This window comes from Garra rufa, chromosome 14 (genome assembly GCF_049309525.1).
Source record: "Garra rufa chromosome 14, GarRuf1.0, whole genome shotgun sequence".
Taxonomy (NCBI): Eukaryota; Metazoa; Chordata; class Actinopteri; order Cypriniformes; family Cyprinidae; genus Garra; species Garra rufa.
The window spans coordinates 41,748,971-41,801,733 of NC_133374.1; the positions used below are offsets into that span (position 1 = coordinate 41,748,971).

The 52,763-nt window shown below is 34.6% G+C and overlaps 1 protein-coding gene and 1 long non-coding RNA gene across 3 annotated transcripts; one reads left to right on the top strand and one right to left on the bottom strand.

Moving 5' to 3' along the window:
• Positions 1–3,419: 3,419 nt before the first annotated feature.
• Positions 3,420–50,515, bottom strand: rffl (ring finger and FYVE-like domain containing E3 ubiquitin protein ligase). Of its 2 annotated transcripts, XM_073817971.1 has the most exons (8): positions 50,310–50,515; positions 49,574–49,653; positions 31,385–31,573; positions 21,655–22,029; positions 18,942–19,007; positions 8,506–8,716; positions 8,332–8,355; positions 3,420–4,732 (listed from the first exon to the last, which is right to left on the bottom strand). In XM_073817971.1, the coding sequence occupies exons 3-8, from the start codon at positions 31,559–31,561 to the stop codon at positions 4,551–4,553; spliced, it is 1,035 nt and encodes a 344-aa protein (XP_073674072.1). In that variant the 5' UTR covers positions 31,562–31,573; positions 49,574–49,653; positions 50,310–50,515; the 3' UTR covers positions 3,420–4,550. The 2 variants fall into 2 exon arrangements, with proteins under 2 accessions (XP_073674072.1, XP_073674073.1); XM_073817972.1 differs by lacking the exon at positions 18,942–19,007.
• LOC141284248 (uncharacterized) lies at positions 37,987–41,716 on the top strand. Its single transcript, XR_012338389.1, has 4 exons — positions 37,987–38,115; positions 38,194–38,253; positions 38,386–38,453; positions 41,282–41,716. It is a non-coding gene; the product is annotated as an uncharacterized lncRNA (long non-coding RNA).
• Positions 50,516–52,763: the final 2,248 nt, after the last annotated feature.

The window sequence follows — 52,763 nt, forward strand, 5'->3', positions numbered from 1 at the left end:
TTCTTACGACTGAAGAAAGACATGAACATCTTGGATGACAAGGCATTATCATGTAATTTTTTGTTCTGAAAGTGAACTACTCCTTTAATATTTTCCAGTTAGATATGTTAAAACTTCCTACATGTTGCAAAACATGCAATAATGAACCACATTTGGCATTAAAAGATGTCAAACCTGGTGTAAGGCATCTACAGCAGCATTTTTGCATTTATCACAAGCCTGAATGAAACTGATTTAGTCTGGTCCATTTTTGAATTAGTATATAAAACAGAAAATGTGATTGGAATGACATAAGGGTGAATAAACGACTATTTCCGAATGAATTATTCCTGTAAGGTACGGATTTTAAAGCATGCACTCCGTCTAAGAATAGCTCTAGTCGATGCTAACCGAGTCTGAAAAGCTTGAGGGAAGGGAGGTGCTGGTGTTTATAAATTAGCAGGCATTTACTCGTCTTGTGACCTGTGAGGCACTGGTGAAGAGAAGATGAGCGTTGAGACATGTTCACCTGATATTTCCTCCACTGATGAGTCTAAAGAGCTCCAAATTGAATTCCTGCAAGAAATCTAACACAGGCAGCGCTGAAACAACACCTTCACACTGATCATTAGCGGCGCTGTGCGAGTGCAGATGCTGCTTTGTGGCACGCCGTGCGGTTAGAGGCCCATCCGGCTGACAGCAGTTGCGAATGACTGTCATGCCAGAGAGGATTCCTCTACCACATGCACTACAATGAGCCACTGCGGAGGCCGCATGCTGAGATTATTCTCTGCCTAAACTAGGTTCAGATGGGATATTTGTTCATAATCAAAAGGAACAGATTGTTCCAAGTGAAGCCTCCACCATCAGCCGTCTCAAAGTCAACCGTTTATAAAATTCCCATGAAACCAGTAAGATTGCATTTGTTTGGTGCCATGCACATGACCTATGGACAAAATATATTCAGCATGGCCACAAATAAAGAATTTGTTCCTCTTTTTAGTAAACTGTGGCCACAATATACTTTATTAAATCATGGACATATACTGTACAAATTCATTCCCTCATTTCGATTAAATTAAAACAAGGGAATTAATACAACATGGCCACAATTCAGTAAAAAAGGCCACGATTTACTCAAATGAGGAATTAAATTAGTACAATGTGACAACAAATGACTAAAATGTGAGAGTTATTTAGTACAATGTGGTCCAGGGGAAACGTTTACAGGGTTCGTACAGATGCTATATGAAAAAAAAAAAATGAAATTCCAGGACTCTTCAAGCACTACTTTTTAGATTTTCATCTAAACCTACAAGATATTCAAGGACTTCATTCAAAAATCTCACTTATCAAACAATGTCTTCTCTTTCACATTCTAAATTAAGATGAATGGATAAATAAGAATATAGTAATAAAATAGCAAAAGTAAAACTAAAGTATTTCAAATTATATTACACTTTTACTAGAGTAAAACCATGGTTAATTTGTGTATACTTCCTTTTTACTTTGTTTTGTTGTATTGGCTTAATGGTTTGATGTGTTCTACTGTTTAAGAAAAAAAATCTGAAAAAAAAGTCACTTCAATCCTGTTCTGAAACAAATGATTTGCCATTCGTGCTACGAAATTCCGATCTGAATTAAAAGATTTTGCCAACTCGCACCGAAGTCTCGATCTGAATCACATGAATCATTAACCTGCTCTGAAGTTGCGAATCATTTGATTTGAATCATTAAATTCGCAAATTGATTTACAAACCCATTCTGATCTAAATCAAATGTTTTGTGATACACGCTTGGAAGTCCTGATCTGAATCAAATGACCCATGTTCCGAAATCCCGATCTGAATCAAATGATCCGTGATCCGAAGTTCTGATCTCAATCAAATGATCCGTCATCCGATATCCCGATCCTAATTAAATGGTCTGTGATCCAAATTTCTGATCCGAATCAAATGATAAGTGATCCGAAGTTCCGATCCGAAATCAAATGATCCGTGATCTGAAATCCCAATTCAAATTAAATGATCCGTGATCCGAAATCTCGATCCGAATCAATGATCTGTGAACTGAAATCCCGATCCGAATCAAATGATCCGTGATCCGAAATCCCGATCCGAATCAATGATCCGTGATCCGAAATCCCGATCCGAATCAAATGATCCATGCTCCGAAGTCCCGATCTCAATCAAATGATTTGCGAAACCACTCCAAAGTTCTGATCTTCGGAGCGCATATCACGAATCCTTTGATCTGAATCATTCAATTTCCAAAATGATTAAAAAACCCGCTCGGATCTAAATTAAATGATTTGCAATACACTGTCCAAAGTCCCGATCTGAATTAAATGATATGCAAAGTTCCGAACTAAATCAAATGATTGGTGATACATGATTTAACGTCCTGTTTTAAGTCAAATAATTCATGAACCCGCTCCGAAGTCCCAATCTGAATCAAATAATTTGTGATATGCAATTTGAAGTCCCGATATAAGTCAAATAATTCACAAAACCACTCTGAAGTCCGAATGTAAATCAGAGGATTTGCAGACCTGCTAAAAGGCTCGATCTAAATCAAATAATCCGCACTCCGAAGTTTCAGTCTACAGCAAAAGATTTGTAAACTTGCTCCGAAATTCCAATCTTCAGAGTGTGTATTGCAAATTATTTGATTTGAATTATTCAATAATGCAAAATGATTCACAAACCCATTCTGATCTAAATCAAATGATTCACAATACACGCTCTGAAGTCCCGATCCAAGTCAAATAATTTGCAAACCTGCTTTGAAGTCCCAATCTAAATCACAATTTGCGATACCCCTTTCCAGTCATAATCTGAAACAAATGATTTGTGATATGTGATCTAATTGGAGCACTTTGAAACAGTGAATCATTTTATGACATTTTCTGAGTTTCAGAAAGCTTAGTTTCACCTAATCGCTACGTGCTTTTTGCTGGTGAATCATTTGAAATGAACGAACTAAGTCATGAGTTTGAATCTTGAATACTTGGTGATTGATTTGGTTAATTTGTTCCTCTTTTCGTGTTTTCAGCCATATTTACACAACATCCGTACAACGTCAGTACTACTACTTGGCTTAGCTGGCTATTTTACATTGACGTTACATGACATTAACTGAAATAAGCAAAAAAGGCAGGAATTTTGTGTGAAAAGATAGGAAAACACTTATTGCATAGATACATTGTCTTTCGATAATTCAAGCACCTTTCAAGTACATCTTTAGGAATATTGTTTTTTCAAGAGTTTTCCAGGCCTTAAATATTAGAAAGTCAAATTCAAGTATTTCAAGCAGTTTAAGCACCTTGTACGAACCCTGCATAACTTATTGAGTTACTTTTTATGGAAAGTAATGTGTTGCTTTACTTTTGGATCACCTCGTTTGTTTTTAATATAAAAATGTCCTATAATAATAATGATGAAATGCATAAATCTAGCCTACAATTCTTTCCCCTACAAATTCAAATGTAAAGGTGAACCAAAACAAAAGCCATTAAATGTCTTATCATCAAAACATGAAAATTTAAATGACATAAATTATGACTGATTTTTTTTATGACCATGTCCGTCAAAATCACGTACAATGGCAAAGTTTCACGCAACTTCTGATGTGACCACAAATTACTAAAAATATTAATACAAAATGGTCACAAATAAAACAAGGGAACAAATTCTTCATTTGTGGCCACGATATACGTTTTTCCCTGCATATCATGTGTGGACACATTTTTCACACCAAAAAAAAATATATATATAAAAATTGTTGGATCATGGTTTTTCTCCATTAAAACACTTTGTTGACAGTCGTTTTCCATCACGATTTTAAATGGGGCACAGGTTTCATGAGATTCATCGAGGCGAAGTCGAACAAGGCTGTATTGAGAATCTGTTTGATCAAATGCGACTCTTTTCCACACCCGTGTCCATCCTGCACATAATTGCCAGCAATTTGGACTATTTGCTATTGTTCATGAGAGTTGAATCAACAGATCTCGCAAGACTTGTGTGACAAGTTCATTCCTGTTAGTACATCTCACAGTATCAGTCTGAATGGTGGTGGTAGATTTAAACCCGAGATCCGGTATTTTTCTAAGAAAAAAAAAAGGATTATTCAAATAAAAAAGAACAAAGCAGGTGTGCGAAAAGCACCAGAGCAGTGCATTGTGAGGCACTTTTGGTAGTTGCTGTCTGTATGTGATCATACGATCCTCTCAGTGTTTACTAATAGGGGCAGTGGCAGAAACGGGCATTTATGTTGCATTGATTTATGTCATCTGCACTGTCAACAAACATGCGACATAATCCCATGATCAAAAATCAAGCTTCCTCTTTAAAACATCCAGAAGGCACACTGTAGTTACTTTAGAAAACTAAACAGAATCCAGTACAGTTATTGCTAGAGATCTGCACATCTTATTCACTATCGATAAAGTGCCACAAGATAATTGTGCAAGAATTAAAGGCCACCTGACATTTTTCTATGGTATCCATTGCTCGAGGGAAGGACTGTGAGATACCAGTGCTTTGTGAATGGAGAATATATCTTGTTGTTCAGGATCTGAACACGTGCACTGCCCGCACCACATACTGCCGGCAGATCGGACATTCGCTCATGCGCTTGCCACACTTTGTGCATGTGACCATGTGTCCGCACTCCAAAAGAACACAGTCAATGGGTGAGTCCATACAGATCTTACACAGGTTTTCTTCCACACCTGTTCCAGATCCACCATCTGCAAAACAAGCAAGAAGTCATCGCAAACTTAGAAGAATAAGACCTACACAAATAAAATGAATACCATATGAGCAGTTTGGGGCAATATCTATGTAACATATTAAACTGCAAAATAACTGTAAAAGGCAAGATTGACAGTTCAGATGTATATTATTTTCAATCAATTATTATATTCTATAACAAAACACATTTTACTCTCTTAATTGTTTCTTGGTCTGAACAAAAACAGGCTTATTGAAAACGCAAATTCATTCTCTGCCAGCAGGTGTCGCTTTCGGAATGGCAGAAATACAGCACTTTTTCGGACTTACATGCAGCTCTCAAGCTTATTCAATAAAATCATAGCTATTGAAGTTTAATCATCACATTTGATGTGAACCCTGATAATGCAATTTAGCTTCGCTATTTTTTGGTCAAAAATTTCAAGGTGGTACAACTGTCTGCTTTTCATAACGAAGAAGAAAAAATAAGTAGTTTGGCATAATCTTTTACTATTATTTCTTAAAATAAAAAAGGTTAGGGTTAGTCACTTAAGTCATGTGGTGCAACCAACATGCAAAAGTGCACTGGAAATAAATAAATACATAAAGGAAAACTAGAAGTCATATAATATCCTCTAACAACATACAGGCTTATTGAAAACGCAAATTAATTCTCTGCCAGCAGGTGTTGCTTTCTGAACGGCAGAAATACTTTGAAAACATGCAGCACTCAAGTTTATTAAATGAAAGCATAGCTTTTGTAAGTTTAATCATCTCATTTGATACAACTACATGTAAGGCTAAGACTTTTTAAGAACCCGCGGAAACCCTGATAATGCAACTTAGTTTTGTTTTTTTTTTGGTCAAAATGTCAAGGTGGTACAACTGTCTTATTATAATGAATAAAAAAGTAGTTTGGCATAATATTTTAATCATTATTTCTTTAAAAAAAGTTAGGGTTAGTCACTAAAGTCATGTGGTGCAACAAACATGCAAAAATTCACTGGAAATAAATAAATACATGCTTATGGAAATAAATAAATAAAAACAGGCTTATTGAAAGCACAAATTCATTCTCTGCCAGCAGGTGTCGCTTTTGGAATGGCAGAAATACAGCACTTTCGCTGACTTACATGCAGTGCTCAAGTTTATTCAATGAAATCATAGCCTTTTGAAGTTTAATCGTCACATTTGATACAACTATATTTAAGACCTTAAGACATTTTAGGGACCCGCAGAAACCCTGATAATGCAATTTAGTTTTTTTTTTTTTTTTTTTGGTCAAAATGTCAAGGTGGTACAACTGTCTTCTTGTCATAATGAATAAAAAAAGTAGTTTAGCATATTTTATTATTATTTCTTAAAAGAAAAGTTAGGGTTAGTCACTACAGTCATGTGGCGCAACCAACATGAAAAAATGCACAGAAAATAAATAAATAATTAATTAAAAATTAGAAGTCATATTACTTCTTGACTTTGGCATAAAATATTAATGGTATGAATAATGGTCCCCTCTCTTATAATATCAGGTAATTTTACCTTTTTTAATGAGATGGCAAATTGTAAGTTGTCATGTGGTAAAACTTCTAAAAGATTATATTGGGACTAGGGTTGTAACAGTATGAGATTTTCTTGGTATGATAATCATCTCAGAAAATATCACCGTTTTACGGTATATATTAAACAATAATTCTTATCAGTAACAATGGCTCTTAAAAAATAAGAACAAGTTATTTGAGTGAACAAATCCTTTATTGCAATCTTAAAACCATTTTAATGAAAGTACTGAGATCTCCCTTCTAAAATAAATAAATTCATTCATTCATTCATTAATGTAATAAAAAATAAATAAATAAAGCTATAAAAAATAAAAAAGGTTAGGGTTAGTCATAAAGTCATGTGGTGCACTGGAAATAAATAAATGAATGAAAACCAGAAGTCATATAATTTCTTGACCTTGACACATGGGTCCCCTCTTATAATACCAGATAATTTTACATTTTTAAATGACATGGCAAATTGTAAGTTGTCATGTGGTAAAACTTCTAAAAGATTATATGGGGACTAGGGTTGTATTAATGGTATGATTATCGTTTCAGAAAATATCACAGTTTCATAGAATATATTAAACAATTCTTATAAGTAACAAGGCCTCTTAAAAGAATAAGAACAAGTTGTTTGAGTGAACAAATCCTTCATTGCAAACTTGAAACCATTTTAATGAAAGCATTGAAGTCTTTCTTCTAAAATAATAATAAATACAATTAATTCATTTATTAAAAATAAAGCTATAAGCCTCATGACAATCATTATGAAAAGAAGCTAAAAATTGCATGTGTCAGTATCATGACATGATTGTCAAGACACTAAAAATCAGGGTATCTGCCAGACTTTTAGCTTAATTTTAAGACTTTTAAGACCTGCACTTATAATACCATATCAGCATGTCTATGGTAACATAATAAATTGCAAAATGACTGTAAGAAACATGATTTACAGTTCAGATACAGGTTTTCACTAAAACAAAGTTTTTATAAAATGATTAAAGTATGATGAAAATGAGAAAAAGAGTCAAGAGTATAAATTATTATATTCATTTATATGATTAATAATATAAATTATATTATTAGAGTCTAAACAAAAACAGAAGACAGGCTTATTGCAAATTCATTCTCTGCCAGCAGGTGCTGCTTTCGTAACGGCAGAAATACAAGTTTCCCTGACTTTGAAACATGCAAAGCTTCAAAAGAAACACAAGTTTATTCAATGAAAGCATAGCCTTTTGAAGTTTAATCGTCTCATTTATCTAATATTGCAATTCTTGTCTTTCCCTCCTCAAACTTAAGATCTCCTGAAATTATAATTAAGACTTTCTTGTACTTTTTATAGCCTTAAATTTGAACTAAATGTAAGACTTTAAGATTTTTAGGGCCAGCAGAAGCCCTCATAATGCTTTAGTTTTGCTATTTTCTGCATCAAAAAGTCAAAATCTCAATAAAGAAAAAAAAAGTAGTTTGGCATAATCTTTTATTATTATAATTTTTTTTTTTTTTTTAAGGTTAGGATTAGTCACTTAAGTCATGTGGTGCAACCAGCATGCAAAAATCCACTGTAGGTAAATAAATAAATAACATAGGAAAACCAATGCATGGCTCCCTCTCTCATAATATTAGATCATTTGACCTTTTTTAATGACATGGCAAGTTGTAAGATGTTATGGGGTTAAACTCCTAAAAGGTTTTATGGGGGCAAAAAAAGAAATGTATAAACCTTTTGAAAATGACTGAGATACATTCACATGCATTTAAGGTGTACGGAAAAATATATATTACTTTTTACTTGATGGTCGTAGCCCAGAAACTTTTTAGGTCAAATGCGGTTAAAATTGTTTTTGAAAATGGTATTTAGATTTTTCAAAACATGGCATTTCTATTTCTATGAATCTGACATAGATATTCATAAATTCTTCCTGTTACCTTACCAGTTATGTGAATTATTGACTAATTAATTAAATAGCTTTACAGTAAAATTGCCATAAAACTTTTCATAAATTAAATGGACACTTAGAATATGAACTGAAAAATATTCTTGTTGAAGTCATAAGAAATAAACCCACCTGTGCCTTCTGTGGTGTTAGACACTGTAAAAATGAAATACAGTCTATGTTAATGTAATCAGCAGAAATAAACATTCAACTAGCATTACAGCATTACCCTTTAAAAATATGTGAAAACCTACAGGTTACACTGAAAAACAGCATCCAACCAACCAATCACATCAGATTCTTTACCCATGTTCTGCAGGTCCTTCTGGTCATGGTAGAGACGCGTGACTCTCTCCATCAGCTCCCATTTCTCACAGCAGCCCTTGTAGTCGACGAAGTTCCTGGCAAGAATCTCCTTCAACTGCCGGACAGTCAAAGCTTCAATGTCCTCCACCGATCTGAGGTCCGAGAGAGATGCCCGTCGTCCAGGAGCAAGCACTTCCTCCGAGTCTGAAGACTGACAGAGAGAAAGACAGCATGCAAACATCTGTTTATGTAGAGCTGTTACCTGGCAGATAGGTAAATGATCTCTTAGCATCTCAAGTTAATGCAAAAATCACTCTACTGAGAGGCAAAAAAAGCAAGAATCTGCCAAATCAAGAGCAAATGCTAGAAATTAAAGTGTGTCATTTTCAGTGGTGGACAGTAACGAAGTAGTTGTAATTCGTTACTGTACTTAAGTACATTTTTCAAGTATCTGTACTTTACTGGAGTAGTTTTATTTTGAGTAACTTTTACTTTTACTTCACTACATTCCAAAGCATAATATCGTACTTTTTACTCCACTACATTTAATAAAACATGTCGTTACTCCTTATAATATATTACGTGCTCCGAGACGCAGAAGCAGTGTCTGATTAATGAACAAACTGATTCTTTTCAATCGGTTCGCAAATCGCCACAAGCGATTCATTCACGAATTGGACTGATCCAATTGCAGCTGTTCAAACTCACTGATTCAAATGAGCCGTTTAGAGCGAGTCTCCAGTCTTCTGAATTCACAAATAAGAACCGGGAGATTGTGAGCGCGCGCGACTGATGCTGCGAAAAGTAAGATATAATGTCGAGTTTTAGGATTAATTATTGCAATTGTCAGTTGTTTGCGAACTAAATCTGCTGTAAAGGGTGATGTATTTAAGCCCGCTGAAATGATTAAATGCAGACACATCAACATCGTCTCTTTTTAGGTAAAAAAACGAAACATTAAAATAAAACAGATTAAATCAAATAACTCATAACGTTACACGTTCATATTCCTCGCTGCTGTAACCTCAACAGTTTTATTAAAATGCTACGCATTTAGCCCTATGTGATCGACGTCTGTTTTTATATTGTTTATTAAAGGTATACTTTTTTATATTGTTTGAATCAACTAGCCTAGTATACAGAAATAAATATTTATTCATAACCATACTGAAAATAAGTAAATATTGTTAGCTGATGCTTCTGTCTAGCTAACAAGCTTGCTGGTGCTAAGTTGAGGTAATTTTCAGATATGAAGTCCAAATATTTATAATCAACCACCTAGACAGATTACATCTGAGGGAAAAGAAAATATGTGATGTTCAGATGGTAACTACAGAAATTATCAAAGTGGGAAGTGATGCCCTCTGGGGACATTTGGCCAGGGGTGTTTTTACACCACAGACAATGTTTGAGAAAAAAGAAAAATATTATGAAAATATAATTAAATTTTTCTTCCTAACTTCAGGCCTTATTCTCATATCATTTATAACTGTGCCGTTCCGCAAAATAACAAGCTTTAAAACACTTTTCTTACTGGTGAAAATGAGATGGTTAAATCAGTTTTCTCTCAGGTAACGTTACAATGCAATGTAAGCTTCACAGTGAACATTGTCAACGTAGACCATATCAACAACAAAAATTGATCTTGACTCCATATAGGCTAGTGGTTATTTTGGGAAAAACCAAGGCTTATAGTAGGATTATAAAAAATATATATGCTAATATAAATTTATAGCCTTTATAAAATTGCAAAATATGTCAGTACTTTTTTACTTAAGTACACAAAAAATGTAGTACTTTTGTACTTTCACTCAAGTAAAATGGAAAAAGGAGTACTTTTACTTTTACTGGAGTAATATTCTATTATACGTATCTGTACTTTTACTCAAGTACTTGATTTGTGTACTTCGTCCACCACTGGTCATTTTACTTTCACTTTACTGATTTAGAAAGAGGTTGGCTTGTCACCTAAAGCCCCAACCACAATGCAGTCCAAAGATGAGAAAAAACCTGTGGTCTAAATTAGTTTGACACCATGAACAGAAAGATGTGGCATGCAAAAATACAGTGGTGTGAAAAAGTGATTTTTTTTTTTTTTTGCACGTTTGTCACACATTAATGTTTCAGATTATCAAACAAATGTAAATGTTAATCAAAGATAACACAAATAAACACAACATACAGTTATTGAATTAAGTTTTTTTATTATGAAGGGAAAACAAAATCCAAACCCACATGGCCCTGTGTCAAGAAGTGTTTGCCCCCTAAACTTAATAACTGGTTAGGCCACCTTTAGCAGCAACAACTACAATCACGTGTTTGCGATAACCTGCAATGAGTCTGTTACAGCGCTGTGCAGGAATTTTGGCCAACTCATATTGGCAGAATTGTTGTAATTCAGCCACATTGGAGGGTTTTCGAGCATGAACCACCTTTTTAAGGTCATGCCAAAGCATCTCAATAGGATTCAGGTCAGGACATTGACTAGGCCACTACAAAGTCCTCATTTTGTTTTTTCTTCAGCCATTCAGAGGTGGATTTGCTAGAGTTTTGGATCATTGTCCTGCTACAGACCACAAGTTCGCTTCAGCTTGAGGTCACAAACAGATGGCCGGACATTGTCCTTCAGGAATTTTTGGTAGACAGCAGAATTCATGGTTCCATTTATAACAGCAAGTCTTCCAGGTCCAGAAGCAGCAAAACAGCCCCAGACCATCACACTACCACCACATTTTACTGTTGGTATGATGTTCTTTTTCTGAAATGCTGTGTTACTTTTACGCCAGATGTAATGGAACACACACCTTCCAAAAAGTTCAACTTTTGTCTTGTCAGTCCACAGAGTATTTTCCCAAAAGTCTTGGGGATCATCAAGGCGTTTTCTGGCAAAACTGAGATGAGCCTTTATGTTCTTTTTGCTCAGCAGCGGTTTTCGTCTTTCGAACTCTGCCATGCAGGCCATTTTTGCCCAGTCTCTTTCTTATGGTGGAGTCATGAACACTGACCTTAACTGTGGCAAGAGAGGCCTGCAGTTCTTTAGATGTTGTTGTGGGGTCTTTTGTGACCTCTTGGATGAGTCGTCGCTGCGCTCTTGAGGTAATTTTGGTCGGCCGGCCAAACCACTGTTCGATGTATTTATTTGTGGATAATGGCTCTCACTGTGGTTCACTGGAGTCTCAAAGCTTTAGAAATGGCTTTATAATCTTTTCCAGACTGATAGATCTCAATTACTTTTTCTCATTGGTTCCTGAATTTCTTTGGATCTCAACCTGATGTGTAGCTTTTGAGGATCTTTGTCAGGCAAGTCCTATTTAAGTGATTTCTTGATTGCAAACAGGTGTGGCAGTAATCAGGCCTGGGTGTGGCTAGAGAAACTGAACTCAGGTGTGATAAACCACAGTTATGTTTTAATATATATTTTTTTCAAACAGGGCCATGTGAGTTTGGTTTTTGTTTCCCCTTCATAAAAAAAACCTTCATTTAAAAATGGTATATAGTGTTTACTTGTGTTATCTTTGATTAATATTTACATTTGTTTGATGATCTAAAACATTTAAGTGTAACAAACATGCAAAAAAATAAAAAAATCAGGAAGGGGGCCAACACTTTCACACCACTGTAGTTGCATAGGGAGACTAAAATTGACATGTAGAATAATCAATTAATGCAAGACAGTGAGAGGAGATTGTGTAACTCCACATACTGTTATTATGTAAACATTATAGGTTAATACTAGGGTACCGATAACATTCATGTTCATTAACATCATGGTTTAAAGGTCTTGTTTAGATTACTTCTAAACTTTAGCCTATTTTATTACCATGTGGTATAACACTGGCTTTCCACAACACACTAAATGCTGCACTTATCTTGCTTAATGTAGCATTGAAAAACCGAGCATCCATGTTTGACCAACAGAGAGACATCAAATCCAAACATGCCATATGTACAACCGTTATAAACACATGGTCAAAGGAGTCAATCCACCAGCCAAGGAAATTAAAATCGACCCTAATTATTTAGCAAATGCATGTTATCTTGATTAATGTTTAATCAAATGTTGTAACTCAATCACCCGTGAGGTATGCATGACAGTTGATGGCAGCAGAAGAAGCTGGATGTGAAAATTCTGAATATCAGTCAAACAATTTTACTTGTGATGCAGCCTGGAATCACAAATCACACTGTTTTTCATTAAATCTAGCCCAGAGGTGTTTTTCTTTTCTTTTTCTGTCACCTGATGGAGTTTTGGTTCCTAACATCTGTCACCTCTGAAGGTGACAGAGAAACTTTTGCAGTGTAGCTCAGAGATGTTGCTTGGGCACTTTCCCATTGAGAATAAGCAACACATTTCTGTCTTGGTCATGGACCCTGTGTCTCACCTAGTTGCCCATTGACAGCAACATTGCTCAAAAAGTTAAGACATGCTTAATTAGGGTTTAATAGATACTTAAAGGGATAGTTCACCCAAAAATGAAAATTTGATGTTTATTTGCTTACCCCCAGAGCATCCAAGATGTAGGTGACTTTGTTTCTTCAGTAGAACACAAGATTTGAGACTTGTCATAGCACTTGCGCGTTCTTGCTCTTTTGTTGTTTTTGATTGCTTCCATTGACCTCTTGTGTAAGTCGCTTTGGATAAAAGCATCTACTAAATGTCTAAATGTAAATGTAAATGTAATGGCAGTCAACAGGACCCATGGATTTGAGAGTCAAAAAAACATGCACAGACAAAACCAAATGAAACCCTGCGGCTCATGACGATAAACTGAGGTCTGAACACATGAAACAATCGGTCTGTGCATGAAATTGAACAGTATTTATATACATTTTTTAACCTCTGATCCACCGCAATGTCTAACTGTCCTGAGTGCGTTCACAACAGCTGGCGAATAAGGAATAGCAAGCAACCATAACTTTAGTTGATCAGGCTCAAAAGTTGGGAGTCAGTGAAAAGTCAACACTCCCGGATGAGTTCTTGCGAGCAAACGTAATCTTTTAGTTTTTAATCGGTTGCAACAATCAGGATAAGCACAAGTGATTACCATTTTGAGTAGCTGTCATACCCACAATCTCTCTGTGTACACAATGAGTGACGTATGTGTGACAGATTGCTTCTACGCATGCATCTCTGTGCCAGAGCATGTTGACGCGTCACACGGCGGCTGTTGTGAAAGTACTCAGGACCGTTGGACATTGCGGTGGATCAGAGGTCAAAAATTGTATAAATACTGTTCAGTTTCTTGCACAGACTGATTGTTTTGTGTGTTAAGACCTCAATGTATCATCACGAGCCACAGGGTTTAATTTGGTTTTGTCTGTGTATGTTTTTTTTGTACTCTGCCATTATATGACTGACAGACTGCAACGAGTTAAAAATCTTTGTTTGTGTTCTACTGAAGAAACAAAGTCACCTACATTTTGGATGCCCTGGGAGTAAGTAGATAAACATTAAATGTTAATTTCTGGGTGAGCTTTCCCATAATACATAGTATTAGTGTTGTCAAAAGTCCCGGTACTTCGGTACCAAGTCGGTACTAAAAAAAATAAAACGTTACGGTACCAGGTTTTCTTAAGTACCGGTGGTACCGACTATCCGGTCAACCCGGTTCTTGATACGCTATACAAAAGGTGCGCGCTGCGCAGTTGCGCTCTCTTTATTAAAACACCAGCGCTGCTGCTGATGCCGCGGCTCTGACTCCACTTGTTTACAAAGAAGAGCCAGGCTTGCTCCAAATAGTTTGGATTTGCGGCTGAACAAGGCGAACATCATAGATCATCAAAAAACTATTTGCAAAAGATGTTGTCTAGGTTCTCTCGAAAGGAGGAAACACATCAAACTTAAAACACCTCAAAGACCGACTCCAGGATCAAATAAAATATTTCAAGTAAGGTAAGTTTCATTTTAATTTCATATTTAGAGCATTGTTGCGTATTTTAATTTGAATGTCAGACTGAAATAAACATCACTGTTTGTGTAGTGAATCGTTAGCATAAGCGCGGCTAACGCTAATATGCTGGGCCTTAATGAATTAGAAACAACGCTCCTATAACTTTTGTTAGAGTAAAAAAAAAATAAGGACATGATGTATTTACTTTTTTTTTTTTACACACAAATGACCCGTGTATCCAAAATATGTGTGTTAGAGAATGTACAAATGTGACGTTAATTTATATCCTTAATATCAGTCTGTCAGAAAACGTTCTTGGCTGAATAACTCTAGCAGGTTTAAAAAGCTTATTAATAATAATAAATATGAATGCAGTTTGGATTGAATAAAAGTACAATCAAATAAAACACGTTTTATTCCCTGTTTAGTTTGGTAATACTTTACAATAAGATCAAATTCATGCATCATATTCTAACATAATCTTAAAGTGAGTGAACAATATATTTTTACAACATTAATTCATGTTTGTGAATCTTATTTAATACAAACACATGATCATTCATGTTTGTTCATGTTTAACAGATTAACATGATTTTATGCATTAGTAAATGTTGAAATTAGCCTAACCTCACGAAGAATAATTGCCATGTAACTACTGTTTATTGTTAGGCGATGCTATCTAACTAATGAAAATTGTAAAGTGTTTTAAATACTGCAGTTTTCATCTGTGATAGACACTGGTCTTAATATATGTAATCTTATCTAAATTTATTATAACAGCTGAGGTTTGTTATTTACTGAAAATTAATATTTTTGCTGGTGTCAATGATCTAATGTCACATCTGGTCAGACTTAGCACACTGCTTTACTTAAGTATATTTTTTCTTTTTACAGTTGCAGAAGATCATGAAAGACCCCAGCGAACTCTAAAACAGACAACAGTTACAGATGTTTTTCCGCAGCAGCAGAAATATGACAAAAAGTTTTGGGTGAAGCTTGTTTACATTTTTTATGCCTGTAATTTATTTAGATGTTATTTAACTACTAAAATGTTTACAATCCTTGAAATACTTTTTTAACCTGTGGAAAAACTAACAAAATTTTACGCAAGTATAAAGAATTTTTTTTTACAAAGTTTTTTTTGTACATTTTATTTTTGCTTAACTTTATTAATAAAAAATAGTGTGTTGCTCAATTAATCTGTTATTGTGTTTTTCTTTGGTACCGAAATTGGTACCGAGAACCGTGGATTTTCACTGGTATTGGTACCGAATACTGAAATTTTGGTACCGTGACAACACTACATAGTATCATTATTGATTTGATGAACTTTAACTGACTTAACTGAATAATGACCCTATTTTCTTCTGTAAAGCTTATTTACAGCTGAATCGACTTTGTTACCTAACCGATGACCTTAACATACAGTAGTTATTGAACGGAACTGAATCAACACTGAACTGACACTATTCGTAAATAATGACACTACTGCGTTCTATAGAGCTGCTGGACAGAAGTATTTGTATAATATTTCAGGAATTTTCAAAATGTGGGTTGCACAAAATCACTTGGCTGCAGTTAAATTTGCATTTCAATGACACACACACACTCACAGTTCCTTCAAGGGCTGCACGATATGCCAACATTAATTACTAATTGCGATATTGCTTAGTGCGATTGTCAAATTGCAGAGGCCACGAGTTGTAATAACATTAAGAGTCTCAGAGTGATGGTTCATTATTAAAAGGCTCGGCCCATATTATTATCGAGAAGAAACTCGCTCACTTAGCGCTGCGTTCTGCATGAAATTGCATACACTGCAAAATTCAAACAAAACAAAAACTGTTTTATGTACATTCATTTCTGCTCTCTATAGATATATTTTTCATGTCTGTAAGGCAAGTATACGGTGAGTTTGTGTTTTTTTGATGTGCTCAGATTTAAGGAGCGAGAAAGCAGAAAGCGCATCCTGTTTGCTTTCATTATTTTTAAAAAGCACAATTTTTTGTTGTTATTGTGAGTGCATACAAATAAACGTAGTGACTTTATATATATATTCAAAAGACTTCTATCTTTATGACCTAAAATGAAGTATTTTAAGAGAACTGCACAAGTGTCTCCATCTGTCATGAAGCACACTACTTAAATTGCCACAATGTAAAATTGCTACTACTTACATATTTTAAATGTTAAGCCATATTTGAGGTTGATGAATGATAGGCGAGTGTTTGGATGTCCTGCCTGATGTACTGTACCACACAGACCAGCTGTTAATGATCTGTCCGTCACGGTCTGTGTGACTTTACCACTTCCTGTAGATTTATTTATTTTTTGTCAGCCAAGCCTCGTTTCGTTGATTAAAGGGTTACTCCATCCCAAAATGAAAATCGTCATTAATCCATCCTCCATGTCATTCCAAACCCGTAAAAGCTTTGTTCGTCTTCAGAACACAATTTTAAATATTTTGGATGAAAACCAGGTTTGTAACTGTCCCATGACATGACAAATTGTTGAATAAAGTAGTTATTTTTGTTTTCTTTGCGTACAAAAAGTGTTCAAAAAGTGATTGAACCACTAATGGCAGATGGACTATTCTGACAACGTCTTTCATATTTTTCTGGGCCTTGAAAGTGTATTTAATTAGCAGTCACAAACCTCTGGGTTTTCATACAAAATATTTTAATTGTGTTCCGAAGATGAATGAAACTTTTACGGGTTTGGAGCAAAATGTTCATTTTGGGGTGGAGTAACCCTTTAACAGTTTGTCGACTATTAGGGGGCAGCTCTAGTTTTTATTTTATTTTTGTTTTCATTTTGAAAAGCCTGTTGTATTTGCCATTTACCTGACATTACACTATGAAGCTTTTTGATTTACTTCATTTATTTGATTCCATAGCTAAAATTTCTGTATAATGTATATCCAGCATGTGGTGTATGCCCTGCCTCGTCTTACAACATTATACAAGCTAGATTGTCATTTAACTACTTTATTGTTGTTGTGCATTTTGTAAAAAACAAAATAATGAATCCATCTTTCAAGCATCCATTTTAGTATAAAAATTTGAAAGGTGTAAAGACGTAAGCGCAAAAGACAATACAAGAAAAGTGCAATAGTGTTGGGTGATATGCTCAATTTACATATCGTCCTATCGTCAGCCTGAGAGATCGCCGATACACGATACTATCGTGCTGATTTATTTAATTATCTATGTACTAAATTCCTTATACGTTTTGTAAAGGTAGACTTGCTATTGGGCATGTGACTAAGTTGTGCGTGTACAGAGCGATGACGATATAGTTCTGCCGGAGAGGTTTTACTTTCGGTTTCATTCTCTGCTATGCGCTATCCTCAGTGAGTGGTAAATGTGCGTGCATGAATGTAAATGAGTGTATCTTTCTTTACCTGTCATATTGGGATAATGTTATCGCTTTATGTCTGACCGTTGTCATCAGGTGATGTTGTAATTCAGTTTATGTAGAATGTGGAGAAGTGATGCCCGTGTAATTCACGTGCGTATGTTTAGCGCCATTTGATCGCATCGTAATTCTAATTAACGCATATAGATGTTACTGAGGTGAATGTTTATGTTTAGCCTACTATATACAGACCGATTCTGATATATGGTAATTAATTCAGCCTGAACCACGTTTTACTACCTCTCTTATCCTAATGACTGTGCAATGCTAATATATAACACTCCCGTTAGAATCAGTTAATCTATCTACACCGTGCTGTATGATGAAAATCTCTCCGTAGGTGCACGGACGCAACACATAAGCACTGCAGACGGAGTATGTGTGAAACATGCGTTACCCGTTTTCACTGCACACGTCTGCGGCGCGTTAAGGCTACGTAGCCACTCTCTTTGCTTGTGTTTATACCGTGGCAAGTTTCTGAAGCATCCTAGAACCGACTCTCCGCGCTGCATCGCTAAAGTTAGGCGCCTTTTTGACGGATAATAATAATAATCGTCTAACTATCGTCAAAGGCATCAGCCACAGGCGATATCTCTGACTATCGTCGATACACGATACTATCGTCTATCGGCACAACCCTAAAGTGCAATCTTTTCTTGTAAAATGTGACACCAAGATTGCAAATTCAAAAGCAAAAGTGAAAGTGTCCAAAAACTGGTCTTAGCTGCTCTGTTCACTGGAAATGAATTCATCCTGATCATCATTATCTAGAAAAGGCAACATGAGGTTGAGCAAGTGACGGAATTTTCTTTTATGCATGAACTATCCTTTTAAGTTGTGAAAACAGACGTGAAAATAGATGTAAAAAAAAAAAGACTTTCAAAGAAGCAGTAATTCATCCCAGCCTGCAGCCAAGCTCTTTCCCACACTCACAGCACCCACATGGAAGCAGAAGACATTCTTGAAACAGACTCTACTGAGAACGGCATAAATCATCTTTTCATTGCAAAAGAATGACAGAAAGGTTCTGTAGTGTGAGAGGTCACTGTTCTGTCCTCTGCCCCATTTAACGCCCCAGACAGCGCAGCAGCAAGAAGAAGAGGAGAAGTGAGGAGTTTCAGGGGGTACCTGCAACTCCTGCTCCACCTGCAGCTCAGCATCCATGTCGCTTTCAGCTGTCGCCTCAGCCAAGCTCTAAGGGTCAAAGGTCACAGCCAACACAGTTTAACACAGCTGCGCTCCCTATCTAACTCGCTTTAAGCCACAACAGATATTTTGCACACTCTGTAGTGTTCCTTGTCAAAAGAGAGTCACGAGAGTCATTTTAAAGCTGTGCTTTACAGTGCTGTGTAAACCAAACTGAAAAGTAAAGCAAAAAGCAAAAAATAGCTGAACGGTTTCCCAAAAAATATTAAGCAGCAGCAGTTTTCAACATTGGTAATAAAAAATGAGATCAAATCTGCATATTACGGTGTTTTCTGACGGATCATGTGACACTGAATACTGGAATAACAATGCAGAAAATTCTGCTTTGCATCACAGAAATTAAATTAGATTTCACAATATATTCACATAGAAAACAGAAAAGAGAAGTTCACTTCCAGAATAAAAATGAACAGATAATTTACTCACCCCCTTGTCATCCAAGATGTTCATCTTTTTCTTTCTTCAGCCTAAAGGAATTATGTTTTTTGAGGTAAACATTTCAGGATTTCCCCCCATACAGGTGCATCTCAAAAAACTGGTATATCATGAAAAAGTTCATTTTTTGTTTGTAACTTATTTCAAAAACTGAAACTTTCATATTTTCTAGATCAATTACATGTTAAGTAAAACATTTCTCAAGTTTTTTTTTGTTTGTTTTAATTTTGATGATTAGAACTTACAGCTTATGAAAGTCAAAAATTCAGTTTCTCAATACCAATCAAAAAACAGATTTGCAAAACAGAAAAGTTAAAGTATGTTAGTTTATGCACTCAATACCTGGACTGCAGCACAAATTACAGCAAATGACTTGCTCCTAGCACACATTTCAGAAATGTTTTACTTTATATGTATTGAATCTTGAATATATAAGAGTTTCAGTTTTTGAAATAAGTTACAAAAAAAAAAACATTTTCACTATATTCTAATTTTTTGAGATGTGCCGGTATAGTGGACTTCTATGGTGCCACTTATTATTTTCTTAAAAAAAAAAAAAAAAAAAAAAAGATAATTTATATACTTTTTAACCTCAAATGCCCACCTTGTCTAGCTCTGCGTCAGCTCTGTGTATTCCGCTTCAAGACAGGGAATGTTGAAAACAAGTTTTTTTGACATACCCTAACTGTGTACACGCAGAGCTAGACAAGACAAGCATTTAAGGTTATAAAGTACATAAATTGTATTATTATTTATATATATTTTTTTTCATTTCACTAGATAACACTCTTCTTCCTCGGTTGGGATCATTTAGAGGCCTTTGAAGCTGCATTTAAACTGCTTTTCAGAAGTTCAAACTCTCGGGCACCATAGAAGTCCACTAAATGTTTTCATCAAAAAAATAATTTGTTTATGACTGAAAACAGACAGACATGAACATCTTGGATGAAAAGGGGATGAGTAAATTATCTGCATACGTTTTGTTCTAGAACTGAACTTCTTTTAAATGATAATATTTCACAATAATACAGTTTTTTACTATTATTTTTTTCCAAACGCTTCTGACTAGGGATGGGTATCGTTAAGGTTTTTATGGTATTACTACTTTTGTCGATACCACTTATCGATTAGGTACTTTAACAGTACTCTTATCGGTACTTTTTGTTGTGTTTTTAATTAAAAAACTGAAACAAATTGAGAACAGAAATTACAACACTTTATTTTTTAAATGTAAAATAATTATCTATAGCTTAGCAAACACAGATGTTTGAACAAATATCTGTTACACAAACAAAACCAATGAATGTAAAACATAAATAAACAATTTTCTTGTAAATGAATATACAATGATTTAACTACAAATTAATTTTTAGGTAAGCTCTGCTCTATAATTTCTTAGCATAGTTTGGTATTATTTATCTATTTGTAAAAGCAGTACTATAAAGGAATTTTAATGTTTAATATTTATTTAGGCTACTGCATAAAAAAATATTCTAAATATTTAGCCTATATGTAGGCTATATGTATCTGAATGTGGGTTTATTAAATTATTAACATTATAATACTGATTTAGAGAGACCTTATGTGATGTTTATGTCATTATTTTAACGTAGCATGCATACCTGAGGAGACGGATGATGAAGTAGAAGCTAGGTAGTCGAAAACTTTGCACTTTGGCTAGATGTTTTGATAAATTGCTTGTGTTTCCGCCTTTACAAGCAAAAATCTTGTTGCACTTGTTGCAATGAGCATTGTCTGTGTTCACACAGGTGAAGTGTAACCATACTTTGGATCGTTCAGCGCTCTCCGCCATAGTCACTCCATAAGTGCAAGCTCTCTCGTGTTGTGTGCGCGCAAGCTCTGTGTACTGCGGAACAGACTACATTTCGTGCGTGAGATAGCAAATAACAGTGCAGACGAATAACGAATATTATCGCAAATTACAAAAGGCTGGTCAGGTAAAATATGGTAGGTAATGTTTATTTAGCAATAATAAATAGGACATTTATTTTTTTAATTTCTCCAGTACCGACAGTAGAACCGTTAACATCAGAGCTTATCGATACTTCGGTCTTTTATAATTTGGCACCGGGACCGATAAAGTACCGGGTTTCGGTACCCATCCCTACTTCTGACCAGTAGTGTATGTAGGAAAGTTCGGAAATTACAGATTTTTTTTCAATTTTAATTTTTTTTTTACCTGTGCATCTTCCGTCACTTGAATCTGAGGTCCCAGTTCTGTTGTGCCATTGTTCACAGACGGGCTCACGGTTATGACTGGAGTGTTGGGGGATTCCTGTGTGGTTACTGGGGGTGGAGGAATGTGCGTGTCAGATGTAGGCGTCTGCTGGCCAAGAACCAGCTCGACCAGCTCCTCCTTCTCGCGGCACATCTGCGTGGGGACGCCGTGCAGGTGGAGGTAGTCCCTCAGGTCCTTCACTTTGAGCTTCATCAGCTCGGCTCGCTCGAACAGGATGCCGCGGAACCTCTGGCAAGTGTGGCACAGCCATGGCTGAAGTTCCTGCTGAGTGGAGCAGCGGCTGCAGTAGTTTTTTTTGCAGTCCATGCACATAAGCTGCAATGAAAAATGGGAGGGCGAGTTTTAAAGCCAGGTTAAGACTGGAACACACTGTCTAATCTTACTTAAGGAGTGTGTACCATTAACAACACTGCATTTTGCAATTGACAAAGGCCATTTGCACAGTATAAGAACTGGGTCAAAAGCTACACTCTATTGCATCATCCTTTGTTTACGACATTATGTCTGATAAACAATGAGCTGTACTGGATAATGCCAAATGACTCTGGGAAGTTTCTTCAGGAAATATAAACACAACAGCACTCAAGCGTGATGTTCTGGAAGTCACAATGCCATTCAGTCAGAGCTGTGGTGCAATGGACGGCACATACGTTTAGGACACGCAAGAGCTGCTGGCTCATGTCCAGATCACATTCCCTTCCTCTCGCTCTACTTCCCTGCCTAAAATTCACATTTCTGTAAAATAAATTCCCTCCAAATCATTCGTTCTCAGGGGTCATGACATGAGTAATCAAATTTGCCTAGATCTTTTGGCATATGAGAGGTCTTTGTACTATTAAAACATCAGCAAGTTTCACAACTTAAAATGTTCTCCTCGTTATAAACAAAGTATTTATTTAATCAGGCTCCGAAAATGGCCACAGACCATGTACTCGCACAAATGCGACCACCTTAAATTTTAACTCACATATAAAAAAAAAAAAAAAAAAAGGTCGCAAATGCAGTCTAGAGCCCTGATGTTTTGTCTGGAAATTACTAAGTTTGTTGATCATGTTGTCAAAATACTTGCATCCAATAGCCAATGTTTCCAATGCAATGACGTTAGGCAATCATAATAGTGGCCGATTACTGACAAGCCTTAAAGAACCCACCCCTAAAAAACAGGTTGTTTCAGAATGAGGGTTAAAAAAATTATTTTCCACATAATTATTATTATTATTTTTATTTTTTTTTTTTTGCAGGGCTCGAAATTGCGACCGTTTTGGTCGCATATGCTCCCAAAATTTAATCTGCGCGACCTGAAATTATATTTGAGAGCATTTGTGTGAATGCAAGAAATTGTTGTGTTGTGACTTGGTTTAATTTCTTTACAAAACTTTCGCTAACCTATAACCGCACAGACTGCTGTGAGCTGATACCGTTCTCACCAACATTACATTTAAACTTCAACTATACATTATTAGCTTTAATGCAGATTTAAGATATTAGCCGTCAATCACTCTCTGTCACTGAGCTCCGCTAAACTAGGAACTAGCTGTTTTTTTTTTTTCCTCACAACCAACCTCCGGATCTGCACAAACTGCATTGCAATTAGGGTTGTGTGAAATGTCGATTTTTGATTGTGGACAATTAAAAGGTCTCCACAATCTGCTTTTGAAGAAATATACTATTTCGTGCTACAGCGCACATTCTGTCAGTTTTCCAAGTTAATAAACCCACGTTTAGAGAGCGACTCCCCAATGCGCGCAAATTAGGCTACATAAAATATCTAGGCTGTTATCAGTATGTGGGCTATAATAAGTTGTGTAGTTGTCTATAGCTCTGTATCATGCTTGTAAAATTCGGTGTCTATTTGCACTTTGAATATTGAAAGAGTAGCCTGTTTTGATTATGGCTACATTTATTGTCTACTGTTGATTGTTTAAAAATGTAGTGGTTTAAATGGTCTCTATCTATAATAGAGAAAATAAACATCTTGTTCATGTACTCATATTTTCATTCATTCTTGTCCCTTGCTTAGGGTGTAAAATAAATATATATAAAAAAGCTTTCAGAATCAGCCCGATGTTTGCTTGTAAAACGTCTGCAATCAGAATCAGCTATGAAGAATCAAGATTGGCGCATTACAAAAAAAGAAATTAGGTGCTCCTAAATTATTGATGGTGCTCTTAACTTTTTATAGTTGGGAGCACCAGTGCTACCAAGTAAAAAAGTTAATTTTGAGCCCTGAAAATAAAACTCTGTTTTATTAGAAGTAAACCTCAAAAAAATTAAAATGTAAAATGTAAAAAATCCATTTCATGATCCCTTCAAATATCAGAAAGAGTCAGCCGCAACTTCTGGTTCATGCAGACTTTAAGGTCATGACACAATCGGCCGATGTTGGGATGCCGTTGAGCATCAGTCGACCTAGTTTTTGCAGTTTTCACCACTAGTTCTTTCATATTGGTTTGGTGTGTCACAGCCTTTACGTAGGTGAAAGATTTTCTGACGTCTAAGCCTGGTTGATGTTTCTGTGGAAGCAATACCTCAATGGAATTGCAGCTTCATGTACAGGCAACTCTTTTAAATGACCAATTTACTGGTGAAGCACTACACTACCCACAATTCTACAATGAAATGCAACAGAAAGTAAAAAAAATTGCTTTAAATTTCTCAAAAGGAGAATTTAAATCATTACCCATAAACCTTTAAAGACAAAAAACACATTAATAATCATTATTCTGTAAAGAATTCTCCAAAAATCAAAGAATCAAAACAAGCAACCCATGACAGAAGAAAACTTCATGGCAACCGTCCACTTCTATGAAGCTTGAAACCTGCACTCTTGAAGGAGTATTTCACTTACAGAACAAAGAATTACAGATAATGTACTCACCTCCTTGTCATCCAAGATGTTCATGTCTTTCTTTCTTCAGTCGTAAGGAAATTATGTTTTTTGAGGAAAACATTTCAGGATTTCTCTCCATATAATGGACTTCTATGGTGCCCCCGAGTTTGAACTTCCAAAATGCAGCTTCAAAGGGCTCTAAACGATCACAGCCGAGGAAAGAAGGGTCTTATATAGCAAAACGATTAGTTATTTTCTAAAAACATTCACAATTTATATACTTTACCTCAGATGCTTGTCTAGCTCTGTGTGTACTCTGTGTAGAGATATATAAATTGTAAATGTTTTTAGAAAATATCCGATCGTTTTGCTAGATAAGACCCTTCTTCCTCGGGCTGGGATCATTTAGAGCAGGAGTTCTCAACTCTGGCCCTCGAGGTCCATTTTCCTGCAGAGTTTAGCTCCAACCCTAATCAAACACACCTGAACAAGCTAATCAAGCTCTTCATCATTACAAGAAAGTTACAGGCAGGTGAGTTTGATCAAGGTTGGAGGTAAACTCTGCAGGAAAGTGGACCTCGAGGGCCAGAGTTGAGAACCTCTGATTTAGAGGATGAAGCTGCATTTTGGAAGTTCAAACTCGGGAGCACCATAGAAGTCCATTATATGGAGAGAAATCCTGAAATGTTTTCCTCCAAAAACATTTCTTTACGACTGAAGAAAGAAAGACATGAACACTTTGAATGAAAAGAGGGTGAGTACATTATCTGTACATTTTTGTTCTGGAAGTGAACTACTCCTTTAAGCCCTAAACTACTTAAATATTTGTGGATATGGCTATTTTTGAATTAAAACATTGTTTGTAAAGTTATTTTGATTGTCGTTCACAATGCTTCATGGATTGTAGTGCTTTTTTAGATTAAAGCCGTGTTGAACCATCTTCTGACTTAGACTTGATTTAGACTCTAAAGCAAAGTTTGTAATGTTGTACTTCACCTTGGAGCTGGTTTGGTAATGGCTTATAATGCGTCATGGGATAAGTACTTGATTCATTTTTCAATTTTGTTTTGTTTTTAAATCAATTGTTGTGATGCCAATTAATAATGAAACTAGTTGGTTTGGTTCAAGGCTTGGAAACATTCTTTGAAATACGTAATGACAATGAATCAGCTTCTGCTGAAAAACACTGGGCGTTCACTATCGAGATAACAATACTGGACGTGCTTTGTAGATGTCTTACCCACTACGTGCTTTCAAACATCAAAAACTGTGACGTCCATCTTTAAACAAATCTGTTCGGGAAACCAGATCCCAATGTTACTCTACTCTTATGTAAGGTGTGTGTGCAGGAATGCCATGAGCGTGACAATGCACTACAGTAAGGAAGTGGTACAATGGCTGTGACATCGATATGCATCATCAGTCTGTCATTTGAGCCACAGTTTACAAAGTGGATTCCGGATAATTCTCCTCGTGAGGCGGGCAGGATAATCACTCTGGATGAGGACGCTCACACAATGACTCCAGTCACTAACTCAACTAACAGAGGATGTAAAATGTGGCATGATAACACTCATAATGGTGGCTATATACAGCAGCTCAAGCATTTTTCTTCATCTGTCAGTGGCATGCAGATGATGTCAATGCAAAGCATCAAGAGAGCTCCAATAAGGGCAATACACACAAAGTAATAATGTACAATCGATCCCCTATTTGACAGCACTGCCTAAATTTAAAGAGCAGCATAATTTACATTCAGCAGATGCTTTTATCCAAAACATTAAAAACATATTGGACTTTTAGACTGCTCTATGGCCGTCTTCTATTTGGAAGTCTATTCAGGTCAGAAAGTGCTTTAAAATGCTGCCTTAGTAAGCAGCTCTCAATGTGTAGGAGATTGTGTCTAGCAAAGTCTAATTCACCTGCATATGGTTCTCAGCAGATTAAGTCCATTCGTGTTTTTTAATAACACTAAACATGGGGGATTCGCCAATGAAACTACTAGAATGAGCACAGCTTTATGATCATCAGCAACACAGCCAGTTAGAACTGGAATAAACTCAACTAGACATTCTGACCTGAATAACTGAACCTTCACATGGGAACATCTAGAATAGTCTTAAGACCTGTTCACATGTTCACAAGCCTGCTTTGGTGTGTTGCAATTGGGTTCAAATTTTATTACAAATAGACTTTCACACATTATATGGTCAGTGCAATTTATTTGTGCTAACAGGATAAAAGCTCTTTTGAAAATGAGCAGTCTCATTAAACTACTTTATTATGACTTTATTTCTTCTGTGGAACTTAAAAGTAGATACTTTAAAGAATGTTTTTTAATGGTCTTTTGGGATAATTACTACAGCAGTGTAAATATCTTCTATATATATATTTTTTTTTTGCATCATCATATCTTATTCAAACTAAAAGTTAGGTTTAACTTGAAGAAACTGTGACAGAAATGTATTACTTAATGTCATGATGACAGTATTACTACTGCCACATTATTTTTTTATGGAATATTTACCAGAAAAATAATTTACCAGAATTTATTTACCAGAAAAATGTAAATACTAGGGTCGGGACTCGATTAAAAAATTTAATCTAATTAATTGGAGGCTTTGTAATTAATTAATCGAAATTAATCGCATTTTAATCGCATATAAATATTTGACCTGAGAACAGTGAGAATTAAGATTTTTACATGGATTTTTAGTACACCATTGAATAATGACTGAATACATAAGCTTAAGCTACAAAATATTGTTTATTTTTGTTCAACCAAGTCCAACAGACCATTGCAATATTGCCATGAAATTTAGCAAGAGGCACGTTCTTTAACGAGTCTTTCATGCCGAGAAATCTGCTCTTGTGTTTGATTAATTATGCATTTAAACGTTAATGACCAAACCTATTATTATAAATGTTGTTGCACATGGAATATAACGCGGATAACATTTAAAAAAATATTTTTTATCAGGTTACACACTGATTAATTATCACTCAAACCCCTTTCTCTACCTGTCCGTTGGTCGCGTATATCCTCCATGTTTGTAGTTTTTTAACACTTTTTATGCGTGTTTGTAGTTCTAATCGTTCACGGCGCAGTGTGTTGCGGGCAATATTAGCCGTTAAGAGTGTGCATTGATCGTTAAGTAGTAGACCATCCGGGAATCTTTGGAATACTTTTTTAAACATACTACGATTTGGGACATACAATACTATTTAGGACGGACGCAGCTTGTCTGAACCAGAGCCATATAAAAAAAATAATTTTATATGGCTCTGGTCTGAACGCTAGTTGGTGCTCCAGTATAATCGGTCCGCCGAATCTCATCCAGTGAGAAATGTTCCACAGTGCAAAACTTAGTGCGATTAAAATGCGTTAAAAAATTAACGCGTTATTTTTGTGTAATTAATTAATCTAAATTAACGCGTTAAAGTCCCGGCCCTAGTAAATACACACAGTATTTCTGTAAAATAATAACAATAATAGCATATTTCATAGGGTCTTGAAGATGTAATTGTGTTAAACTTTTTTTAAATAGCTGTTAAACTGTGTATGTTTCATAATTTCAATTAATTAGACATGCTTTTTGATTAATATTTCCTTAACTTAACCATTCAAACAGATTCTAGAAAAAATGAAAACGAAAAAACTAAAATAAGAAAAATGGAAATGGAAAAAAAAAAGCCAAAATGGAATTTGGGAAGAAATAAAACTGATTTTATAGGGCTCTACAGTTATACACAAAATAAAGTATAATAAAAATAAAATAAAAACTTGACTAGTCAACTAGTATTCTCAATGTCAACAGCTGCTGTTTTGTTTTGCCGAACTAGTCTCGCACATCCCTAATTTATATACTATATTTCTTTGAACTTGGCTTAGCTAATCATAAACAAGAACAGGAGTCCATTTTATAAACTTAATTTTGGAGTGAAGTATCCCATCAAAGACTTTTTAATCAAATTCATTTCCATGGTCTTGAAAGTCATGTGTGACTGAATAAGGTTTGTAAAAATAATAATTAAAATTCAGACTGATTCTCTTAATGAATCATTTGTACAGATTTGTCTTCAAGTTCACCCAAGTTCCCAAAAGTACATTACTTGCATTTGCTTCAAAGCCTTGCCAGTAAAATAACGTTATTTTGTTCGCGCACTGCTCTGTCATGTGGTTTATACGTGTGTAAACCTAAATAGCGCGCACTAAAAGCCTGTCAAACAGCGCCTGATTACTGGACTAAGCTATCTTTGGCGTCTGATTCGCTAATACTGTCAAAAACACACAAGGATTTCATATAAACACAGTTGAAAGTAAACTGTTGAGAGAAAAACAGATGCGTGGCTGTATATTAGATGTGTGCAGCTCTTAAAGTGACAGAAATAAACATGCTGCCGATTGTCATTAAAGGGACAGTTGACCAAAAAATGTAGTCACTCACATGTTGTCCCAAATCTCTATGAATTTTTTTCTTGTGCTGAACACGATAGAAGATATTTTAAAGAATGTGGATAACAGTAGCTGTCCTCACTGACTTTGATAGTTGGAAAACATAAATAAAATGCTATTGAAGTAACTGGGGACCGGCAACTGTTTGGTTACCCACATTATTCAAAATAAGTTTTATCTTCAACATGTTTTATGCTTAAAAAAAACTCGAGAGTGAGTAAATGACAGAATTGTAATTTTTGGGTGAATAAAACAAAACACGAAGGAAAATCACTCACTGCTCTTGACTGAAAAACTTTAATACAGTAGCTTTATTAAAATTCAATGTATAATCTATAGACAGTCAAGCGCGAAATTATTCATACCCCTGGCAAATTCTGACTTAGTTACTTTTTTTTTTGACCGGAAATGACACAGGCTTCTCCCAAAAGATAATAAGACGATGTACAAGAGGCATCACTGTGGAAAAAAATATTTCTCAGCTTTTATTTACATTTGAACAAAAAGTGTCATGTCCAAAATTATTCATACCCTTTGCAAACTGTCACAGTCTATGGGAAAATCCAAAGTTCTATTCCATTCCAAATAGTCCAAGCTGTTCTAAAGCATCCTATTTACCCTGATTCACTGGGAACAGCTGTTTTGATCAACTCAACAGGTGAAAAACAGAAGCTCTCTGCTGTTGGTTTGTGGACAGTCATGGCTAAGACAAAGGAGCTCGCTGAGGACCTGCGGCTGTGCATTGTGGCTGCTTACAAGTCAGGAAAGGGCTATAAGACCATATCTAAATGTTTTTGAAGTTCCAGTGGCTACAGTGCAAAGTATTATTAAAAAATACAAGATGTTCCGCACTGTGAAAAATCTCAGAGGACGTGGTCGGAAGCCAAAAGTGACACCTGTGCTGGCCAGGAGGATAGTGAGAGAGGTAAAAAAGAATCCAAGGATCACCATCAAGGCCATCCTGCTGGTGGCAACATCTCAAGGCAGACAGTCCAACGGACACTGAACACCGCTGGGTTCCACGGACACAGACCAAGGAGGACAACACTTCTCCAGATAAGACACACAAAAGCCAGCTTGGCCTTTGTAAATGCTCATCTGGACAAAGAAGAAGACTTCTGGTCTTCTGTTTAATGGTCAGATGAAAATGATGTAGCCTTCATTTGGCGTAAAAAAGGAGAAGCCTTCAACCCTAAGAACACCATCCCCACTGTCAAACCTGGTGGTGGGAACCTAATGTTTTGGGGGGGTTTCAGCCGGTGGACCAGGGAACCTAATCACAGTAAACTGCACCATGAAAAACAATACATCAAAATTCTCAACAACAACATCAGGCAGTCTGCAGAGAAACTTGGCCTTGGGCACCAGTGGACATTTCAGCACGACAATGTCTTGCTCCATTAAAATAATTGATTCTTTTAGTTAAAGACTTTGTCTATTTTTTTCAGAGTGCGAACCATCTACAGTTTCTTCAGCACGACAACGACCCAAAACACACAGCAAAAGTGGTGAAGAAATGGTTAGCAGACAAAACATTAACGTTTTGCAGTGGCCCAGCCAGAGTCCTGACTTAAATCCAATTGAGAATCTGTGGAGGGAGCTAAAGATCGGTGTGATGGCAGGGAGACCCTCCAACCTGAAAGAGTTGGAGCTCATCGCTAAAGATAAATGGGCAAAAATACCAGTGGAGACATGCAAAAAGCTGATCAGCAATTATAGGAAGAGTTTGATTTCTGTAATAGCCAATAAAGGCTTTTCTATTGATTATCGAGAAGGGTATGAATCATTTTGGACATCCCACTTTTTGTTCAAATGTAAATAAAAGCTGAGTAATATTTTTTTTCCACAATGATGCCTCTTGTACACCGTCTTATCTTCTGGGAGATGTCTGTGTCATTTCTAATAAAAAAAAAAAAAAAAACACTTGCTGGTTGAATAAAAGTAACTTTAAGTCAGAATTTGCCAGGGGTATGAATAATTTCGGGCTTGACTGTATATAGTGTAAATAGTGTTTTATATCTATATTCGTTATATATGCTACTGATAAACACACCTACTGAACCTGAAAATTAAAACACTGTTTGTGTATTTGTAACATGTAGCCTATCTTTGTTCGTATTTTGTAATAACAAAGATAAAATGATGACAAAGATTTTTCTGTTTGCCCACTTTGGCCTAAACATCCGCCATTCTTTATGTTTTATATTTTGTTACCTTGTAATGTTTTGGTTTTAAAAAAAGGAAATTTGGCTTCTTGTAAAATAGTAAAACCAACATGACAAAGAATCGTGATAAAATCGTGATTTTTGAAGAAAAAAAAAAAATGTGATGATATTTTTGCCATATCACCCACCCCTAACTAACGTTAGTATAAAAATGATTACCTTTCTGGCTAGGCTGTCGAAGCGACCTCCACAGGCCTTGCATGTCTGTTCTGGAGCAGGGGGAGATGGGTAACTGCTGAAGCCCGAGTTGGTGAAGGCCTGATGACGTGTGCTACTTCTGGTGTCCTCCACGGTGGAATCATCCAGACAGAGCCAGCCGCAGCAGCTGGCCCACATGCTCCACACCGACTGTGAGAGTCACAAAAAGAGACTCTTAGATTACATTATACATACACACATTCATATTAAAGCAACGTAGTGTCCAAATACAATCAAACCACCTTAGTCTCGGAAGACAAAGAACATCCTTTATAAAAAAGTGATTGATCTGCTCTATTCAATACCCTTGGAAAGAATTAGCAGCATGAAAAAGTTTATCCAGCGTCTGTCAGGATGGCCAGTAAGCTCTCAGCTGGAGTCATTTGGCTTAGGAAGAAGTAGGACTTCCATCATTTATTCAAAGGCTGTGTGCCGTCTAAACCACAGGAGCTGTGCAATACTCCTACTAGGATGACACTGTATCCTTCTCCTGCTCACACACACACACACACACACACACACACACACACACACACACACACACACACACACACACACACACACACACACACACACACACACACACACACACACACACACACACACACACACACACACACACACACGCTCCAAATAAAGGCTGGCTGATCTAGTAGCACTGCCATGGTTACACCTCTCGTGGTTTGGGCACAGTGTTTGAATGAGCTGATAAGATGAATCATTCAAGATAGTAAAAACAATCAGTCGTGGGTAACTCCCTCCACACAACACTCTCTAAAGGATATTACTTTGATACCTAGTAATAATCTTGACTAAAAGTCACATGCAAGTATTTAAATTAAAAACCTGTATGACTAGCATTCACACGATACAATGTAGTTATTGTCAACATTAAAGCAAAATTGACACCTCTTACTGTCTAGTCATTAAAAAGTAAAAAAAAAAAAAAAAAAATCTTTTTGATATACATTTTCTAATTTTACCCATTAACTGGTTAACACTAACTAAAAGAACTAGTTGTGGTGCTGCTCAATTTTCTGTTTCTGACACACACCTTTCATGAAGAACAATATTTACCTGATATTTATTGACAAAACCAGTCTTAAAGCAGCACGGGTATATTTGTAGCAATATCCAAAAATACATTATATGAGTTAAGATTATCGATTTTTCCTTAATGCCAAAAATCATTATGATATTAAATAAAAATGTTACGTTCCATGAAGATATTTTGTAAATTTCCTACCATAAATATATCAAAGCTTCATTTTTGATTAGTAATATGCATTGCTAAGAACTTCATTTAGACAACTTTAAAGACTATTTTTTGATATAGGCAATATTTTGATTCCAGATTTTCAAATAGTCGTATCTCAGCCAAATATTGTTCTATCAAACCATACATTAATGGAAAGCTTACTTATTTAGCTTTCAGATTATTTATAAATCTCAATAAAAACATTTTTTTTTAAAAAGACCCTAATGTCTGGTTTTGTGGTCCAGGGTCACAAAAATGCTTGTTTACACTTATACAATATGGAATAAAACAATAGTGTTTTTTTGCACATTAATCTGTTGAAACATTTGTTGACTTTTACATATTTATTTATTTATTTACATGGTTCTTTTTGCTATTTTGAAAAAAGTTATAATTTTATTTTTCCATATTATAATATACATATTGTAATGTGTTTTTGTAATGCTATTCAATACCTTGATAATACATTATACCATGATCAACGTTAAAGCAAGCAATTATTGTCTCAAAACAACAGAGAGCTTTTCTTCCATTCATTTGCAAACTAAATCTAATCATCTTCAGAGTGCTGACCACAAACACCAGAGTGAAAGTGTGTGTGAACAGTGCTGATGCAAATCAGTGTCTGATGAACAACAAACAAAAACAAGAGTTAAATCTCACGATTGTGATCAATCATTGCTATCACTTCCAGGTACTCATGCCTTCTCTAGTTTTCACAACAGGTGCAAATAAAGAGAGACTTTATTACTTTTGGGAATATTACTGTTGAGACACGCTGCAATGTTCTTTGGTTAAAGGATTAGTTCACTTCCAGAAGAACAAAAATGCACAGATAATGTACTCACCCCCTTGTCATCCAAGATTTTAGAAAACATTTTAGGATGTCTCTCCATATAATGGATATGTATGGTGCCCCCAAGTTTGAACGTCCAAAATGTTTTAATGCAGCTTCAAATGACTCTAAACGATCCCAGCCAAGGAAGAAGGGTCTTATCTAGTGAAACGATCAGTTATTTTCTAAACAAATTGACAATTTATATACTTTTTAACCTCAAACGCTTGTCTGGTCTCTGCGATGCGCATCCGTTGTCTGTGTAATCTGGGTCAATACAGTTAGGGTATGTTGAAAAACTCCCATCTCGTTTTCGTCTTCAATATCGCTGTTTTACCTTTTTTAGTAAAGGACGTTTGATCTTCTTTGTATGTTGACTTTGTAAACACTGGGTCGGTACTTCTGCAGCGATCACAGAGCCTTTGAGATTAAAAAGTATATAAATTGTCAATTTGTTTCAAAAATAACCAATCGTTTGGCTAGATAAGACCTTTCTTCCTCGGCTGGGATCGTTTAGAGGCCTTTGAAGCTGCGTTTATACTGCATTTTGGAAGTTCAAACTCACAGGCACCACTAGGGCTGCACGATATTGGGAAAAAAAAAATTTTGGAAGTTCAAACTCACAGGCACCACTAGGGCTGCACGATATTGGGAAAAAAAAAAATACATTGCGATATATTTTTTTCCTGCGATATATATTGCGATGTGTACAAATTCATTTATGTTCATCAGGTGTTTTGAACTGCTTAAAAATCAAATAATAATTCAAAAATAATTGGGATAATTTTGTAAGCATTTTCAAAGAATAAAAAAAAAAAATGTAAAAGTATAATCAAAACCCTGAAATAAAATACTTTTTAAAGCTTATTTTGGGTAGTTTCATAAACAGTTTGACTCACCTTATTCACTGTCAATTCAGTCAAATCAAGGCTCTAATATGTTATGAAATTAATAATGAATGTTGCTTTTGCCCTGATGAAAGGGAACTTATTTTGAGAATGAAAAGAGGGCACTTCATTATCACATTAAGGAATTAACATGAGTGACTAAATAAGTAATTTAACATTTTATTCAACAACTTCTTTTTTGAAAACAGATTAGTAAATATATTTTGTCACAAAATTTGAAAAAATAAAATATATATATATATATATATATATATATATATATATATATATATATATATCAGAAGATTTTATTTTATTAGTTTTGCATACTTTGTTTAGCCAAAGTAAAACAAGTGTTGCTCATCAGCTAACAAAAAAGATTAAACTTTTCAACAACTCTGTAAAATAAATTGCCTTCTTTCTCAGAACTGTTGCATAAAGTAAATATAAATATTCAAATACACCAATTTGGTGCTTCTGTATGCATTAACTTACTCATTGAAGCGGTTGTTGCCGCATAATATTCCACTTGTGCCTTGCATTTGTTGTACAGCTCTGGGATGGCAATTTGAGAAAAATAAGTGCGTGACGGCATAACATAAGGCTTGTCAAGCGAGCGGATCATGTTTGTAAAACCCTGCTTGGTGACCATGTTTATTGGTACCATGTGTTTGGCAAGGTGAAATGTAATAGCATCAGTGACATCTTCTGTCACTTAGAGCCCTTCTCGTAAGGCGTCACACTGGCAAACGCATCCGAAATAGTTTTTTGCTTTGGACGGCAATCTGATCTGGTTTTGCATTCGTCATACAGTGCTTTGTGGTGCCGACTTAAATGGTCAAACAAATTCGTAGTGTTTCCGCGAGTTGTGGCAACAACTGCCAGGCACTCCCGACAAAGCACCTGTTTTTGGTCAACATCATCGTTTTTGTATCCAGAATACTTCCATACGACCGACGTTGCGTTTCTTTTTGCGACCAAATCTTCCATTTCGACACTTTTCTCCCGTCCCGCGCTCATTTCGTCATGCGCACCAAAGAGTATGTGAGCATGCAGAGACTGCATGCATGAAGTAGGTGAAGCAATGTGTGCTTTGTAGTTTTTAAAGAACCCTTAAATATGAGTTAATTATTTTATATTAGACAAATATAGATCCGTGAATAGAAAGTTTAGAAGTAGAGAAAGTAAATTTTTTAATCAGACACACATAATTTTATTTTGCCCAGCATCGTGACTGCCGCGATGTGACTATCGCGCATGCATACATCGAGATGACGATGCTGAAACGATGTATCGTGCAGCCCTAGGCACCATACATATCAATTATATGGAGAGAAATCCTGAATTATTTTCCTCAAAAAACAATGTCTTTATGACTGAAGAAAGAAAGACATGGACATCTTGGATGACAAGGGGGTGAGTACATCATCTGTAAATTTTTGTTCTGAAAGTGAACTAATCCTTTCACAAACAGCTCTGAACAATAGACTGTGAACTATGTCCACTGTTCACAATCCAATACATACGGATATAATTCAGCCATTTCTTGTTTTGACTTATGTTCTGTTTCATTCTGAAATTTGTAAATATGACAAACCAGACTTCCAAGACCACTTACACTTTTCCTAAGTATGTATGGATAATGTCATGCTGCTAGGGCTGATAACAAAAAAAAAAACTGTGCTTTAAAAAAAAAATACTGAATACTTTTATGCAAGTCTAAAGTAGTCTAACACAGAAATTGAATGTAATTATTTGAATGTAAAATAAAACAGCGTATTCACTGTAATAGTTAAACATGCTTTGTTTCTTATTATAACTACAAAAGTCCTTCATATTCAAGATCAGTGAGTGAGTTTTCTCCTTGAATTTTTACGTTTTATTAATATTAAGCACAGAGACGGCGGAAGGAATATTATCTGTTGCCACTTTAAGTGACACACGGATCAAACATTGTCATTCTCAACTGTTTATGATCATTTAAGACATAACTGACAAGGGTTTACATGAATAATCACCAAGCGTCTCGTTTTAAAATATTTTTGCGTATTTGACCGTTTAGGCGCGCACCTTGAGCTAAAAGATAACTTTACATGTCCGTGTTCTGCTCCGTCTCTGAGCAAGTCAACAGCGCAAGTTGTCTTACATGCTATTAAAAACACAACATCAAAGAAACATTAATAAATCAAGCACGTTCCCATTTTATGAAAGCCACGTTACATGATTTTGCTGATTTGCATGTGAAATTAGGCTTTTACGGAGGAGCAAAATCACACCACTGTTAAGGGGGCAGAATGGGGCGCAATTATCGGTTCATGTCAATTGTATTTTTATGATCGTATGAAGCAGAAATCGAAATCGAAACCGAATTTAGATTAATTGCACATCCCTACATGCTGCAAAACTTGAAAAACAGCAAGAATCACACAGAGACTACAAAGCTAAGCCAACTGAGACGTCAAACAACAAGGAAGTCAAGTTACCCAGCAGGACTGGCCAGATTCAAGGCCTACTGTACTAACCGGTGCCGTAACACACAGTCAGTGCGATGGCAACCCAGAGAGACTCTCCTGGCACTGAAGGAACAAGCAATCAAGGTTGATTTCTGCCTCAACAAGCAACAAAGTCCAAAGAAAGGGACTAGCTAACAGTAGGATCCTGTCTGACAAAACCTGGAAAACAAGAAAATAATCTCCCCTAGAGCTACATCCAAAACTGTTCAGATCAGCCTGAGGAAGGAAGGTGCCGCAACACCATTTTGCTTGAACCTCAAAAACGTGTGAGCTTACACACTGTAAAACCTAACAGTGGAATTCGTTAAATGAAATGAGTTAATTTAACTCAAAAATTTCTAAAAGTTATTTAAACTCAATACATATTAGTGATGTAAACTCAAACGCGAATTAGGTTAAGCAGAACTAATTTTAAATAAGTTACTAGAAATTAATTCAATCTATTATTGCCATACACTCTATGTCTATGATCGATCACAAAATATTTAAAATAAATATAAGCTTAATCCATGATTTCTAATATAGTTTTTCGAGAAGTCACGTTTGTATAATATAGGGTTCTAGATTAGATTAGATCTTTCAATACTAGATAAATAGCCTAACTAAATGGTAATATTACTTTTAATAATAATTAAACAACCATAATAATAAACTATAATAATAACGATAATATAATAAATACATACATCTATTTCATTTAGATTTAGATTTATAATTTTAAAATAATTACTTTTACTGGAGGCAAAATATTTTCCGGGTTTTTTCAAAAACCGCGCGCATTTTTTCAGTCAATCACGTCTGCTCATGCTCATCCTCTCACTCACGTCACGGGATCACAGTAGGATGGATTGCGACGTAGTCCTGGAAAATATCAGGTAAGTTAAGCTTTTCAAACTTCTTTATTGCTGTTTTAAGCACTTTCGAACGACTTTGTCAACTTTATTGTGTATAACGTTGTCTAGCAAAGATCAAGCAGCTATGGCGTCATTACATCAAAGTTATCAACAGGAGGTGTTAAATATGCAGTGTTATGTTACACAACGGGTTGTCAGTGATAAATTAATAAATATGTTTTGTGGTTTCTCACAGTCGGACACAAACGAGTCCAGCAATTTTTATTTTTAAACTGGAGAGGCGGCTGACAGACGAACTATCTTCCACATCTTTAACCGTCACTCGCGCCACAGCTCTGAAGCAAGGTAAAGCAAACACACATTCCCTATTTTCAAAAATGTTTAAACTTTTTGTTAATCGTTATTTATTATTTGCTTTGTCAGTTTCATCTAGAATATCCATGTGACGCTGACGTTTAACGTTACTATACTCGCCCAAGCCCGGTGAGGAGCGTTTATACTCTGTTTTGTTAAAATTAAGTTAGTTAACATTTTAGACTGTTATTTGCTCCTCATGTTGTCTTATTTAAAAATCATACTAACAAATTGTCATGTTTTTCACATCAATCTTTTCAGAGCTAAGCCAGCTAGGGGTGGTGTGATGTCATTGGCAACAAGCTGCTGCAGTAAAAGCCTAAAATGAAGTAAGTAGAATTCACATTATATTTATATGATGGGCTTTAGGATATATACAAATTGATGGGCTTTAGTGTTTATTATGAAATTACAAGATGTAATTTGTCACGTTATAAAAAGTAAAGTTCTTCAGTTTTTATTTTTTGATGAATTGCAATTAATGCAATTGCAATTGTGTCCAGAATGGACCTTTCTCACAACTTCCGTATTTTGCGCCGGAAATACGTAATTGCTGTGTAAACCCATTTCCGCCCCGGTATGCCGGTAACCAGTTAAACAACGTGAAAAACGCTTAACGTGGCTTAATGTATGTAAAAAAACGACCAGGAAACCGCAAGTTTCTGTCAGACCTTACGTGGAACAAACATTAACTACTATCAAAAGAACAAGCCCTTATTCCACATATAAAGTGAATAATATCACGTTAAGCGTTTTCTCCCCCATAGAAGCCCATTATAAGGAAACAGCTTAACGTGGATTACGTACCTCAACAGCGACCAGGGAAAACCAAACGTATGTTAAATTTGACTTATAATAAATACTTGCTGCTGTCAAAAGAACGAGCTCTTATTCAGCATATAAAGTGCGCGCCCCATAGAAGTCCATTATAACAAACAATGTTAAGCTTTTTCCTTAATGGAGTTCTATAGGGAGAAAAGCGTGATATTATTCACTCTATATTATTCACTTTATATGCTCAATAAGAGCTAATTATTTTGACAGCAGAAAGTGTTTATTATAAGTAAAATTTTAAGCCACGTTAAGCTTTTTTTTTTTTTTGTATAATAGACTTCTATGGGGCGCGATCACTTTATATGCTGAATGAGAGCTCGTTCTTTTGAGAGCAGCAAGTGTTTATTTTAAGTGAAATTTAACAGAAGTTTGGTTTTCCCTGGTCGCTGTTAAGGTAAGTTAATAAACCAAGCTGTTTCCTTATAATGGGCTTCTATGGGGGGAGAAAACGCTTAACGTCATATTATGCACTTTATCTGTGGAATAAGGGCTCGTTCTTTTGATAGTAGTTAGTGTTTGTTCCAAGTAAGGTATGACAGAAATTTGGGGTTTTCTGGTCATTTTTTACGTACGTTAAGCGTGTATAAACGCGGATAAACTCTTAGTGGAAAAACGTATATCCTTTATCCAATTTGTTCCTCTTTGTGACAGAGTTTTCCTACACGACTCTTATGGGGTCTGCAAAAGTTATCTTTGACAAACCAGCGAGGGAAGTTGTGTAGACTCTCTCCATTTTAATTTTAAATTACCCGGCTTTCTGCTGTGTTGACATTACACAGGAAGTCTGCATACCCTGCGATTGCGTATTTCTGGTTTCTGTGAAAAAGGTCTATTACCAGCAACACAAATTCAATCTCTGCTCTTCTGAAGCAATACTGTAATTTTATGTGAATATTAGATTTGAAATTTAGACCTAAACAATGATCAATGGTGAATACACAGCACAGATGAAAAATGGCAAACCTCAACTAGCATCCCACAAGAATAACATCATGACATCTAAGGACCAGTAATGTTTGTAGTGTGCTACCATTTTGATTCAGTCTGAATTGGCAGAGTGAATGACATCTTAAATTTCAGGTTGGCTGTCATTCTGTCAGTCTTTTTTATTTTGTGTTGCTTCAGAAGAATACCAGTGAAGTCTTTTAAGTTGTGATTATAGTTATAGTTATATACTTAATTAATACAGATGAAAAAAAGAAATTTTATAGGTATAGGAACATTCCAGTTGCGTAGCTGTCTATGGAGGCTCAGAAAGTTCTCAGATATCATTAAAAATACCTTAAAGGGATAGTTCAAACAAAAATGTTTAACTCAAACCATTGCATTCTATCAGTCATATAATGGCAGTCAATAGTTACCAAATCTTTGAGGGAAAAAAAACATACACAGACAAAACCCAATTAAACCCTGCGGCCCGTGGTGATAAATTGAGATCTTGAGACACAAAACAGTCTGTCTTGTGCAAGAAACTTAATAGTATTTATATCATTATTTACCTCTGATCCACCGGAACTCTCCGCTGTATGGAGCGTGTTCACAACAACCGGTGCATGGTGCGTCAGCGTGCTCTGGCGATTGTAGTCGATGAAAAGTCAACACTCCCAGATGGGTTTGCACAAGAAAACGTAATCTTTTAGTTTTTAATCAATTGCCAGAATCAGGATAAGCACAAGTAATTATCATTTTGAGTAGCCACTATGCACTACGTAAACAATGAGTGATGTGTACACATGACAGACCGCTTCTGTGCGTGCATCTACTATGGCAGATCACGTTGACGCATCATGCACCGGCTGTTGTGAGGACAGTAGAACGTTGCGATCGATCAAAGGTAAATAATAATATAAATACTGTTCAGTTTTTTGTACAGACCGATAGTTTTGTGTCTCAAACCTCAATGTATCGTCACGAGCCACAGGGTTTAAATTGGAATACGGGCTTGGAACAACATTAGAGTAAGTAATTCTCATTTTTGGGTGAACTATCACTTTTTCTCTCTGTTCTGTAATAAAGAACCTTAGATTGTCAAATTAAATAGTAAATTAGTAAAATGAATTTATGTAAATTAAATTAAATCTCTAAAACATTTAGCTGATATTCACATCTGAAAATCCTGCTGATAAACAACTCTGGAAGTTGTGATGTGAAAATTAAAGTACTACAGGTTTTTTGTTTTAAATTGTGTACATACCTTATTGAATAAACACTTTCCCGATCCTTCACACCTTTATTGTAATTTATGAAAATGTAAATATGTCTGATTTGTTTAGATATGATGATATTTGGTGACGTACACTAACAAAACTTTTACTGCATTTAGAAAACGGGAGCCTGATCAGGTGCAGATGGCAGCTGTCACCATCACTGTTTAGGAGGAAGAGGGAACATTATTCTTAAACCCAATGGAATGTCAGCAGAGACCACGTCAACTAGATGAGCCCCAGAGACAGATCATCATTGAAGACCTCATCACCTAGACGGCCATCGACGCAAGACCACGAGAACCAGATGAGTCCTCTCCAATCTGACTTTGTGGCAACATGGAACTTTTGCATCTATGTTAATATTAGTCAGTTTCTTTCTTATTCTGAGGTTGCTGTAGCCACCAGGTCTAGTCTGTATCCAGATCAAATGGTCACTGCAGTAATGTAAAGTTGCTTTGACACAACTTGTATTGTAAAAAGCATTGTATAAATAATTTTGACTTGGATGTTTTGATAGTATCTGAAGATGATGTCTGCCAAGTCTTGGCTCAGTGTACGGGTTTTTTTTTTTTTTTTTGCACTAATGTATACCCTTATAGTATACATACTTAAGATTAACAGTACTTTCTATACAAAATTCAAGGAAAACTTTTTTTTATATATTTTATTTTAAAATTGATCCACTGTGTTTCATATCATTTATTGTTATTATTTTTAATATCATCAATTATAATTAGTATTTTAAAAATTTTGTTAAACATTTCCTTGTTTTTGCTGTCTTTGCTTATTTGGTGAAAAGTCTGATAAGATAGCGTAAATGTTATTTTTTTTAACTAAACAGATCAATTATTTTTATTTATGCTTTAAAACATTTGTTGTATTTCAATAAATACTTAAGAAAACCCACCTGTTCTGTCATTATTACCAGTGTTTTTGGTACGTCTTATGTAACTTTATTGCTTTGAGTTTGATGAACTTAAACCATCTAAGGCAATCGGTTTCCTCAAACCATTCAAGTAGCAAAAAGTTGATAAGACTTAGTGGGATTGGTTACCTGAATTCAAACTGACTGAGTGGAATAAACTTACATTTTTAAAGTTGAGTTAACTCAAATAATTGCCTAAGCTAATGTTAAAAAGAATAAGTTAATTAAACTCAATGTATATGAGTTTATAGTACTCATATTTTCGGGTTTTACCAAACTTAAATGGTTTAAGGCAATCAGTTTCCTAAAACGGTTTGAGTTACCGTAACTTGTCGGGTTTTACAGTGCACATCATGTTAGACTTACTGGCTTTGACACATCAGAGTCTGCAAGATTTCAGGATATGAGGGGGAACACTATTTACTTCACAACAACAAACTGGCTTCCTGCGTGTCGGTTACACCACAGTTGATTTAGTGATTTTCATTTGGCAGACAAAGGCTGTTGTAAATAATAATAATTATTTTAAAATAAATAATTAATTAGATGGGTTGTTATCTCAGGATGGTTTTTACCACAATAACATCTTTGACAAATAAATACAAAATAAATACACCCATCTATACATTTTCCAAACCTCTTGCCACATGCAGGGTTGCTGGAGCATATCCTAGGGCAGTGGTTCTCAACTACTCTGCACATTTTGTATATTTCTGAATCTGACACTCTCAGTTCAGTTCATGGATCTTTCTCCTAATGAGCTGATGATCTGAATCAGGTGTGTTAAATGAGAGAGACATACAAAATGTGCAGAGCAGTGGGTCCCGAGGACTGGAGTTGAGAACCACTGTCCTAGGGTAAATAAATAAATGTCTATAATTCATTTAAAACATGTTAAAAATCACAAAAGAGTTGCACTGAACTCAGTTCAATTTCGGTTGTCAAGCTCTTGATTTTATTTAATTGGATATTCCTGTCAGTTGGCACATTACTAGAATATTAAAGATTAAAACAAACAAAGTCTCATCATTTTTACATTATCATGAATTATTAATTATTAAATACCATTATTTTTTAAGAAAACAAAAAATATTTTATATGACATTCTACAACTTGTACTAATCTTGCCATGTTATAAAAAGCCTATTTGACAATTTACATTTTTTTCTGTATGTTAGTTGCACCACATGACTTGATTTGGCAGAAAAAAAGATCTAAAATATTATTAACCAGTATCTTCTTTTTTTTATTTTGTTTTGTTGAATTTATATGTACAGTACAGACCAAAAGTTTGGACACACCTGAATGAGGTGGTGTGTCCAAACTTTCGGTCTGTACTGTAGATATGAATTCAACTGAAAAAACTTGTGAAAAAATATCTTTCAGGTGGTCAAATAGCAAATAGTGGATCTCCAGCCACCTACTGGTAAAAGTTATTTGTAGTTGTTGTTTTTTTACTTTTAAAACTGGATTTTCCAAAAGATGGGCAAAAATCTTACACTAAACCATGTGAAATTATCCATGTTATCCCCATGAATTAAAGTTAGAAATGTGGGTCTTTTATGAAGTGAATTTTTACATAAAAAAGCAGTTTTTGTATAAAAACACATTTAAAAAATATTTATTAATTTGTATATATTTAAAAAATATCACTAGCCCACTGAAAACTGCACAAATGTAGAGTAAAAATATTAATAAACAGAAAAATATACAGTACAGACCAAAAGTTTGGACACACCTTCATTTGAATGAGAAGGTGTGTCCAAACTTTTGGTCTGTACTGTGTATATATATATATATATATATATATATATATATATATATATATATATATATATATATATATATAGTTTGCCTCTGCAGGCATTTGTTATAATGCATAATGTACATTAGCTTTACTGTTTAATGCATTATGTATTTGAACAGTTTTGTTCAATAAAACCATATGACTACTTGATCTAATTATTATTAAATCATTGATATTATACATGTACTTAAGTCATTTTAAAGGCTATTATTAACTTAGGTCTATTTTATTATTACAAAAAAAGAGATAATCATCCAATTACTCGATTAATCGTCAGAATAACTGACAGATTACTTGATTACCAAAATAATCGATAGTGACAGCTCTATTGTGATTATTGGATGACATCAACTAAGCATAGACTACAAGAACAATTTAAAAATTGATATCAGTTCACGAAAATGAATACTGATTAAAATCAATAGTGTCAACTCAGCCTTAAGTCGGTCATTGGATCTATCCACCATCTTACATTTTTAAACAAGAAACCAAAACTTGCATTCATGTTGAAAAAGAAAAAAACCCCGCAACAAAAAACTATCCTATTCGCATTACCCGGCGTCAGCAAACATGGCAGCACGTGCAAAGTTCAAAACAACAAATGCTCTCACAGTCCTCACCGACCAGCTGACTGAACATTGTTACCGCTGGGCTGTCATAAAATATCCCAGCCCCCCTTTAACCCTCCGGCCTGCAGTGTCAGTACACCCAAACGCTCCCTAGAAACAGACCAACAATAGCCGTACTGTGACTAGACAACAACACACACTGAGACAGAGCTCTCGACAGCAGGAGGACACTCGCAATGCCTGGACTGACTGCTGACAGGCCCGAGTAGAATTATAAATGACCCATTAGCCTTGACAACTACAGGGAAACTATTTGATATGAATAATCTGAACTGCTTTAAAGGTAAAATGATTGTTGCTCTATGCAAACCGGTGTGCGTGTTACACACTCCCTCTCGCACACACTTACTATAATGAGGCCAGAGGGAATTGTGTTAATGCATCATTTTTGTTTGTCTTTAATTAGAACGCTTAAATATAGTTTGCTAGAATGTTGAACCTGGGTTTAGTTCTTTATTTGAACAAGAGTTTAACAGCTATTACGAGTTCAGCACCCGAGAGAGACGCCCTGTAAGTAAGCAACCTGTAAATAACCCAAGACTTAGCAGCAGCACTGTGAAACACAGGGATAGAAAGTAAAACAAACATGGATTTGCATTTTCTGAGGGAAACACCAGCGCTTGCAAAGCAGCAAAAGAACAGAAGACAGACTGAAAAAATAGGGGTCACAGGGTAAAAGATAATGACGACATCATCATGACATCAGAGTTCTCAATTTTTGAATTTCACAAAATTCTAGTTTAGAACTTGAGCCAAATTTTTAGAATGTACTGTTTTTTTTTATGTTGGGTTTTATTGTTTTTGAAAAACTTTAAGAGGAATTTCTATTTAACTGTACTGGGGTGTAATCATTAAGTAAAATGGTGTAATTTATTTATTATTTTATTTTACACCTAGAATACAAGTGAAGATTTGTCAGCATTTTCAGTTTTAAGTAGCATTTTTACAAAGATTACAAATTATACATTCTGAAAATATAATAGTTTTTTTTAAGGAGTAATTTATACTAGTGCTAATTTGTGTGATATTTTACAACTTGAACTAACCTTGACCAAATAATCTGTTATTAAAATTTGAGTTTGAATTTGCAGTTTTATGTTCGTTTTTTCCCCATCTTGTTAATTGCACCACATGACTTGATTTGGCAGACAAAATCTAAAATATTATTAAACAGTGAAGCAGTTTCAGTGTTTGTTCAGGTGTTTTTAAGAAATCATAAAATATTACTAGGTTTATCATAAAATATTACTAGGCCAAACTAGGTTTTCCTTTCAAAAGGAAACCACCTTGACATGTTTTATTTCAATGCTCTTGGAAAACAATACCTAAATTAACTTTAATTCAGCCATTAAAAACGATTTCATCAGGTTATTAAATGAACAGGTGTATTCAGGTAACTGAAACTTTTGACTGGTATTGTAGCTCACAATTTTCAGTTTTAAGCAGCATTTTTACAAATATCATGAATTATTAAATCCTAAATATCAAATATCAAGGAGTCAAACTATTTATATCTTATTTTATAACTTGAACTAACCTTGCTGTTTCATAAAAAGACCAAATAATCTGTTATAAAAATTTGAGTTTGAATTTCCAATTTTAATGTTTGTTTAATTTTTTTTCAGCATGTTAATTGCCACATGACTGGATTTGGCAGACAAAAAAATAAAAAAATAAATAAAAAAATAAATTAAACAGTGAAGCAGTTTTTTCAGTGTTTGTTCAGGTGTTTCTATGAAATCATAAAATGTTATGCCAAACTAGGTTTTACTTTCAAGACTTTCGTTCTTTTAATGAGGCTTTTTTCCCCCATTATGATAGCACAACTAAACCGACCTGACATGTTTTACTTCAATACTCTTGAAAAAAAGCAAAACAAAACAAAAAAAAAAAACTAACTTTTTACAGCCTTTTTACAAATATAATGAATTATTAATTCATAAATATCATTGTTTTTCAAGGAGTCAAACTATTTTGTATCATATTTTACAACTTTAACTAACCTTGCTGTGTCATAAAAAGACCAAATAATCTGTTATAAAAATATGAGTTTGAATTTCCAATTTTAATGTTTGTTTAATTTTTTTCAGCATGTTAATTGCCACATTGAAAATATTATTAAACAGTGAAGCAGTTTTTTCAGTGTTTGTTCAGTGTTTTTTTAAGAAATCATAAAATATGCCAAAATAGGTTTTCCTCTCAAGACTTTTGTTCTTTTAATGAGGCTTTTCCCATGATAGCACAACTAAACCACCCTGACATGTTTTATTTCAATGCTTTTGGAAAAAAAAAAAAAAAAAAACTAAATTAACTTTAATTCAGCCATTAAAAACATCTAACATATTATTAAACAGTGATTTTTTTTCAGCAGTTTTTTCAGTGTTTTTTTTTTTAAGAAATCATTAAATATTATGCCAAACTAGGTTTTCCTTTCAAGAATTTAATTCTTTTAATGAGGCTTTTTTTCCCCATTATGATAGCACAACTAAACCACCCTGACATGTTTTACTTCAAAGCTCTTCGAAAAAAATACCTAAATTAACTTTAATTCAGCCATTAAAAACTATTTCATCATGTTATTAAATTAACAGGTGTATTCAGGTAAATGAAACAGTCTTACTGTTCCAAAACTTTTGACTGGCATTGTAGCTCACAATTTTTAGTTTTAAGCAGCATTTTTACAAATATCATGAATTATTCATTCAGAAACATCATTATTTTTCAAGGAGTCAAACTATTTTATATCATATTTTACAACTTAAACTAACCTTACTGTGTCACAAAGAGACCAAATAATCTGTTATTAAAACTTGAGTTTGAATTTCCAATGTTATGTTCGTTTTTTTTCAGCTTGTTAATTGTTAATAGTATTTTAGAAAATTTTGTGTGCCAAATCAAGTCATGCTAAATTTTCTAAAATCCTATTAAATAGTGAAGCAGTTTTTTCAGTGTTTGTTCAGGTGTATCTATGAAATCATAAAATATTATGCCAAACTAGGTTTTACTTTCAAGACTTTCGTTCTTTTAATGGGCTTTTTTTCCATTATGATACCACAACTAATCCACTCTGACATGTTTTACTTCAATACTCTTGAAAAAAAAAAAAAAAACTAACTGTTCAAAAACTTCTTACAGCCTTTTTACAAATATAATGAATTATTAATTCATAAATATCATTGTTTTTCAAGGAGTCAAACTATTTTGTATCATATTTTACAACTTGAACTAACCTTGCTGTGTCATAAAAAGACCAAATAATCTGTTATTAAAATTTGATTTTGAATTTCCAATTTTATGCTCTTTTTTCAGCTTGTTAATTGCACATGACTTGATTTAACAGACAAAAAAAAAATCAAAAATAATATTAAACAGTGAAGCAGTTTGTTTAGTGTTTGTTCAGGTGTTTTTAGGAAATCATAAAATATTATGCCAAACTAGGTTTTCCGTTCAAGAGTTTTGTTCTTTTAATGAGGCTTTTATTTCCATTATGACACCACAACTAAACCACCCTGACATGTTTTACTTCGATGCTCTTGGAAAAATACCTAAATGATCTTTAATTCAGCCATTGAAAACATCATCTTTTTAAATGAATAGGTGTATTCAGGTAACTGAATGTTCAATACCAGTCAAAAGTTTTTGAACATTATGATTTTCTTCTAAGTCTCTTCTGCTCACTAAGCCTGCATTAATTTGATACATTTTTTGAAATATTTATACTATTTAACATAACAGTTTTCTATTGAAATATATATTAACAAAGTAATTTATTCCTGTGATTTCAAAGCTACATGTTAGCATCAATACTCCAGTCACATGATTTTTCAGAAATCATTCTAATTTGCTGCTCAAAAACATTTATTAATATTATTATTAGTAATATTATATCGAAAACAGCTGAGAAGAATTTTTTCAGGTTCCGTTGATGAATAGAAAAATCAGAAGAACGGCATTTATCAGAAATAGAAATTTTTTGCAACATGATAAATGTCTTTAATCATCACTTTTAATTGATGAAAAGCATCCTTGCTAAAAAAAAGTATTAGTTTCTATAATTTCTTTCCCCCAAAAATAAATAAAAAAATATAAAATGTTATACTGACTCTACGCTTTTGAATGGTATAGTGTAAAAGTTACAAAAGCTTAAGTTACATTTATTTCCGATAAATGCTGTTCTTTGGACCTTTCTAATAATCAAAGAATCCTGAAATAGTAACTGTTTTAAATGTTGATAAAAATAATAATAAATGTTTCTTAAACAGCAAATCAGCATATTTGAATGATTTCAAAGGATCATGTGACACTGAAGACTACAGTAATGATGCTGAAAATTTAGCTTTGATCACAGGAACAAATTACATTTTAAAACATATTCCAACAGAAAGCTATTTTATTAGTTTTTATTTATTTATTAGTTATTTTAAATAGTAAGGCATTTTCAAATTTGACTGTTTTTGATCAATTAAATGCAGGATTTAACATTAAAACTTCAGTTTTAAGTAGCATTTTTAGAAATATTATGGATTATTAATTTAATTCATAATATAATTGTTTTTCAAAGAGTCAAACCATTTAAGATATTTTACAATTCGAACTAACCTTGCTGTGTCATAAAAAGACCAAATAATCTGTTAACTTAGTTTGAATTTCCTTTATTATTTTTTTATATATTTTTTCTTGCTTGTTAGTTGCGGTTGCACCACATGACTTGATTTGGCAAATTTCTAAAATATAATGAAGCAGTAAAGCAGTATGTAATTTTTTATAGTCATAAAGTATTACGCCAAACTTGGTTTTCTGTTCAAGAATTTAATTCTATTAATTAAGCTTTTTTTTCTCTCCATGATTATGATATCAGGACAACTAAACCACCTTTTTTACTTCATACTCTTGGAAAAAATACCTAAATGAGCTTTAATACAGCCATTAGAACATGCTCATCATGTTTTCAAATGAAGGTGGATTCAGGTAATTCAATGCATGAATAGCATTTCAATTTTACTTTTAAGATAAAAGAGTGTCAGTTAGGTTTAATTGGTGTTCTTACCTTGAAAATGAGTCAATGACTTGTGAACGGTGTGCTTCAGAAACAGACAGCCTGGGATATAAAATTCAAGCCATTGACATCTATAAAAAGAAGCCAAACAAGGCAAGACATTTATGAGTAACATTTACTGCATTTGCAATAAAAAGCACGTTCTCCTTTTACGCAAGAAGCTGAACGTGAGGATCTGGACATGACTTGATCGTATCTTCCTCTTTGTGCAAATCAACTTCGCAACTCAAAGCTCACACAATGACCTGGCAACCTCAAACATCCGTGTGTCAGATCACTCTTCTAAAACTTCCTCTTCACCTAGACCAATCGTGTGGCAGAAAAGTAGTACGAGTATATAAACTCTTGCCAAAAATTACAGAATTAGATAGTTTATATAGACTTTAAGCATTGCATCAGAATTGTGTGAGGTGTAGCTTGATTATAGCCTCCTAAAAATGTACAATCAAGATTCTAAACACACAGTTTACAGTATAAACATCATAATAAAGTATTAGCATATCACACTTTAGTGTTTCATAGTTGGAGTATCATGCGACACGCTCGAGCTGTGAGTTCACAAGTCACTAACGCAGAAACCAAGAGTTTAATGTGGCGAAATGTACAGTGACAAAGCTGACATTAAACACTGAAGAGATTTATTAATGCGAGTGAAAGTAAAAGACAGCAAAGTTTGTTTCATTTCCACTCTTTATTCACTCCAGACAGAGGACGATATTAAACTTACCTCGAATGAAACGAAGAGAAGCGCTCGGAAACCGCAGCCGCATATGTCCAAAACTCTGATTAATAATCCTCACCGAACAAATGAAGACATTAGGAGAAGACGTTCAATAAGCCATCCGGTTTTAATTTAATTTTACGGTTCAACTTTCACGGTCTCGCACTTTTGATGTTATCAGAACTTCGTCAGCGGAGCTCCGGTTTGTGAGGTAAGAGTCGTTGGCAGGAGCGCGAGCACGTCGACTAGTTCAAAACACTGGAACGCGCACGTCGTTTATCAACGTGTTTGACGCATTCGTTGAGTTATGAACCCACTGGTCATTAAATATAAATTAAATACTTTATTATATGTTAATAAAAATGTTTCTTTGGTCATTCTCAGTTAAATAAAGCTTTAAAAATAAATATAAATAATTAAACTTCATCTAAGAGGAAACAGAAACAGCATCTCTAATTGAGCTTCATTCTTTTTTGTCTTATTGAATATACTGAAACACGAAAATATATAATGCATTAAATGCATCAACGGGAAACGTTTACCTCCTCGAAATTATTGGTTAACCTGAAACGAATGTGATTGGTCCATCCTGACCAGCGTTGAGAAAAATAACAAATATCACATGACCATGATGAGACAGCAGCGATCAAATACAATCATATCTGAAAACGTTTATATCAACTGGATTTTAGTAATTGTGCCTTGCCAGTCTTAAATGCATTACTATTAGAAACATAAAATATTACACAATTTTCATTAACTCAAAAAAGTAAACCAGTTTACTCAATTGTCATCTTGATTAGCCTTAGGACATCACTAACAGTTACATCAAGTGAAATAACTGCACAAATTACCTGACAAAACCACAAATATCAGTATATAAGTATTAGCCATCAATTTGAGCCATCTTTATTTTCATCTTTGTGTGTGTGAATGATCTTAAATTATGAAAGTTGAGGTGGTTAGGAACAAGTAGTTTATAAAATGGTTTACCGTAGGGTATAGTACCAAATTAGCCTATAATAGAAATGACCCATTAGATGCAACGTCTATTCCTGAAATCAGTAAATTTTCTATAATCTGAGAAATTGAATTTAGATCAGAAAGGATTTAAGGCAGAAGACAGCGACCTCTGTTGAAATAAAATATAATGTGCATGAGCCAATTGAAAACCCCAGGATCAAATGGCAGCTTGACTGGAGAACCTACCTTGTTTTCCGTTATCTTTGCTTGACTGATATAGTGATTGATGATCTTTGATCGCAGTGGAGTTATGTAAAAGTAGTGAAACTTTTAGATCATCAGTTACATTCTAGAATTAGAAGATCATATTTATTACAGCAAACGATCTTATATATGGATTATAAACTGAAGCTTATGGAAGACTCGTTAAAGTCACCACAGATATAAACAGTTTGCATTCTTTCACTCCACATTTTAAAACATGGACTTGGAATTTACATTAAAGTATGCATTTACATTTTTGTAAATGTGATCTAGATATACTGACCACAACAGGCATGTGAGTTTTTCTCTTTAGATGCATTACCTTCACTGCACAGGATAAAAAAAATAAATAAATAAAATAAATCCAACGGTGGATCTCATTGGAGGAGGTCATTATTTCACCCCAAATCCCAATGAGGAGAAAACAAAAAGCAGTGATGGGCAAGCTACTTGGAAAATGTAGTGAGCTAAGCTAACAGTTACTCTTCATTAAATATAAAATAACATAAAGAAAAGATATATGGTATATTATTCCAAATCTTATTTTTGAAAAAGTTGGAGGGATAGGATTTTTTTTGAAATGTGATTTTGAGGTCAATAAACTTCCCATTCAATAATCCAATTTTCATAGACAGACTCTTCTTTATTGGAATCTCATATACAAACACAATTTTTCTCCCAATAGACAGATAATATGGAATAATAAATATGTTAAATATAAGAACAAAACGATTTTTTATAATAATTGGATTGAAAATGGTATTCTGTTGGTTTCACAGCTGATTAATAATGAAGGATATCTTCTTACATATAGTGAATTCTTAAGGAAATTTGGTATTCCAATTCCTCCTCGTGAATATAGTATTGTAATTGATGCAGTACCAGCGGGATTTGTGAGACTTTTACAAGGTTGTAATGAATCCATGCAATCAACCTTTAAAAAAGAGATTTTACTAAATGGTATTAATATTAAAGATAAAAAAATGCAATAATACTCTTTTTAGATATTTGATTCATTGTCCTGCAACATTTCGATGTAAGTACTTTTGGAATAACCATTTTGAGAATATCAATTTGATTTGGACCTATAATAACAAATTTTGCGTCACCAACAAAGTCAATGAAACCTACTTTAAAATTATACACATGATTTATCCAACTAACCTGTTTCTCAAGAGATACAAAAATGATTTAGATGAATTTTGTGTTTTTTGTGGAATGATTGCTGAGTCT

Coding starts and splice junctions, on each gene's coding strand:
- rffl (XM_073817971.1), bottom strand. CDS start 31,561: ATGTGGGCCAGCTGCTGCGGCTGGCTCTGTCTGGATGATTCCACCGTG. Junction 22,030..31,384: donor TCGACAGCCTAGCCAGAAAG/GTAATCATTTTT, acceptor TTTTCATTGCAG/CTTATGTGCATGGACTGCAA. Junction 4,733..8,331: donor TAACACCACAGAAGGCACAG/GTGGGTTTATTT, acceptor CTTGTTTTGCAG/ATGGTGGATCTGGAACAGGT.